Genomic DNA, 72,089 nt, shown 5'->3' with positions numbered 1-72,089 from the left:
TCTCTCTCTCTCTCTATCTCTCTCTCTCTCTTATTCTGCCTTTTAAATAAATAAATAAATCTTTATAATGTAAACATGGAAATGAGATTCTAAATGGGTAAGTATTAATGATGGTATGCTGGCAGGTGCCGCGGCTCAATAGGCTAATCCTCTGCCTGCGGCACCAGCACCCCAGGTTCTAGTCCCGGTTGGGGCGCCAGATTCTGTCCTGGTTGCTCCTCTTCCAGTCCAGCTCTCTGCTGTGGCCCGGGAGTGCAGTGGAGGATGGCCCAAGTCCTTGGGCCCTGCACCTGCATGGGGGACCAGGAGGAAGCACCTGGCTCCTGGCTTCGGATCAGCGCGGTGTGCTGGCCGCAGCGGCCATTGGAGGGTGAACCAACGGCAAAAAGGAAGACCTTTCTCTCTGTCTCTCTCTTACTGTCCACTCAGCCTGTCCAAAAAAAATGATGGTATGCTTACTGAAAAATATCACTAATGCCTGCTTAAGGGAGAATAGAGTAATTATTAATTTATCTGGCCCTAAGTAAAAATCAGAAAGTTCCTTTCTGTAGAAAACTACTACTGTTGCTAAAAATATTACAAAAGTTATAAAATGTATTACAACACAGCATAGTTTGAAAATATCCCTTTAAAAAGCCTGGATTTTAGTTATAAACAGAAGCCATTACATTATCACCTTGAGACATTTGCTGAGAGGGAAGCACAATTATATAATCAAGCATAATGAATAGATATTCGTTTCTTTATACTATAACTTATTCCAGAAAGGAGTGAGCACCTTAAGAAAAACACAAAGAAATCTTCCAGTGTAGTGGGCTAGCTCTCAGTACATAAAGAGTACATTGTAAAAAACAGTGGTGCACAAAGTGTAAGTAAATAAGAATGCCAAATGCTCCTTCTACATGTTTATTACTGGCCCAACATTTCTTTTCTTAAAGTATTGAAGTTTTATTTTGAGCCTTTCTCCCCCTCATTCCCCATACTCAATCAGCAGCCATGATCTATTAGTTTCACCTTTGCAGGATTTCTTGCTTCCACATCTTCTCTGTTTCTGCTGCCAGTACCCTAGTTCGCATTACCTCTTGAATGTTAATAGTTTCTTAGTTATCTCATTGCCCCTTGTTTCTTCTCTCTATGCTATTCCGCTTCTCTTCTGTTTTATGTTATATGTTTTATTTACACCAAAAAAGGAATTTATTCTGATTTTATTTCAAGTTAACTAAAAATTTAGGTAATCACTTGCTCAAAAGAAATTTTGAAATAATGGAATTCCGTTACCTCAGTTGGAAAATGAAGTCATCAAAGAAATAGATCTAAAACATTATTGATGATGAGTTTGCTCCCACTGAAGCCCAGAGCACATTTGTCCTTTTATTCAGACGTCAATATGGCACATCATATAACTGTTAAGAATCATCACATTTTATTCTATTTGTAAACCAAAATTCAGACATCCTTGCTACTGTGCACCAGCCTGGTAGAAACTGGACCTCAGTTATTTTTGAGCTGCTCATCCTAGATCTGGGCAGAGATCAAAAAGCCACACATACCACCGGGGCATTGGGATCACTGCTCAGAGATTCTCATCCATGACCTTGGATCATTGGCCATAGCTTCTCATCATTTCTAGAATACATTTTCCCCAGGACTCCCCAGGGCCTTCAGGCCCAGGGATTCTGTAGCCCCTAAGTCCTCTGAAAAGTACTGTAGTGCTATGGTAAGCAACAGAGGCCATATGTGGGCCTTTATAGGTTAAGACCATGCATGCCTTGTTCCCCAGCCTCACAGCTTCTCTTGGACTGCTGGACAATTAAAAAAAACTTGGAATCTTTTTACCTTAGACTTTGCCAAGATCCCTAAAGTCAGGAATAAAAATTAAAACAAACAAACAAAACGCCTATCAGCTTAAAATGGAAGGAAAGGGGAAAATAGGAATAAGGAATAACAAAAATTATTATTTCTATAGATGATCCTGTTCTACAGGCCCATATTTTTCCCCCTCATCAATCCTGTATAAGGGTTCCCAGGATCCCACTTCATATTTTCTCCCAGGCAGTATCATCACTTTGCTGACCTCGCTGCTGTTCATAGCCTACAACTCCCTGGTTTGTTTCTCTGGCCCAGAGAGTGCTAGAGTGGTATGTCCAACTGCTCCAGACCTCCAGTGACATCAAATTGAATATGGCCAGGCCACACATGCAGCCTTCTCCCTCCAATTCTATTCTCTCCCAGGGCAGTCACAGAGGTCATTCTGTACACCTCCTGCCCCCTTGCTTCTCATTTCCAATGCATCCCTGAAACCTGTCTGCTTCCTATCTTACTTAGTTCTCAAATTCTAAATAGCTTCATGACCACTACTTCTAGTCTTAGCTACCAAGACCTTTCTTCTAATTGGTCTTCCTGTCCTATCTGGGCCTCCTTTAATCTTGTCTTCAAAAGGCCAACAGAAGGGTCTGGTGCTGCGGCAAAGTAGGCTAAACCTCTGCCTGCAGCACTGGTTCATATCCTGGCTACTTCTCTTCCGATCCAGCTCTCTGCTGTGGCCTGGGAAAGCAGTAGAAGATGGCCCAAGTGCATGGGCCCCTGCACCCACGTGGGAGACCCGCAAGAAGCACCTGGCTCCTGGCTTTGGATTGGCCCAGCTCTGGCTGTTGCGGCCATTTGGGGAGTGAACCAGCAGGTGGAAGATCTCTTTTATCTCCCCCCATCTCTGTAACTCTACCTTTCAAATAAATAAATCTAAAAACAAAAAAAGGCCATCAGAAACACAAATATGAACATGTCATCCTCTGGCTTAAACTCATCAAGGGCTTTCTGCTGCTGCTGGAAATAGACTGAAACACGTGATGCCCGGCTTGGCCTGGCTTCTTCCCACTTCTTACCTTTGCCTTCCTTCTCCACCCTGCTCCCCAAGCTCCAGCCATAGGGCTGCTTTTTCTTCCCACACCTGTTTCTCATTTTGTCATTACATCCTACTCATTTGTATGATTACACAATCAATGTCTGCCTCTCCCTGTAGACTGTGTGTCCCCAAGGCCTCGCATAGAAAGTGTGACACTGTAGTTCTCCATTTTTGCATTGCTATAATGAGATACCTAACGCAAGCCAACTTAATAAAGAAAAGAGGTTTGTGTAGCTCTTAGCTTTGGAGGCTGAATTTCCAAACATACAGCCCAGGTTCTGATGAGGGGCCTTGTAACAGATGGCCTGGGTGGGCACAGGAGGAAGAACTCACCTGCCAAACAGGCAGACTGGAGTCCCACAGTCCCTTCCAAGGGCATGCTTGCAACTGACCCAGAGGTCTCCCAAGAGGTCCCACCTCTTAAAGGTCTCACCATTTCCCACACTGCCACACTGGGGACCAAGTTTCCAATACATAAAGCTTTGGGGGAAGAGTCACATCTAAACCACAGCTGATGTCATAAGAAATATTTGTGAAAAAAATGTCTAAATATACATCATATATTTCATTGAGAGATAATCCTTTCTGGAGTTCAGAAGTACACTTGTGAGGAGTTTTCCTCTTTGAATAATGGTTAGTGGCAATTTTCTGAGTGTTCCAGACATTTTTTTTTTTTTTGGAGTGCTTCACATGGATTAATGCAGATTAATTCTCACTATAACCCTAGGAGGTAAATGTTATTATTGTTCCCCTTTTTAAAAGATGCTGAAACTGAAGTGTGGAGGTCAAATGACTCAAGTGTTCAGTCTCACAGCTGATGAGTGATGGAAGGAGAACTCTAACCCAAACAGTGCTCTGGACCTCTGTTCATTTGGCGAATACTCATTTAGCAAAATGCCAAGCACCGTGAGAGAAATGGGTGAGAACTTCTTGAAAGAAGGGAAACGTAAAACAGACGCTTTGTGTCTGCAACCAGGTCCAGCGTCACTATGCCCATCTCACTGACTCTTCTCCAAATGGAGTAAGCTGGGCATTATTGTGATGTCTGCTTCGTAGATAAGGAAGCTGAGACGGACGGAGTTGGCGTAATTGGTTGAAGGTCACATAAGCGGTAGAGGGCATAGCTGGAATCTAGACTAGGTCAGTATGACCCCGGAGGCAGTGTTTTTCCACTGTGTGAAGCTGCACCCAAAGAATGCTTTTTGAGACTACTTCCTTCCCATCACAGACTGCTCTCCTGATTTATCTCCTGCTTCAGCGGGCACTGAGATCACCCGGAAAGCTTGTTCGAGTCAGAGCTTCCTGCGTTTCCCCCTTAGCGATGTTGGTGTGGGGTAGGGTCCTTGAGTCTGCAGTTTTCTGCTGGTCTCCCAGGAGACTCTGGTAGCTCCAAACCTCGGTCTGATGGTTGCAGAGCTGTAGCACTCTCACAGTCGCAGGGGAGAGTTCACAAGCCATGGGCTATTGGGTTTTCCTTCGGAGTTTCTGATTCAGAAGGCGTGGAGTACTAGCATTCTCATTTCTAATAATTTCCAGCTTTTGAGATAATATTGGCCATACAAGGACAAGGCTCTGAGAGAGAATTCTTTGGTTATGTAGTTAATTCTTATTGATTCTACCACTTTGGAAACAATTTCCAAAATGGACAACCTCCACCTTTCCACCTGTGCATATCCCCCTCTTTCACAATTGTGAAAACAGCACTTTTGGGGACCTGGAGATCACTGTTTTGGGGTGAAATTCTTCAGCAGCTTGAGATAGAGAATCTCCTGTTCTCAAAATGATACAATGTTTCCACAAAACACCAGTATATAGCAAACCTCCCAGTAGTACTGGGCCTATACAAGATAAAGCAAAATCATTGTTTTTGGTTGGTTGTTCTTGACTTTTCTTTCAGAGGGGAAGCCCTGTCCTAAGATTTAAAAGCCAGAAATTCACTTTTGTCATATATATATACATTTATATTTATGACTATATGTATACACATCCATGTGTGAAATATTCAAAAAAGTAATTTACATTTAGGAAACTTGGAAGACAGTGTCAGGCATATTTAATTTAATATGGGGGATATTCCAAATTAAAAAAGGATTTAAAAATTATAACCTTATACTATTAATCTGGAAAATTATTTTGTCTTAGGTCCCCTAACACTTCCTACACACAGATAACTGAAGTTTGTGTGTGTGTGTGTGTGTGTGTTAGATTTGCTCGGGTTCACAGTCCACGCTCAGTAAAGCATAAAGGATGAGGATCCCACGATTCAGGCCCCACTCCCTTGATGAATTTCTGAAATACGTTAGATAATCTTTTCAGTGTATGTGATCTATGAAGATAGTTTCCATAAAGGTATTTGGCAAATGAGTTTTTGACGAAATGTACTTCTAGACTTTGGTATCATCAGAACTAATTCAATCCTTTCAGATTTTGGAATTAAATAAAAGATTTATGTTTCTTACAGGCATCCCCGAGGAGAGCTATCAACATTTCATCTTGAAAAATCTTTACAAAGATCAATGTCTCCACGAAGACTCCTCTCTGGCCCTTCAGCATCTAATCCCAGGCAACGGACTCGTACGATGCCTGAATTCCTCTTCACTGTTTTAATGAACAGCCGTCTGATTTACCTTTCTAATTCTTGCATATGCCTTATTGACTGAACATCAAGTCAGCTTCATTTATTTTTCCTTTCTCTTTGTACTACTCTCAGCTTAAACGCAAACAAAGAATTCTTCCTTCCTACAGCTATCCACAGGAAGTGAATATTTTTAAATTACCAAATCAAATGTCTTGGTGTGTATGGAATTATGTTTTGCAGACTCTTGATGATTAAGCCTTCTGAGAATGCCAATGGGCAACACACTCTTTTTACTTTTTTCTTTTAAAGTAGACTCAACTTTAGGCAAGTTTAAGATGTGTGGCATAGAGATAAACTTACTAAGTGTGAGATCTTCCCATGAAGAAAGTGATGGAAGACACACCTGCCAGGCATATGGGCCTGGAACCAAACTGCTGACTTCAGTTCTGGTTCTCACACTAACTGTTTGACCTTGTGCGAGTTATTTAACTTTTCTGTGTCCCATCTGTAAAACAGGACTCCAACAGTACCTACTTGAAACAGTCATTCTGAGGATTATATGTAAAAGATACTTGGAATAATGCCTTGAAGACAAGAGGTGCTTAATAAGTATTAGTTGCAGTTGTATTGTTAGAATTATTATTTTAAAACATCTATAATGTTGGGGATGGCATTGTGGCACAGTTGGTTGAGCTGCCATGTGCAACTCCAGCATCTCATATGAGCACTGGTTTGAATCCCAGCTACTACTACTTTTCCAATCTAGTTCCAGGCTAATGCACTTGGGAAAGCAGTGGAAGATGGTCTAACTGCTTGGGCCTCTGTAACCACATTGGATACCTGGATGGAATTCCAGGTTCCTGGCTTTGGCCTGGCCCAACCCTGGTTGTTGTGGCCATGTGGGGGAGTGAACCAGCAGATAGGAGATCTATCTCTCTCTCTCTCTCTCTCTCTATCTCTCTCTCTCTCTTATTCTGCCTTTTAAATAAATAAATAAATCTTTATAATGTAAACATGGAAATGAGATTCTAAATGGGTAAGTATTAATGATGGTATGCTGGCAGGTGCCGCGGCTCAATAGGCTAATCCTCTGCCTGCGGCACCAGCACCCCAGGTTCTAGTCCCGGTTGGGGCGCCAGATTCTGTCCTGGTTGCTCCTCTTCCAGTCCAGCTCTCTGCTGTGGCCCGGGAGTGCAGTGGAGGATGGCCCAAGTCCTTGGGCCCTGCACCTGCATGGGGGACCAGGAGGAAGCACCTGGCTCCTGGCTTCGGATCAGCGCGGTGTGCTGGCCGCAGCGGCCATTGGAGGGTGAACCAACGGCAAAAAGGAAGACCTTTCTCTCTGTCTCTCTCTTACTGTCCACTCAGCCTGTCCAAAAAAAATGATGGTATGCTTACTGAAAAATATCACTAATGCCTGCTTAAGGGAGAATAGAGTAATTATTAATTTATCTGGCCCTAAGTAAAAATCAGAAAGTTCCTTTCTGTAGAAAACTACTACTGTTGCTAAAAATATTACAAAAGTTATAAAATGTATTACAACACAGCATAGTTTGAAAATATCCCTTTAAAAAGCCTGGATTTTAGTTATAAACAGAAGCCATTACATTATCACCTTGAGACATTTGCTGAGAGGGAAGCACAATTATATAATCAAGCATAATGAATAGATATTCGTTTCTTTATACTATAACTTATTCCAGAAAGGAGTGAGCACCTTAAGAAAAACACAAAGAAATCTTCCAGTGTAGTGGGCTAGCTCTCAGTACATAAAGAGTACATTGTAAAAAACAGTGGTGCACAAAGTGTAAGTAAATAAGAATGCCAAATGCTCCTTCTACATGTTTATTACTGGCCCAACATTTCTTTTCTTAAAGTATTGAAGTTTTATTTTGAGCCTTTCTCCCCCTCATTCCCCATACTCAATCAGCAGCCATGATCTATTAGTTTCACCTTTGCAGGATTTCTTGCTTCCACATCTTCTCTGTTTCTGCTGCCAGTACCCTAGTTCGCATTACCTCTTGAATGTTAATAGTTTCTTAGTTATCTCATTGCCCCTTGTTTCTTCTCTCTATGCTATTCCGCTTCTCTTCTGTTATAATAATCCAACCAAGAGAGTGCTCTGTCTGCATAGCACTGGAGTTGTCACTTGTCTGCTTAAAACCCTTTTGCAGCAGCTCCTTATTGCTTTCTATTTGTGACACCTTTTATTTGAGCCTCTTAGAAGTCAATGCTTTTACTTTATATTATAGTAAGTTTTGTGTGCATTTGAGCTACACAGCATCTAGCAAATTATATTAAGATATCAATGAATGTTGAAAAAAGTAAATAAAACTTTAGACGAAAATATTATCACATTGATATGCATTTCTAATTACTACAGCTGTATCTTTATGATGACATAATTTGGTCAGGACAAAGAGAGATACAAATCACTAAGTTAAACACCTTAATTACAGATTTGCAAGATAGTCATATAATTTTTTCAAATTGAAAAGAACACATTTTCATCTTGTCATCTGCCATGGAAGTTGTGCCAACTAAAATATTAATCAAAGGTTAAGGAAAGCCAGTAGAATTTGAAAAAAAACCCAAACCCCAGTGATTGAAAATAAGATTTTAAAATGTCTTATAACACTAGAGAATCTAATGCAAATGATGAACCGGTATGCCCTTATGTGTAAGGTAGCAAGCTCTTTAGTAAGTTAGATGCCTTTGAGAAAATGTGCGAATACATGGCCATGGAAAGAATAATCCGTTTGTGCATTTATGATTCTGCAGACAAATAGTATTCTTGGCAATGTGCATTTAAATGTTGTGTGACCCCAGAGTACAATTACATGAAGATGAATTTTTTAGCTTGTGTACAATTTGCATTGTAGCATGTTTAATCTCAGAAGAAAATTCATACAGGGATTTCATCAGATGTTAAAAAAAGCTTAGAAAAATAAGCAATAATTTTAATAACAACTCAGGTAAGTTGACGATAACCATCTCTTAGTATCTATAATCATTGCAAGGATTAAGGTTTGCATTTTTCTATGTGTTAGTAATACCCATAGCTACTCCTAGTGATTATAATTGTTGCTATTTAAATCTCCAAATATTTATTTTTTAATAAAAAAAGATTTTATTTTATTTTTGAAAGTCAAAGTCACAGAAAGAGGTAGAGGCAGAGAGAGGATCAAAAGAGAATCTGCTGGTTCGCTCCTCAAATGGCTGCAATGGCCAGAGACGAGCTGATCCAAGGCTTCTTCCAGAAACTCCTGGCTCCTGGCTTCAACCTTGGCTGTTGCAGCCACTTGGAGAGTAAACCAAGGAAAATCTCTCTCTGTGTCTCTCCTTCTCTCCCTGTCACTCTGACTTTCAAGTAAATAAATAAATCTTTTTTAAAAACCAGTAGGGGAACTCTGTACAGTATCTTTGCAACATTTTTGTCAATCAAAAATTACAACAGAACATTACTTTTAAAAAAAAGCTCATTTTTTTTCTGCCTCTAACACACAGCAGACCTATCCACTTTATGCTTTTGCCATCTAAAGCTCTATTATTATTCCAGGAGCATGCAGCTGATAATGATGTTGAGTGAAATGGATGAGAAAATGGATAGGAGAAAGCAATTTAATGAAAGGGCATGGGAAAGCTTGAAGAAAATAAAAAAGCTTTGGAAACAATATATGGTAAAACATTTTTTTAAAAGAAGGTGCCTTACTTTTTTGAGGAAACCATAAAAGAACCAAGTTAATATAAATTCATGTCCACTGTATTGTGATTCCATTAAAATGCAAGTAATCTCCATGTTTATGCTAGTCTCAGGAGAGGTTCTGCCCTTCTGATATCACAACAGAGAGTGCACCCTCTAGGGAGAGCCGTGTTGGGCTGGATTGTACCTAACTAGGTTGCAGCCTTTATGCACCTTCAGAGAATATTTGAGCCTTCCAAGTTCTAAAAAAAAAAAAAAAGCAAAATTTGGCTTCTGACTTCCTTTGAATGTGCACAGTAGATTTCATTTGAAAAACTGAAATACGAGTACTGTAATCCTAACACTAAAGACAGAGTGTACCATAACAGTCTCCACCCCCGGTAGCAGATTGTCCCTGCTGAATTGACATGATGACCAGGCCTAGATATTCTTCAATATTTACAATACTATAATTTTGATATTGATTTTTTGGGGGCTAGTTCATGTCCTCACTGTAAAATTTTTTCTTGCTTAATCTGAATACTTCCTATAAGAGTTTTTTTTTTTTGCTCATTATTACCAGTTTGCCTTCTGCCACTACTCAATAGATTTTAATACTTGTCATACCTTTGCAAATGCTGATGTCATCAGTTAACCTATAAGAGTATGTTTCCCCCAAAGGGAAAATCCCAAGAACCGTATTTTCTGCATATGCATCTAGAGAAATGCCTTTGTTTCAATTCCATTATTGAAAGATTCATTCATCACCATGCTGGGATGATTACATTTTTCTCCCATAATTTGGAAACAGCATTCTGGTAGAATTAGGTGAAATGCTGCACAGGAAACCTTAATTTCGTGTGGATTCCAGCAACAAATGGGACTGGCACTGTACTGCGACTCCAGCAAAGTCATCATTTTCCCCAAGAAAGGTTCTGTCCTTCTGTTTTCCACTGTGGCTTTCAATGTGGAGAGAGAATAAAGGAGCAAAGTCTCCCTTTGGAATAGGAAAAGCATTAACAACAAGAAAGGGGGTATGGAACACGGTCACATCAGGGTTCACTGGAGCCGGACCCCCACCAAGGGGATGGTGCAGAAAGACCTGGCTGTGTTTGCTTGCCTCACAATTTCTTCCTGAGTCCACCACTTCTGAAGAACAGGATGAGGAGCAGAAGCAGGCTCACCATCCTGCTTTTGTTTTCTCTCCTCCCTCCCTTGTCACCTGGACGTCAGGGCAGGACTGTATCTCTGAGACTTAAGCGCATCGGTATACACTGGCTTTGCTGTTGGGGACGGGCTCTAACACAACTGCTGTACCCAACGCAAGGAACTGTAAGATCTGCATGTTACAGCATGCAAGGAAAGAACTCTGTTCTGATGCTCCAGCTACTGAAACACCAAATAGCTGCCGTTTCCAACAGGATGGGCATGATTTTTTGTGCATTAAAAACATTTCTGCCTCCACAAAGGCAGTTTTGCTTCACTATGAAGATAGGATCCCTTGATCTGTATTTGATTCAGATTCTAGATTTTTAAAAAAAAAAAAAAGATTTTTTAAATTTTTATCTAAAAGGCAGAGTTAGAGAGAGAGGAGGACAGACAGGGAGAGAGAAAGAGATCTTCCATCTGCTGGTTCACTCCCAAGATGGCTACAATGGCCGGAGCTGGGCCAGGCTGAAACCAGGAGCCCAGAGCTTCCTCCAAATCTCCTATGTGGGTGTAGGGGCTGAGGCACTTGGGCCATCTTCCTCTGCTTTCCCAGGCCCATAGGCAGGAAGCTGCATTGGAAGTAGAGCACCTGGGACAGGAACTGGTGCCCACATATGATGCCAGTATTGCAGGCAGAGGCTTAACCTGCTATGCCACAGCACCAGCCCCTTGGATTACAGATCTCTACAAGTGCTATACTTTTCAGTGGTCTGCTTTCTGGTGTTTTTATAAATAACTCAACACCTGTTTGACTGTGTAGTCTTTTTCTGCTTTAGCCGTAAGAATTTGTCAAGAAAGCCCATCAGCATGGAAACCGCCAAGAATGGTAACCATTTCTTATTCAGTAATATTTGGTTTTCTATAAGGTTTTTTAAAACAATGATAGTACATCATTCTTAATAATGCGGCAAATATTTAAAACAAACTGTGGCAAAACACTGTATACACCCAGGCATTTCTCTGTTGATTTTTTTTTTTTTAAATGTTAGCTCCTGGGGCTGGCACTGTGGCGTAGCGGGTGAAGCCACCACCTGAAGTGCTGGCATCACATATGGGTGCCAGTTCGAGTCCTGTCTGCTCCACTTCCAATCCAGGTCTTTGCTGTGGCCTGGGAAAGCTGTAAAAGATGGCCCAAGTCGTTGGGCCCCTGTACCCACGTGGGAGACCCAGAAGAAGCTCCTGGCTCCTGACTTTGGATTGGTGCAGCTCCAGCCATTGAGGCCAGTTGAGGAGTGAAGCAGTGGATGGAAGACCTCTCTTTCTCTCTCTCTCTCTCTCTTTCAAATAAATAAATAATTTTTTTTAAAAAAAGTTAGCTTCTACATATAAGGAAGAACATACAATATTTGTCTTTCTGTGTCCAGCTTACTTCATTCTCTAGTTCCTTCTGTTTTGATGTAAATGATAGAATTTCATTCTTTTTCATAGCTGAATAATATTCCATTGTGTGTGTACACATAAATATCACTTTTTTTTATCCATTCATCTGATGGCAAACACCATGGTTGATTCCAAATTTTGGCTATTGTGAACAGTGCTGCTCTAAACATGGTGGTGCCGGTATTTCTTTAATACAGTGTGTCTTTTGGGTAGACATCCAGTAGTGGGATTGCTGGATTATATGGCAAGTCTATTTCCTGTTTTTACAGAAATCTCAACACTGTTTTCTATGGTGGCTGTGCTAGCTTACTAATATTTGTATCTCCAGAGACCAACAGAGTGCTTGACATATAAAATATGTTTGATTCCTACTATTTAAAATATACAGAAAATCTTTTTCTTATCTCTTTCTTCCTCCCAGCATGCAGGGTTCGCACAATTGGGTGGTGTCAAGGGCGCTGTATCAGGGCCAGATTCTGGGGAGATGTGAGCAAGCTTAGGAGGCTTCTTTCCTGCTGGCCTGACATGGCTTCTCACAAATGACCCAATTCTCCAAATATTTATTACTTCTTGGTGTCTGTTATCAGCTGGCCTATTTTTCTGGAGGCCACTTCTTTTCTAAGTTGTTGGGGTGTTTAGTTGCTGCTATTTCTGACCTTATTTGCAGGAACAGTAAGACAACTCAGAAAACCCATAGCGGTTTTTAGAGAGTGGAAAGAAGTTAGACTGGTGAATGAAATCGTAACTCTCATGATGAGATTCAACAAAGATAAGACTTGAACCAGCCAAACTGGTGAGTCAACCATTAGGCCACACGTATTGCTCACCTCTAGGAAGGAATTGTGTAGATACACAAAAGCCAGGTGGAATCTTCCTGGTTAGTTGCCAAATCTTCAATTAACTAAATTCCACTACATTAAGAATGTCTCAGCTCCAGCTCCACATACATTTTTGATAATCTCAGCTTTGATGACTGGGCACCACCAGAAAGAAACTCAGCCGCTCCTGACTTTTACCTCCTGTTACTAAATTGTCCATTTTCCCTCTGCAGTATGTTCTCTGCACTTGCCTTCTTCTCCCTCACTACCCCATCTCCCCTTATCTTTTCACTATTTTTTGTGTTCTTTAAAATTTCAACCAACATGATTTTTGAGAAAATCCTATGCAGTTCAGTGCCTCACTTGCCATTCTCTCTAATGGATACTGCTTTTCTTTAGCCTTTCTAAATCATTCATCTAACTGGTACCTCCAAATATCTATTTTAATTTTTATTTATTTTCATTTTATTTGAAAGGCAGAGAACAGAGATACACACACACACACACACAATGAATGAATATTCCTTCCACCCACTGGTTAACTCCACAAATAAAGGCAAAAGCCAGGGTTGGGCCAGACCAAAACCAGGAACTAGAAACTCAGTCTAGGTATCTCACGTAGATGTCAGGGACCCAAGTACTTGAGGATCATCTGCTGCCTTCTAGGCTGCACATTAGCAGGAAACTAGAAACAGAACTGCAGCTGGAATTTGAACTTGAACTGGTGTCCTTACTACTGCACCAAATGCGTACACCCAAATTTCTATTAGTGGTGCTATCATGCTCAGTACTTGAAAGGCTAAAAAGCAACTCATTTTCTGTACCAGTTTATGTATGAAAGGCCTTAAAAATTCATGGAAGAAGTGTATTATGAAAAAATGATGCAAGGCTTTGAAACATTTTTTACCAAAATAAACTCACATTGTAATTCCATTTCTCATGACCTTTTCGAAGTTCCCCAGTGTTATAGCCCTATAGCTCATATCCTTTTCCATTGCCACTAGAAACACTCAAACATTCTGGGCCCAGTGTATTTTCATGACATTCCAACTAGTCACCTCTTAAATCTATCACCCACCCCACCTACTGATTATTTAATCTGAAAAGCCAATTATGATCTAGTAAGAAAAAAAAAACAAATCAAAGACTAATTTAAGGGATCCTTAAAGTATGGTTCCAACATTTAATTCCAGCCTTACTTTTCAGTGTTCTCCTCTTCAACTCTTCTACACTATGTATTTTCCCTGCTGTGGGATTTTCTGCTTCTAATAAATGGCTATAATTCTTGGAATTTATCAAGTGCTATGTCCCAAGCATTGCATTAAGTAATTTACATTTAATCAACTCCACAACTGTGCAAGGTAGGAACCACGAGCCCATTTTGACAGATGAACACGTGGTTGAGAGTTACATGGATTTCCCTAAACATGGCTGGAAAATGACAGGCTCATTTTTTAAAAAATAATTATTTATTCATTGATTTTAAAGATGGAGACAGAGAGCAAGCGAGCGAGCAAGCTTCCATTTCCTGGTTTACTCCCTAAATTGCTGCCAACAGCAGGGACTGGGCCAGGATGAAGCCAGGAGCCAGGAACTCAATCTGGTTCTCCCATGTGGGTAGCAGGGACCCAAGCCCTTGAGCCATCATTTGCTGTCTCCTAAGGTTCACATTATAGAAAGCTGGAATTGGAGCCAGAACTTGAACCCAAGCACTCCAATATGGGATATGGGATATGGGATATGGGATATGGGATATGGGATATGGGATATAGGCATCCCAAGAGGTGTCTTGGCTACGGTACCAAACACCCATGTCAGATTTGAACCACATTTATCTGACTTCAAAGTCCCTGCTACTTCCTTTGTTTGAAATGTCCTATTCTTCATGCATCAAAATTACTCACACCTATCTAAAAATGGATTGTCCCCTCGCCTGTGTCCTCATAGTACTATAGACACTTTGCCTAACATTTTCAAAAGCCAAATTGACAATAGGACAGGGTTGTTGTCCCACTGGTCCCTGTGTGCCATGTACTTAATACTTTTGTATTTTCCTTTAATTTCTATTTTAATTTTTTTCATTTAATGTACATTTAGCACGTGGCTATTGCACTGAGTCGACAGCTGTCTGTCTGTCTACCGATCTATCTATCTATCTATCATTTTGACCCTGGGCTGTTTGTGTGGAGAAATGTGATAAAATGCCATCGCAAACCATCTTTTTCAGAATGCTGGAGCTACAATGGCATCTTGAGCCTCATTTTTACTGTTGTTTTTTGAGGAAAAAAAGTACATGCTCTAGACTCTAGACTTTTTTTTCCAACTAAAGTAGTAAATTGTGTATTTATCTTTCTCTACATAATCAAAGGCTCCAGGTCATCAGTGACTTTTTTTTATCTTCCCAAAAATCTTTTATTTAGGGAATACAAACTTAATGCATTTCATAAGTACTAAGCATTAGGAACACAGTGATTCTTCCCACTATAACCAGCCTCTCAGCCCTCTCCTCTTCCTGCTCCTACTCCCATTCTTATTTTTTACTAAGATCTATTTTCAATTAATTTTATACATATATGAATAATGCTATACTAAGTAAAGAGTTCAACAAATAGTATGAAAAAACACCATTCCTGAGAGTTGAGACAAGTACTGCGTAGGTCTGTATTCAGATTTCTGAGGTGTCTCCACACTGTCTTCCAGAGTGACAGCACCAGTTTACATTCCCACCAACAGTGGATTGGGATACCTTATTTTCCACATCCAAATCAGCATTTGCTGTTTGTTGATTTCTGATTGAAAGCCATTCTAACTGGGGTGAAGTGAAACCTCATTTTGGTTTTGATTTGCATTTCCCTAGAGATTGGTGATCCCGTGCATTTTTTCATGTGTCTGTTAGCCATTTGGATTTCCTCTTTTGAAAAATGCCTCTTTAAGTCCTTTGCCCATTTTTATTTATTTGACAGGTAGAGTTACAGAAAGTTAGAGAGAGAGACAGAGAAAGGTCTTCCTTCCGTTGATTCACTCCCCAAATAGCTGCTATGGCTGGCACTGTGCCAATCCAAAGCCAGGAGCCAGGCACTTCTTCCTGGTCTCCCATGCGGGTGCAGGGGCCCAAGCACTTGGGTCATCCTCCACTGCCCTCCCAGGCCACAGCAGAGAGCTGGACTGGAAGAGGAGCAACCAGGACTAGAACCCAGTGTCCATATGGGATGCTGGCGCCGCAGGTGGAGGATTAAATGAGTGAGCCATGAGCCGGCCCCTGCCCATTTTTTTTTTTTTTTTTTTTAGAATTATTTTATTTCTTTGAAAGACAGAGTTACAGAGAGAGGTAGAGCCAGAGAGAGAGGTCTTCCATTCTGCTGGTTCACTTCCCAAATGACCACAATGGCCAGAGCTGAGCTGATCCAAAGCCAGGAGCTAGGAGCCAGGAGCTAGGAGCCAGGAGCCAGGAGCCAGGAGTTTCTTCCAGGTCTCCCATGCGGGTGCAGGGGCCCAAGGACCTGGGCCATCTTTTACTGTTTTCCCAGGCCAAAGCAGAGATCTGGATAGGAAGTGAAGCATCTGGGTCTTGAACTGGTACCCATATGGGATGCTGGCTTTGAAGGCTGGGGCTTTAACCCACTGAGCCACAGAACCGGCCCCCTTTGCCCATTTCTTAACTGGGTTGTTTGTTTTGTTGTTGAGTTTCTTCATCTCTTTATATATTCTGATTATTAATCCTTATTAAATTGAATAGTTTGCAAATAATTTCTCCCATTCTGTCAGTTGCCTCTTCACTTTCCTGAGTTTCTTTTGCAGTAAAGAAGCATCTCAATTTGATGTAATCCCATTTGTGAATTTTGGCTTTTATTGCCTGTGCCTCTTTTTTTTGGTTAGTTGGGTCAACGGTGTGTCAATTCTGTTAATTTTTTCCTAAAACCAGCTCTTAGTTTCTCTGATATTTTGAATTTTTTATTCAGTTTTGTTGATTTCTTCTCTAATTTTAATTATTTCTTTTCTCCTACTAGTTTTGGGTTTAATTTGCTGTTTTTTTTTTTATGTCCTTAAGATGCATCGATAGCTCATTTATTTGGTGCCTTTCCAATTTCTTGGCACCAACTGCTATAAGTTTTCCTCTAAACACTGATTTGCTGTATCCCATGTTTTTTTTTTTAAAGATTTATTTATTTATTTGAAAGGCAGAGTTACACAGAGAGAGGAGAGGCAGAGAGAGAGAGAGAGAGAGAGAGAGAGAGAGAGAGAGAGAGAGAGGTCTTCCATCTGCTGGTTTAGTCCCCAGCTGGCTGCAATGGCCAGAGCTGGGCTGATCTGAAGCCAGGAGCCAGGAGCTTCTTTCAGATCGCCCATGTGAGTGCAGGGACCCAAGCACTTGGGCCATCTTCTACTGCTTTCCCAGGCCATAGCAGAGAGCTGGATTGGAAGTGGAGCAGCCGGGTCTTGAACCAGTGACCATATGGGATGTCAGCACTGCCAGCGGCAGCTTTATCAGTTAAGCCACAGCACTGGCTCCATGTATCCCATAAGTTTTTGTATATTGTATTGTCATCTTCATTTGTTTCCAGAAATTTTCTTATTTCTCTTTTGAGTTCTTCTATGACCCACTGTTCATTCAGGAACATGATGTTCAGTTTCCACATGTTTGCATATGTTCTAGAAATTCTTGAGTTGTTGATTTCCAGCTTCATTCCTTTGTGGTATGAGACAATTCATGGTATGATTTTGATTCTTTGAAATTGCTGAGACTTGCTTTATGGCATAGCATGTGGTCTATCCTAGAGAAAGTTACATGCACTGGTGAGAAGAATGTGTATTCTGTATCTGTAGGACAAAAAGTTCTGTAAATATCCACTAGGTCTATTTGGTCTATAGTGTCAATTAACTTTGATGTTTCCTTGCTGATTTTCTGTATGGTTGATCTGTCCATTGCTGAAACTGGGGTATTGAAGTCCCCCATTACTATTATATTAGAGTCTAAGTCTCTTTTCTATCCATTAACATTTCTTAAATAGCCAGGTGCCCTCTAATTAGGTGCATATACATTTATAATAGTCACAGCTTCCTGTTGAATTGATCTCTTAATCATTACATAGTGCCCTTCTTTGTCTCCTTTAATTTTTTTTGTGTTAAAGTCTATTTTCATTAGTGACTTTTTAGAAGTCCCACTTCTGGTAGACTCTAATGTGAAGACAGCTTGTTTCTCCCTTAGCAGCACTAGGGGAGAACTGGGAATGAGGAACAAGTGACTAAATATTTAAATCTATAATTGTTTACCAATATGCTACACTGTACCGCAAATCAGCTGCCTTGCCATCTTTGTTGCCTACAAATACAGCCATGCTATTTTGAGAATATATTCTGGCCGGTGGGATTTAAATTTATGCTTTCCCAAAAACATTTGAGTTGCTTCTAGGTAATTTAAGATGGAGGCACTTTGCACTTTTTTCTTTTGTTTTTGTTGTAGAGGAAACGTCCCAACACTTGTCAAAGGAGAAGCTCTTCAACCTGTGCTTTAGGTTCTACTTGTCTTGAGAATTCACACCATGAGTTGATCTTACTGTCATTTTTTTTCCTATTGCATTTCAAAAGGCAGCTCCAATCTGGGGGTTACCAAACTTAAAGGGTTGTTCTCATCACTCTCCTATCTTCTTGTATCTAGTCATATAAAACTGAAGTTAAGTGTAACTTAAAGAATGAAGAATAACATTTAACTGCCTTTATAGTCTGCATTTGCACGGCATTTTCTGAAACAGAGATGAATCTACTTTGCAATCCAGTGTAATGCACATAGAAGGGAAGAGGAAATTAAATTTTTTTTCTACTGAGAAATCTACTAAAACAGACCTTATAGTAGATCAGCACTGCTTTTAGAATAGCATGCCCATTTCTTCAGAAGGTGCATTGTGTTGTCTCTGTAGCACAGTCCTTCTTTCTCAATCCAGCCTCTTTTCTCACCATTTTCTCCTCTCACTTCCTTCAGACATGCTGAACTTATAGGTGCTCCCCAAACTGCTGCTTTCTCTTGTTTGTGGAACTCTGCACATGTTGTTCTTTGCTTCTGTAACCCAACCTACCTAAACCCTATTGATCCTTTAGGACTAAACTCGTGTTGCATCTCCTTCTTGGCTCCTTAACCCCCATCCCAAAGTCAGGAGCCATTTCATGTCTTCCCTACTTATTTCCCACTGACAGCACTCACACTGCCTTGCAAATGCCTGTCTTTCCAATAAGCTTATAAACTTCCTGAGGGCAAGGATTGTGTCTTGTCCAAGGGTAGGTTTCTAGGACCTTTGATGTTATTTACAACACAGTAGGTACATACTTTTTTTTTTTTTTTTACTAAACAAATGAATAAACAGATGAAAGAATTATCTCTTTTCTAAGGCAGATAGTCCTTCTAGATGGTCAGCTTTTAAAAAAAAATTATTTCCCCAAACGTCTGCAACAGTTGGGACTGGGCCAAACCCTGGAACTAGGAACTCAATCCAGGTCTCCCACACAGACCCATGACCCCAGTTATTTGAGGCATTATTGCTGCCTCCCATGGTCTGCATTATTAGCAGGAAGCTAGAGTCAGGAGCTGGAGTCAGGTATGGAACCCAGTTACTAATGTGGGATGTAGGTGTCTTAACTGGTATCATAACTGATAGGCTAAATGCCCACACTTAGACAGTCTGCTTTGTATCTTCAAGGACTAAATATTATTCCTCATTACTTTCCTATTCTCTAACATCTTTAAATGTCTGAGTTATAGGTTAGTGGCACCCAAATTATTAAAATAGTTGGGCAATTGCCAGATATCTTTTTGTCACATACATACTTTGCATTTGGATATTTTATCTGCATAGGGATTGATTATTCTTCTGGGAAATAAAACAAGCAAGCATTCCAAGTGAGTACATCTTCAGAGATGGATCAGCCTAAATTAACCTGAGAACTAAATATAACTGAGTGGAAAAGAAATAATGCTTACTATTATTAAGAGGGAAAGCACATACTATGTATTTTTCTGTAATCAATTGCAAATTTACATCTGATAACTCTGGCTGTTGTTTAATCAAAAATGATTCTCTTCCTTGATTAGAAGTACTTTTTTTAAGGAAAAGGAATTGCTAATTAGTTTGCTATCACTCTGTTGAAAGTGTTTGCAATTAAATTGAGGTAAAGAAAGCTGCAAATGTTCCAAGTGCTGAAACGTAGTTACTCAATAATGAAAAAATTCCTCTTTCCAACTATGTGAAGTTCTAAACTTCTTTTAAAAATTCCCCAGTAGCTAAAATGCCATTCTTACAGAATAAAAAATCCATCTGTGGATTCTTGATGGAGACTAAAGAAATGGATTATTCCACATGTTTATTCTGCCTGTTTGTAGAAAGGAAAGCAAATTGCTTTTGTGTATTTGGATACATTTAAAGAAAGTCATGGATATTTGACCACTTTAAAGTTGTTTCTTTCCTACATTAATATGGCACTGACTATAACAGCTTCTTCTGATTAGGTCAATCCAACTTAGTACATTAGTCTCCCCAAAGCTTTGAGGTACACACACCATATGACTTTTATTTGTTATTCATTTCATATGGAGACATTACAAAGGTTACAATCTATAGTGATGCATTGGTTTGTTCAATAACAACATTTGAATGTATTTGCTTCTTGGAAAATCAAATTGCTTAAGATTAAATTTTTTCCATCTTAACCACTTTTCAGGATACAGTTCAATAGGGCTGACTACAGTCACATTACTGTGCAAAACATTTCTAGAACTTTTCATCTTGTAAAACTGAAATTCTTTATCTATTGAACAACTATCCCCTACTCTTCACCTCCAAACACCAGGTCCCCAGCAATAACCTTTCTACTTTCTAAGAGTTTGAGTTCTTTATATAACTCATATAAGTGCAACCATGCAATATTTCTTTTTTTGTAACTTTCTTGTTTTCACTTAGAGTAAGAGCTTCAAGGTTCTTCCATGCTGTAGCATAAGATAGGATTCCATGGCGTGTACCCACCTCATCTTCTATATATATATTCATCTAGTGATGGACATCTGATTGTTTCCGTCTTTTGGCTATTGTGAAAAATGCTGCAATTAATATGGATGTACAAGCATCTCTTGGAAATTTTGCTTTCAATTATTTGGGGTATATACCTAGAGGTGAGATTGCAGGATCACATGGTAATTCTATTTTTAAATTTTTTAGGAAGCTACATACTATTTTCCATAGTGGCTATACCCCTATTCCCACCAAAAGGGTTCCAATTTAGCCACATCACTACCAACCATTACTATTTTGTGTTTTTTTAAATAGTGGCCATCCTAATAGATGACGTGGTATCTCATGGTGCTTTGATTTTCATTTCCCTGGTGATTACAACGTTGAACACCTTTTCCTATGCTTGAGACCACATGTATACCTTCTCTGGAGAAATTTCTATTCAAGACCTTTGCTCATTTAAAAAAAAATGGATTACTAGAGTCTATTGTTGTTGTTCTTGATTTGTAGAAGTTCTGTATATATCCTGTGTGTTAACCTCTTCTCAGATACATGTTTTGCAAATACTTGCTTGATTATTTCCTGTTGATTATTGGGGATATATAAGTTTCTAGGTTTGCTGTAGACACATTTGTCTATTTATGCTTTTGCTGTATGTGGTTTGGGAGCCATAATCAAGAAATTATTGCCAAGTCCAATGTCATGAGGCTTTTCTTCTATTTTCCTCTAGGAGTTTTATAGCTTTAGGTCTTATAGTTTAGGACTTCAATCTATTTTGGGTTAGTAGTGCATATGGTGTGAGGTCAGAGCACAACTTCATTTACTTGCATGTGCATATCCATCTGCCCAGCACTGTTTGTTGAAAAGAATGTCCTTGGGGCTGGTGCTGTGGCACAGTGGGTTGGAACTTTGGCCTGGAGCGTTGGCATCCCATATGGTCACCGGTTCTAGTACTGGCTGCTCCTCTTCCAATCCAGCTCTCTGATGTGGCCTAGGATAGCAGTGGAAGATGGCCCAAGTCCTTGGGCCCCTGCACCCACGTAGGAGACCCGGAAGAAGCTCCTGGCTCTTGGCTTCAGATTGGTGCAGCTCTTGCCATTGCGGCTGTCTAGGGAGTGAACCAGTGGATGAAAGACCTCTCTCTCTGTCTCTACCTCTCTCTCTAACTCTGACTTTCAAATAAATAAAATAAATCTTAAAAAAAAAAAAAGAAAAGACTGTCCTTTCCCCATTGGGTAGCCTTGGCATCCTTGTTGAAGTCATGTGATCTTACATGTGAGAGTTTATTTCTGGGTCTATATAGCTGTCTTCACATTGTTTTGATTAGTGTAGCTTTGCAATATGTTTTGAAATCAGAAAATGAGAGGCTTCCAGCCAGCTTTGTTTTTTTATTTCTCAAGATGCTTTTGGCTGCAAAAGTGATTTTTTAAAAATGTGTAATGTTGGACTTTATTAAGGAGATTATGGTGCAATATTGGACTTTTTAAAGTAGAATATGATGCTCAAATATTAGGAAATAAGAATCTACTCTTCTTCACTCTTTACTACATATACCACAGGCTACTGTGTTACATTCAGTCTCCACATTCTATAAGAGACATTGTGTCCAAGAGGGAAACCAGAATGGGAAAGGTCTAGAAACCATTTCATGTAAAGATATTTGAGGGAATATGATTTAAACTTAGGCTAAGGGAACCATTACAGCTATCTTTAATTATTTGTTCAATCATTCACTCAAAAATACCCACTGAATTCCTACTGTGCCTCAGGGATTCTGCTTTCCTATTCTTATCTGGCATTTTGCCCACCTCCTGCCTCCCCACACCCAACCTGGATAAACCAGTAACCTTCAGGGATAGGAAAAAAAAGAATTCATCTTTAATTCCAAAATAAATACTTATACATTAGTCTTAATATTAAAAAAAGTTCATCCTAGTGTTTTTGTCTCTCTTTAACCTAAAAAAGGACAGTTATTTATCTACAGATTCAGTACAAACAATATCAAAATTCCTGTTGTTTCAAAAGATACCATGATCACATTGAAAAGGTAAAGAATAAACTGGAGCAAAATATCTGTTAAACTTGTGTCTGATAAAAGACTTGTATCAAAGATATACAAAGAACTTTATAACTCAGTATTAAGAAGAAACCCATCAAAAAGATGGCCAGAGAAGCATGAATGGATATTTCGCCACAGAAGATATGTGAATAGTTAATAAGCACATGAAAAGATGTTCAATACCACTAGTCACTAGAGAAATGCTCATTAAAACTACAATGATATACCATCTCATACCAACTAGAGTGACTATAATAAAAAAGACAGATGATACTTAATGTTGAAAAGGACAGTAATCCACATACATTACTGATGGGAATGTGAAATGGTAACATCACTTTGAAAAGCAGTTTGACAACTTTCTAAAAAGGTTAACATAAATTTATTGCATGGTCCAGCAATTCCATTCTCAGGTAGCTACACAAAAGAAATGAAAACATATATACACACACAGACTTGTACATGATTGTTCTTTATAGACTCATTTACAACAGCCAAAAATTGAGAACACTCTTAAGTGTCCATTGCTTGGTATATGAATTTATACAATGTGCTATGTCCACACAATGGAATACTACTCAGAAATAAAAAGGAACAGTTTACAGACACAGGCTTCCACATGGCCAAACCTCAGACAGTTTTCTTGTGGCAGAAGAGGTAATGGACAAGAGACAGAGACTGCATAAGCAACTGATATGATTCTATGAATATGAACTACCCAGAAAAGGCAACGCTGTGGAGACACAAAGTGGTGGCCCAGAGCAGGATAAAGAGAAAAAAAGAGTTAACAGTAATTTTGAATGGGGACATTACTGGGATGCTAAGCATGTTTTAAAACTGACTTGTGGTGATGATTGAGCAATTTGATAAATTTATTTTAAAAAGCACCAAATTTGATACTTAAAAATGGTTAATTATATGACATGTAAAACCTGCCTCAATAACGTTATGAAAATATGCTTATTTATCCAAGTGTATTTTATCTACAAATATTTTATTTAAAAGGATAGCCTATCCTTGCTGTTTTTCCCCCAGAAATCAGCAACCTAACCTCAAATCACATGGAAATGCAAAGACTTAGAATAGGAAAGAACAAAATTGGAGAACTTACATTTCCAAAGCTGCAATAATCAAGTTAGTGTGATACCAGCACAAAGACAAACATAACGAGAGTCCAGAAATAAGCCTTGTAAATATAGGCAATTGATTTTTGATGAAAGTGCCAAGAAAAATCAATGGGAAAAGAATAGTCTTGTCAACAAATGATGGTAAGACAACTGGGTATGCCTATGCAAAAAAAAAAAAAAAAAAAAAAGGATCCCCACCCCTCATCATATACAAAAATTAGTTCAACATAGATGAAACAAACAAACAAATAAGTGTAAGAAACAAAACTAAAAATCTCAGGGCCAGCGCTGAGGCATAGCAGGTGAAACCACCGCCTGAAGTGCCAGCATCCCATTTGAGCTCTGGTTCAAGTCTCAGCTGCTTAATTTCCAATCCAGCTCTCTGCTATGGCCTGGGAAAGCAGTAGAAGATGGCCCAAGTCCTTGGGCCCCGGCACCTGCTTGGGAGACCTGGAGGAAGCTCCTGGCTCCTGGCTTTGGATTGGCCCCAGCTCCAGTTGTTGTGACTATTTGGGGAGTGAATCAGCGGATCTAAGACCTCTCTCTCTCTCTCTCTCTCTCTGCCTCAGCCTCTTTGTAGCTCTGCCTTTCAAATAAATAAATAAATCTTTTTAAAAAAATATAAAGCTCTTAGAAGAAAACATAGGAATAAATATGTTTGCTTGGATTTGGCAAACAACGAAAGAAAAAAGTGTAACCAAAATGAAAAAGCTCAACAAACGATGGTATCAGGAAAGTGAAAGAAGAACCACAGAATTGGATAAAATATTTACAACTTATATATCCAGTAAGGGAGTTATATCCAGGTTATATTAAGAAGTCTTCCAGGCCGGTGCCACAGCTCACTAGGCTAATCCTCTGCCTATAGCACCGGCACCCTGAGTTCTAGTCCCTGTCGGGGCGTCGGATTCTGTCCCGGTTGCTCCTCTTCCAGTCCAGCTCTCTGCTGTGGCCCAGGAAGTGCAGTGGAGGATGGCCCAGGTCCTTCAGCCCTGCACCCGCATGGGAGACCAGGAGGAAGCACCTGGCTCCTGGCTTCGGCTTGGCACAGCATGCTGGTGGCAACACGCCGGCCGTAGCGGCCACTTGGGGGGTGAACCAACAGAAAAAGGAAGACCTTTCTCTCCGTCTCTCCCTCTCTCACTGTCTAACTCTGTCAAAAAAAAAATAAAAATTAAATTAAAAAAAAAAACAAAAAAATCTTCCAATTCATTGGTAAAAACACTCAAAAAAACAAATTCTGAAATGACTAAAGGATTTGAATAGACATTTCTCCAAGAAGATAAACAATAAACACATGAAAACATATAACATATTGCAACCATTTTAGAAAATAGTTTGCAGTTTCTCAAAATGTTAAAACAAAGAATCACCATATGACCCAGCAGTTCCATTCTTAGGCATCTACCAAAGAGAGAGGAAAACAAAGAATTGTGTGCAAATGTTCATAACAGCAATATTCACAAGAGGAAAAAAAAGAAACCTGTCCATCAACAGTATCTATTAAATAAGTGAACAATGGAACACCATTCACCAACCAAAGGAAATCAAAGAACTGATAGCTGCTGCAACATGGATGATTCTTACAACATGAATAAATCTCAAAAACATCATGTTCCATGAAAGAAGCTATATACAAAAGAACGCATACTGTAGACTCCCTCTACGTGAAATGTGCAAAAAGCAAACACAGAGACAGAAAGTAGGTTAGTGTTTGCTTACGGCTGGGGTTAGGGTTGGGAAGCGACTGTAAGTGGATGTAAGATTTCTTTTTAGGATGATGGAAATGTTCCAGAATCATACTGTGGTGATGGTTGCATAAAATATAATATAATAATACCATAAAGTCACTTAATTTTGTACTTACAAGTGGAATTTTATGGTATGAAAATTATGTCTCAATGAAGCTGCTAATAAGGATAATTTTTTGAAAATTTTATTATATATATGCTCTATGATTATATAACACTTATGTCTAGCCTATGTCTCAGTTTATACATTCTAAAAAATGTATATATGAATGTTTCTATTTGAAAGGCTGAATGACAAAGCAAGGAGAGACAGAGAATTATAGATGAAGTAAATGAGGTCAAGATAAGCTCAGGGACAAGCTTAAGGTCATAAAAACAGTGGTTGCCAAAGGCTCTAGAAGCCAGGTGCTTGGGAGTTAGTGTGTGTACCAAGCCTCCTTTTTGCTTTTGTATTCATTGACCACTCCAACTAGAAGTCACCTTTTAAGCTGGTCTCAGGGGCCAGTGCTGCTGTGTATCCCTAGTGCCCAGCACAAAGTGCAGGAGCAATGTGGGTTCTCAATCAGTGTTTGTTGCATGCATGAATGAATGAATAAATGAACAGGCAGAAGGATCTAATGCTCAAAGGTTTCCAGTAGTCATTTTAAAGAAACACTCCCAGTGGAATCTTCTGGCAAAGACTGACTACCATCTTTCACAGAGGTCTCCAGAGATGCACATACCCACTTCTAACAAGGTGAAGCTGAATATTTGCTTAGGCTTCATAATAAAAACAAATAGTATCTTTAGGATGTGGAAGAAAAGGCCCACATAGCATTAGCTAACTGGGAAAAAGAAAAGAAATTCTGATGAGGCCCTCTTTTAAGAAAACGAAAGCCTCCTCTAAGAAAAACCAGCTGTAGACCAGGGACCTTCATGTAAGAACCTCAGAGGCATTGCACCTGCCCAGCTGGTTACTTCTGTTACCTTTGGAATACGTATTTGGGAAGAGGACATGTAGACAGAGGATGGGGAAAGTTAGGGTTGGGTATTTTCCAAGGATGAGACGGTTTTAAATGTTTTGTTAATCACCTCAATAATTTTAAATATCATGAAGATAAAGTAAAAAATAGTTCAACAAAGAAATTTCTATCACAAGTGTAAGATTATGATTGATTTCTGCTCCTGACAAAACAACATATTGGTCCCTGCACTGTGTCAGTTCCAATTCATGTTCTTGTTCCCAGGGGCAAACCATGTTGGGGGTGGGTGGACAGAAAAATTTTCAATTACAGGTTAGGATGGCAAGTGCCAGACCCATTCAGACTCTTGGGGTGCAAGCAACAGATGCTAATCTGCTGTCTTAGGCCAAAAACAAAAAACAAGAAGACCCGCTGTAGAAGGATATGAGGAAGTAACTCCCAAAACTTAGGGAAAAGATGAAGACCCAGGCCGTCAAAGCCGCAGACGCTTGAATAGTTCCAAAGAGTGAGGATAGGAAAGAGCAGCGACTTTTCAAGCTCCCACAGACGAAATAATCAGCCCCATCGTCTCCTGTCATTGTGTTAATCACTCTCATTCCAGTCAGATCCAAGAGGCAGCTGACCCATCTCATGCCCATCCCCCGATTAGGGAGTGCAAGCCCCACCAAGTGGGGCACACAGTGGCACAGACCATTCTCCAAAGGAAACACGCATTGCTATTTTCAGAATAAGGGCAGATACAAGAGACCCCTGCGAAGATCTATCAGTCCAGGGAGTTGTGAAAGCACAGCCCTGACCAGGTGACAGAGGGAGTTTCAGGTAAGCACACAGAGCAAGTAACATCTAAAGAGAAACTTTCTGGGAGAGAGTTCTGTAAAAATCTTCCCTAGCACATCTAGAAACAAGCAAAGTTATATGTACCAGATTCTCAAAGATAACTTTTGTTCTCTTAAATAAATTCTAAACCCTGGGGTATCAAGAGAAGGAAGAAAAATTCTTAAATAACCATTTGATAACACTAACAACAGCCAAGGCATCATTCATGATATGCTGATTGTGTTCCAGGGACTATGGTTGTATTATTTCATTTAAACTTGCCACAACCTGGTGAGGCTGCACTAGGTCCCTATAAAGTAGAAATGATAAAACATAGGCTTGGAGTAGTCCAGAAACTTGCTCAAAACACCCAGAGTAGGTGGACTTTAGGATTCAAACTCAAGCTGATCAGACTACAAAAACCATGTCTGAAACTGATATGCACTTAAGAACTAATATCTTTGCTATTAAAAATCAACTACATGTTCTTTTATTAGTTGTTCTAACACTTAAACTAGCTTAACCTGGCTTATTTACACTTAAGTGGTGATCCTGTTAAAGTTATAAGAAAATCTAAAACAAAGAATTCCAATCCTGAAAATTAACTTAGGACCTTTACCTTAAACTATATACTAAAATTTGACCAAAATGGATTTAAAGACATAACCACAAGGCCCACAGCTCTACAATTCAGGGAAAAAGCCCCATGTCATTGGATATAAACCCAAAAGCATATGCAACAAAAAAGAAATAAACAAATGGGACTACAGCAAACTTAGAAACTTGTATGTATTCAACGAAATAATTAAAAGAATGAAAAGGCAACCTACAGAATGGGAGGAAAAGTTTGGAAGGTTTATATATAATAAGGAATTAATATCTAGCATATGCAAAGAACTCTGACAATTCATCAAAAACAACCAGTGACTCAATTGAAAACATGGGCAGAGAACTAGAGTAGACATTTCTCCAGTGAAGATATACATATAGTCCCAAGCATATGAAAAGATGCTGAAAATTTCTAATCACCAGAGAAACACAAACCAAAGACACAATGAAATATCATCTCAGATTCATTAGGATGGCCACTATTTAAAAAAAAAAAAATCAGAACAGTAACAAGTATTGGTGAGGATGTGGAGAAACTGGAACACTTGAGTACTACTGGTAGAATTGGATCACGGCGCAGCCACTGTGGAAAACGGTATAGAAAGTCATCAAAACGTTAACAACAGAACTATTGTTAATAAGGTGATCCAGCAATCTCACCCTTGCATATGTACCCTAAAGAACTGAAAGCAGTATCTCCAAGAGATGTTTGCACATCCATGTTAATTGCAGCATTATTCACAATGGCCAAAAGATGGAAACAACTTGAATGTCCGTCAATGGATGAATGTTTATAGACACACAATGGAAGTTCTGTGACATGCCACAACATGGATGAACCTTGACATAATGTTAAGTGAAATAAGCTAGTCACAGAAAGAAATACTGTGTGACTCCGGTTATAGGAGATATGTAAAGAAGTCAATCTCTCAGAAAGGGGCAGCAGAAAGGTGATACCCTGGGGTTGGGTTTAGGGGGGGGTGGGGAGAATCATCCAGTGGCGATAGAGTTTTGGTTTTGCATGAAAATAGTCTAGAGATGTGTTGCACAACAAAGTGAAAGTGCTTAGTACTATTGAACTATGCTAGAAAATCATTAAGATGGTAAATTTTGTATTTTTTAACACCTTTAAAAAAGCACTATTGACTCCAATTAAACTTGTGCTCACATGAGCTCCTTAGGTCTTACCAGTTACCACCAAGTTAGTCTCTGGATCCACCCACAAAATTGATTATTTAAAAACCTGTAGATGGAGCATTTTGTATTGATTGCCATACAATTTCATCATACAGGCTTCAACTTAATATTTGAGTCTAAGATAATTTAGTATTTTAATGTCAATGAATAGTCCCACCAACTTTGAGTTACTTGGCACATGTAGTATTTCTCATGTATCTGTATGAGTCACTGAAAACAGGATCCAGCCAAGGTTGAGGTCCTCAGAAGACCTCTCTTCCAGAATTTCATTTGTTCTTTTGTTTTTAATGCAGCATTTCAACCAACCCAGTTGTTTACTCATCAAATTTTACTTTTTATCTACCATGTACCAGCCGCTATGCTTGGTGCTGAGGATACAAATTTGAAAGCACATACATACACACACACGCAGGCCCTATTTTCCCTTTCTTCAATGAGTACATATATAAGAAATTGTAAAATACTCCCTTGGAATCAGGAATCACTTATCATAATATCAGATATGCGGCTGAGGAGTTGCCAAGATGATGGAATAGGGAGGGAGCTTACTCCTCTAGTCTAGGGGGACATAGCTTAAAAAAAAAAGTGGAAAGAGTGCAATCTCAGGGAAGAGTTAGGGATAAAACTCCACAGGAAACTCCATGTAAATTAGAGGGATACTGTGGATCTACGTTGAGGGTGTGGACGCCCACAGTTCAGAACCCCAGCAGCCAAGAGCCTCAGCACCAGCTTTGGAGAGTGAGGAAAGACTAGACTACAGCAGCCCAAGCCACTGGCAATAAAGCTGTGGGAAGAGGCTGGCATGGGTTTGGCTTGGAGCCCTGTGAGGGACAGTGCACCTGCCAACCTAGAGGGAGAAAAAAGGGGGCATGTTCTCTCTCTCTCTGACCACCTGGCACCAGTGTCCTGTAACTAGCCGAGAGGGGCCACGTGCCATTTTGGGCACATGTAACAGCTATTCCAGCCCATGTCAGTGCACCCAGCAACCAGTGAGAGGAGATGCTTGAGTCTAGCTGGGAGAATTGACAGGGGGCTGGGTGCTCATGACTATAGGAGCCTTGTGTGCCAGGACTGTCAAAACACTGTGGCTTGGTAGATGGGCACAGGGTATGGCTGGGGCTTTGGACAGTTACTGTGGGTAGCTCCACAGGCTCAGGGCTCCATGATTCCCTGGGGAGGGTCATTGCTGTGGTTCTTGTGGCAGTGTGGGCAAATATTATACCCACTGGGGCTAGCACCCAGGCATTGGTCTCCTTTGAGGATGGGGGATGAGAGTGAGAATATGCCAACAGAGCAGAACATACCTCCCATCTGATAAAAAAAAAAAGGCGATTTACTACACTCAAACTGGGTGTCACCTTGGACTATCCCCTCACTTGGGAGCACTGACCTGAGCTCCTTGACCACACTAAGCACACACCTCTGGATATTCACTGAGAGAGCAGACAGTCCACTAAGCCACAGAGGACTAGTCCAAAGATAAAAGCCATCACAAGGAAAAAAAAAAGTATCTCCCCAAATGCTTAATAATCAATGCAGCTATTTAAGAAACAAGAATAAAGAAGACAGGGCAGGCAATGTTGCATAGTGGGTGAAGCCGCCACCGGCATCCCTTATGGGCACTGGTTCATGTCCTGGCTGCTCCACTTCTGATGCAGCTCTCTGCTATGGCCTGGAGAGACAATGGAGGATGGCCCAAGTCCTTGGGCCCCTGCGCTCATGTGGAGGAAGCTTCTGGCTCCTGGCTTAAGATTGGTGTAGTTACGGCCATTGCAGCCATTTGGGGGGTGAACCATCAGATGGAAGACCTCTCTCTCTCTCTCACTCTCTCTCTCTCTCTCCATCTGTGCCTATGACTTTCAAATAAATAAAATAAATCTTTTTTAAAAAAAGAATAAGGAAAACAACATGATCCCTCCAAAAGAACACATTTCAATATTAGAATGTGAAGATGAATAAATGCCAGAAACAGAATTCAAAAAATTCATCATAAGACTACTCAGAAGCAAATTCACAAACTAAAGAAATCCATATATGACATGAATGAAAAATTTTTGCATGATATTGAGATTTTAAGGAGAAATAAAAATGAAATATTGGAAATGAAGAACTCAATAGATCAAATAAAAATATGGTGGAAAGTCTTAGCAATAGACTCAATGAGGCAGAAGAATATTCAAGTTAGAAGACAAATCTCTGGAAATTTTATAGTCAGACCAAAAAAGGGAAGAAATTAGAATACTAAAAAACACTAGAGATTTATGGGGTACTATCAAATGACTCAGCATACAGGTCTTAGGGAACTATCAAATGACTCAACTTACAGGTCTTAGGAGTTGCTGAAGGTATGAAACAAGAATAAGGCCTTTTAGTGAAATAATTACAGAAAACTTCCCTAATTTGGAGAGAGAAAGGGATATCCAAGTACAGGAAGCATATAGAACTTCTAATAGACGTGACCAAAAAGATCTTCACCATGACACATTGTAGTCAAACTCTCCACAGTAAAACATAGAGGAAAGATCCTAAAATGTTCATGAGACAAGTGCCAGATCACTTTCAGGTGATCTCCAATTAGACTCACAGCTGAATTCTTACCAGAAACCCTACAGGTTAGGAGAGAATGGCAAGATATTGTCCAAGTCTTAAGAGAAAAAACTGTTAACCAAGAATACTATACTCTGCAAAGATCTCATTATTAAATGAAGGTGAAATATAGAGCTTCCATAACAACAGAAATGGAAAGAATGTCACTATTTGTCCAGCTTCACAAAGATGCTTCTGGATGTGCTACACACAGAAATGCAGAAACATGGTCATCACGAAGAAGGTGAAGGCAGAAAATCTCCCACTAAAAGTACAAAGGAAATCCAAAGTAAACAACAGGAATATTTATGGAAAAATGGCAGGGCCAAGTCATTACTTATCAATAGTCAACTTGAATGTAAATGGCCTCAACTCTCCAGTTAAAAGATACAGACTGGCTGAAAGGATCTACAGGACCAAGAAAAACAATAGCAAACCAAACCCAAAACTATTAGGAGAAAAGAAATAATTAAAATTAGAGAAGAAATCAACAAAAATTGAAACAAATAAAAAACCTCAAAAGATCAGTGGAACAAAAGCCTGGTTTTTTGAAAAAATAAACAAAATTGATATACCATTGGTCCAACTAACAAAAAAAAAAAAAAGAGGGAAGAGATCCAAATCAATAAAATTAGAGATGAAAAAGGAAATGTAACAACAGACACTGCAGAAATAAAAAGAAGCATCAGAATTGACTACAAAGAGCTGCATGCCAACAAATCGAGAAACTTAGAAGAAAAGGATAGACACATACCACCTATCTAAATTGAACCATGAAGACATAGAAAACCTAAACAGACCCATAACCAAGATGGAAACTGAATCAGTAATAAAGGCCCTCCAAACAAAGAAAAGCCTAGGACCAGATGGCTTCACTGCTGAATTCTACTAGACTTTTAAAAAATTTTTATTTATTTATTTGAAAGGTGAGAGGGAGAGACAGACGGAAAGGTCTTCCTTCCGTTGGATCACCCCCCAAATGGCCACAACAGCTGGAACTGCACTGATCTAAAGCCAGGAGCCAGGAGCCTCTTCTGGTCTCCCACATGGGTGCCGGGGCCCAAGAACTTGGGCCATCTTCTACTGCTTTTTTAGGCCACAGCAGAGAGCTCTACCAGACATTTAAAGAAGAACTAACTCCAATTCTTCTCAAGCTATACAAAAAAAATTGAAAGGGAGGGAATCCTCCCAAACTCCTTCTATGAAATGAGCATCACCTTAATTCCTAAACCTAAAAAAGATGCAACTGAGAAAGAGAACTGCAGACCAATTTCCCTTATGAACACAGATGCAAAAATCATGAACAAAATACTAGTTAATCAAATCCAACAATACATCAGAGAGATGATTCACCTGGACCAAGTGGGATTTATTCCTAGTACGCAGGGATGGCTCAACATTTGCAAATCAATCAATGTGATACATCACATTAATAAATTGAAGAACAAAAACCATATGATTATCTTAGTAAATGCAGAGAAAGCATTTGATAAAACACCCTTTCATGGCCGGCGCTGAGGCTCACTTGGTAATCCTCCACCTGCGGTGCCGGCACCCGGGTTCTAGTCCCAGTTGGGGCACTGGATTCTGCCCCGGTTGCTCCACTTCCAGTCCAGCTCTCTGCTGTGGCCCGGGAAGGCAGTGGAGGATGCCCTGCATCCGCATGGGAGACCAGGAGGAAGCACCTGGCTCCTGGCTTCGGATCAGCACAGCACACCAGACGTGGTGGCCATTTGGGGGGTGGACCAATGGAAGGAAGACCTTTCTCTCTGTCTCTCTCACTGTCTAACTCTGCCTGTCCAAAAAAAAAAAAAAAAAAAAAAAAAAACCTTTCATGATGAAAACTTTAAGCAAATTGTGTATAGAAGGAACATTCCTCAACACAATCAAGGCAATTTATGATAAACCCATGGTCAACATCCTATTGAATGGGGATAAGTTGGAAGCATTCCCCCTGAGATCTGGAACCAGATAAGGATGCCCACTTCTTTCACCACTGCTATTCAATATAGTCCTGGAAGTTTTAGACAAGCCATTAGGCAATAAAAACAAATCAAAGGGATACAAATTGGAAAGGAGGAAGTAGAATTATCCTTATTTGCAAATGAAATGATTCTATATATAGGGAATCCAGAAGACTCCACTAGAAACTATTGGAACTCATAGAAGAGTTTGGTTAAGTGGCAGGATATAAAATCAACACACATAAATCAATAGCCTTTGTACATATAGACAATGCCACAGATGATAAAGAACTTCTAAGATCAATCCCGTTCACAATAGCTACAAAAAAAAATCAAATACCTTGGAATAAATTTAACCAAGGATGTCAAAGATCTCTATGATGAGAATTACAAAACATTAAAGAAAGCAATAGAAGAAGACATAAAAAAAATGGAAAAATCTTCCATGTTCATGGATTAGAAGAATCAATATCATCAAAATGTGCATACTACTGAAATCACAATAACAATTTTATAGAAAAGGTAAAGTCTATTTTCACCTCAAACTCAGGTTGATCAACTTCTTTTACAAAGTTCAACTTGTATTACAAAATGTGTATAGATACATTCAAGTTCACTTGACATTTTCATGGTCTGGCTATCCCTCACAATTTTAAAATGTCTAACCAATCATTAAACAGCTTTTATCCTGAACTTAAACATTCAGTAAAAATTTATTTGGTTTGAATCTGTATGATTCACTAAACCCAGGGTTTTCATTACAGTAATATTTAAAGGACTAATTATCTCTGATTAATCACAGAGTATTTAAATGTCAGTTCCAGCACAGGTCAGAAGCAAATTTACTTATTAAATTATAAATGTTTTACTTTATACTGGTCATTGGATAATTAAAAATGAACATGACACTTCATTTCAAAGATATAAAAAAGTGTTGCAATGGTAGCAACTCTGTTTCAACTCAGAACAGTCTGAACTGTTCATTTTCTAACAAACTGAAAACCTCCCTTGGGTCTTGATTATTTTGGAATCACAGTTTTCAGATGTGGTTTTCAAGTTTTTCATTTCACTAATGACTTTCAAAAAGTTAGTCTCCACTTTGAAGCATAAGGAACATTTTAAAATAGAAGTTACCAACTTTTTTTTCCCAATAATAGATTCATTTTGATTGTTGGACAATAATGATACAGTACTAGATTGAACCATGTATTTCAGTTTTTGAATTACAAAAATGTATTTCAATTTGTAATTCAAAAATTGATATTGGGAAGGTGTTTAGCCTAGTGGTTAAAACAGTGGTTAAGATGCTTGCATCTTACACTGGAGTTCCTGGGTTCTGGCTCCTGACTCCAGCTTCCTATTAATGCAGACACAGGGAGATAGTGCTGATGGCTCAAGTAATTGGGTCCCTGCCATCCCTGTGGGAGACCTGGATTTCGTTCCTGGCTCCCAGCTTTGGCTTGGCCCAGTTCCAAGTGTTGCAGGCATTTGGGGAATGAACTAGTGGACGGGACTCTCTCTTCCCGTCTATCTGTCTCTCTGCCTCTCAAATTAAATAAGTACATTTTTAAAAGTTGAAATAATGAAACAGCAGTTTCATATAGTTCAAAAACTTATGAATATACTCTAGAACATGTCTTTAAAAATAGAAAGTAATTTTTAAAAATTGTAAATGGAATTGAAAACATGAGATTTGGAAACAGAAAAATCCATAGCATCACACAGAAATAGAAATTTTTAAATTATTTCTGTATACCCTCTTCCATTATTTTCTCATGCATATTTTATGTGGTGTAGTCAAAGCAAACCTAAACATTTGCATATATAAAATTTAAAATTTTATACTATTTATAAGCTTCAATTTGTGATATGATCTTTATAGTTTCAAATAAGTGCATAATCCATCAATGGAATATATTATAAAATACTTACTCATTTCCATACTGTTGAACTTTTAGGTACTTCAAGTTTTTTGATATTACAAATAGTGTTGTGATGAGCATATTCTGAATTGCTATGAAAAATCTGGCTTATATTTATATTAATACCATTAAAGCAATCTATGTCTCTGTATTTTCCCACTGTTTGTACTTTCTTAATCAAGTAAATTATGATGAATGCTCTTGGTACATCAGGAGGTGGAAGATACTTCCATAAGTTTTCTCTATAATTTACCATTACTATTCAAGACTGATTTCTTTTATAGTCATTAATTTGTAATGACAACATAATAATTTTCAGAGCTCACATTCTACTACCAGTCTTTCCACTGAGCTTGTAATTAAAATGTCAGAATTCATTCCTGTCCTTGAAAGTAATTTTTTGCTTATGGTGATTGATTCAAAACCCTGTTTTATAGGTCTTAATTCTCACATCTACTTCAGCAGCAAAACAAATCGTCAAGGAAAGAAATAAAGTAAGATTTTAAATGTTAAAACTTGTTCTTAATAACTTGACAATGGACAACAGGGTGAGCTGTTGTTACTTTTGTCTTTTTTTTTTAATATACTTAACAGATATAAATATAAATTGTCAGGCAATTCAGAGTTTAAACTTATCTACTAGACTATTGACAAATTATAGATCATAATATTAACTGGGTTTGTTTCTGTGTACTTTATAAAGAGATTGTATTCAGTTCATGCTTAAATCAGATTCATAAAATGTCTTGGTCCTAGCTCAGATTTTACTTTCTCATTTATGAGAGTGGAAAACACAATGCAACTTGAGGTACTCCTCAGTGTAAACCAATTATCCAACTTTGGCTTTTACTTTCTTACATTCCTGCTGTCAACAAATTGGCTGGAGTGCTAGTACTGATGATTCATTTGAAAAACTAGTCTCCATTATTCTACCTCCAAGGAACTGTAACAAATATTAGGAAGTGGGTAATATACAAGGCTCTTTGTTTTGTTTATTTAATCGAGAACAGGTAGATGTACAAATACATGATGTCATCTCTCACTCATTGCCTTTAATGGTTCTCAATGTTTGATCCTCAGTGGTTGGCAGTTACTACAGAGTTCCCAGGGACACACTGTCTGGTAGAGAACGATCCATTTTTATATAGAAGGAGCCGATCTACATTCTTTCTACCATCATTTACATTTTTTAAATAAATTTTTTCAAAGATTTATTTATTTATTTATTTGAAAGTCAGAGTTACACAGAGAGAGGAGCGGCAGAGAGAGAGAGAGAGAGAGAGAGAGAGGTCTTCAATCCTCTCGTTTACTCCCCAGTTGGCCACAATGGCTGGAACTGCACTGACCTGAAGCCAGTAACCAGGACCTTCTTCCGCATCTCCTGTGTGGGTGCAGGGGCCCAAGGACTTGGGCCATCTTCCACTGATTTCCCAGGCCATAGCAGAGAGCTGGATTGGAAGTGAAGTACCCGGGTCATGAACTGGAGCCCATATGGGATGCCAGCACTTCAGGCTAAGGCGTTAACCCACTGCGTCACAGGGCCGGCCCCCATCATTTGCATTTACATCATTTACTTATTGCATGAGGAGAAGACTTTAAATTGGACATCTACTTGCCTGACTTCTTTGTGGAAGGTAGTACATCAAGGAAAGCCGAGCACTTAGCTTTTATATTTTTCCTAATCTAATGAATGGCTAAATTTTTCCAAGAACACATCTTGCAGCTGAGAATGTTTTTGTTCGCAGTTATGCAACCTTATGAAAAGGCATGGTCTTCTCCAAATTGGATATACTATAAATTGAAGACATTAGTCATAGCTTGTGCTTTTTTCTTCATATTTGAAACACACACTTTAATATTTTTTTTCTGGTCAGATTTTCAGAGGTATATGAAAATATTGGAGAAGAAATACTATATGTTAAAAAAAAAAGAAACAGGGTAGACTGATAATATTTAAAAAAGCAATATGCATCAGAAGGAGAAGTAATAGTAGTGTCATTTTCTTACATTTTGACCCCCAGGCATACATGTATAATCCAACAAAATACAATATAATATAGCACTTGCTCATACACTCAGCAAGTAATTACAAGTATTGAACACTTGCCATTGGTGTCATACTGTAATCATCTCTGTGGGGGATACAAAGGAAGGGGAGACCCCATTGTTGCCCCCGAGAGCTTTCAGGACCTTTGAGGAAAGAAATCATGCACAGAAAGTTTAGTGACAGTGTGGGAAGTGAATCTATGGCAGACAGGATTGCTTCCAGAATGCATGACACAATATTCTCGGGAAGGCTGTGGAGAAACAGTGGGGCTTGAGCTGGATCCTTAAGGACAAGTTGGGGGTCGGGGTAGGAGGAGGACAAGTGGATGAAGTGGTTTGGGGAGGACACTCAATCTAGACAGGTTTGTATAATTGTGGAGTGGTAGGTAGACCCCTGGCCAAAGTGCAGGATCTCTGTCATGGAAAATTAGCTGGAACTAGATTTGGAGGTAGGAAGGGGCAAGGGAGGCTACCTGCCACCCACCATATGCTGGTGCTACCCACTATATACTAGGCCCTTTATTTACCATACTGAATACTTTGAGCAATTCTATTATTGCCTAGATTTACAATTAAGAATACGGAGGCTCAGCCGGCGCCGCGGCTCACTAGGCTAATCCTCCGCCTTGCGGCGCCGGCACACCGGGTTCTAGTCCCGGTCGGGGCACCGGTCCTGTCCCGGTTGCCCCTCTTCCAGGCCAGCTCTTTGCTGTGGCCAGGGAGTGCAGTGGAGGATGGCCCAAGTGCTTGGGTCCTGCACCCCATGGGAGACCAGGAGAAGCACCTGGCTCCTGCCATCGGATCAGCGCGGTGCGCCGGCCGCAGCGCGCCAACCGCGGCGGCCATTGGAGGGTGAACCAACAGCAAAAGGAAGACCTTTCTCTCTGTCTCTCTCTCACTGTCCACTCTGCCTGTCAAAAAAAAAAAAAAAAAAAAAAAAAAAAGAATACGGAGGCTCAGATTGTGTGCTTTGTCTAAAAGTATAAGGCTACAGGTTGACAGCACCAGGATTCAAATGCAAGTCTGTCTACACATCCGTATTCTTCCCACTATACTAGTCCTTTAAGTACCTTGCAGAAGGACTTGAGCTTGGTTCTATATGAAATACAGAACAGGTAAAAATTACTTTGAGCCAAGACTTTAAATAAATTATTTTCAGGGTATGTCAGCAGGCAGTATGGATCAGAAGAACCTAAGTGTAGGGATCATTTTGGAAATCATTTTCTAAAGAGAGCCTTTCAACACTTGATATTCCCTTGGGAACTAGTATAAAGTCTTGTGTGTCATTTTGCTCAATAAATATTTTAGATAGAAAAGACCACTGAACTAAGATCTAAAATATGTCTATTCTATTGCTTGGCACCAGCCAGTTTTGTGAACATAGTCAAATGGAGTAATAGCTGTGTGACCTTGAACAGTTTACTGGACCTCTGGAAAACTCACTTTCCACATACGCAAACATGGGTGTCATAGGCTTGTTAGAAGGTCTACAGTGCCTGGTGCAATGAAACTTAGTTATCATCATGAGTTAATCTAAAGAGTTCATACAGCCTAGGCCGGCGCCGTGGCTCACTAGGCTAATCCTCCTCCTTGCGGCGCCGGCACACCGGGTTCTAGTCCCGGTCGGGACCCCGATCCTGTCCCGGTTGCCCCTCTTACAGGCCAGCTCTCTGCTATGGCCCGGGAGTGCAGTGGAGAATGGACCAGGTCCTTGGGCCCTGCACCCCATGGGAGACCAGGAAGAAGCACCTGGCTCCTGGCTTCGGATCAGTGCGGTGCGCCAGCTGTGGCGGCCATTGGAGGGTGAACCAATAGCAAAGGAAGACCTTTCTCTCTGTCTCTCTCTCACTATCCACTCTGCCTGTCCAAAAAAAAAAAAAAAAAAAAAGAGTTCATACAGCCTAATGGAAATAAGTCTTCCAAATATTTTTAAGTAATATATGCTTATTGTTTTGTTTCTTTTTCTTCTAAGATTTATTTATATATTTATTTGAAAGGCAGAAATGAGAAAGAGAAAACCAATCTTTCATCCATTGGCTCACTCCCCAAATGGCCGCAAAGGTCAGGGCTGGGCCGGGCTGAAGCCAGGAGCCAGGAACTTCATCCAGGTCACCCGTATGGGTGAAGGGGCCCAAGTACTGAGCCATCATCTGCTGCTTTCCCAGGCATATTAGCAGCGAGCTGCATTAGAAGTGGAGCAGCTGGGACTTGAACTGGCACCTGTATGGGATGCCGACACCGCAGGTGGAGGCTTAATCTATACCACAGCACCGGCCCCAAGTTCCCCATATTACAGCTACCTTTAGTGAGTGGGTTTTGGCAGTCAAGCCTTTTTTTTTTGACAGTGAGAGAGACAGAGAGAAAGGTCTTCCTTCCGTTGGTTCATCCCCCAAATGGCTGCTACAGCTGGCGCTGCACCGATCTGAGGACAGGAGCCAGGTGCTTCCTCCTGGTCTTCCATGCAGGTGCAGGGCCCAAGCACTTGGGCCATCCTCCACTGCACTTCCAGGCCATAGCAGAGAGCTGGCCTGGAAGAGGAGCAACCCGGACAGAACCGGCGCCCCAACCGGGACTAGAACCTGGAGTGCCGGCGCCACAGGCAGAGGATTAGTTTAGTGAGCCGCGGCGCTGGCCCAGCAGTCAAGTCTTTCTAAAGCATGCAGGTTGAAGGAGGGGAAGGAAATTAAAAGGATCTTGGGGCTGGAAGTACAGAACACACTGGCTTGAATATTCCCAGGTTGCCAGCACCGACCCTATGTGACTGTGGAACTGAGGGCCAGTCCTCGTGATTAGTCCCTATCCATGCTTTATTTCTAGTAGTCTGAGATTCTAAACAAACATCAAATAAATACCATACCAAAATGCCCTAACCCATTTAGAAGATAACAAAACTCTGGGGCTGGTGCTGTGGTGCAGCAGACACAGCTGCCGCCTGTAACACTGGCATCCCATAAGGCAGTGGCCCTGCCTGCTCCACTTCTGATCCAGCTCCTGCTAATGGTCTGGGAAAGCAGCAGAACATGGCCTAAGTGATTGGGCCCCCGCACTCACACGGAAGACCCGGATGAAGCTACTGGCTTCAGCCTGACCCAGTGCTGGCTGTGTGGCCATCTGGGGAGTAAACTAGCAGATGGAAGATCTCTCTCTCTCTTTCTCTCTCTTTGCTCTGTGTGTGTGTGCATGCAACTCTTTCAAAATAAACAAATAAATCTTTGAAAGAAAGAAATAAAAAGGAGCTCACAAAACACAAGAATTCTAGTGTTTGAGATGGTAGGAAGGTCACACTGAGTTAGAAGTGCCTGGGTCTTACATGTTATGTAATTGCACATAAAAATGTAGTTTTCTAGAAAGAGGCCCACTTAAATCCTATTCTGAAAAAGTTCCAGGTCTTTTATGAAATTATACCATTTATGTTGGGTTTTCAAGGGTAGGATGAACAATGAGATTTTTTTTCTGATAAACATATTTACAGGCATCATCTGGTCTCAGTTGCTGAAGACTGGAGATTTAAAGCCACGGGACAACACAGGTTCAGTTTTTTCTGGTTAAAAAAATAGTTAGCTGAGTGTACAAGAGAAGGACAAGAAGCAGCCCCTCTTTGCCTCGGGTGCTTTCCCACCGTTGCTTCTCTGTTGTGCTTCGTGACAGCTGCAGTACACTGTACACTTAGGGGACTCTGTGTGGTTAAATATTCATGGCCACTTGCTATTCAGCATGTGTTTCTATTATTTTTAGCAAACAACAGACTATCTAATGATTCGTTTAACCCAGTTTATGAACTTCCGCAATCTAATTTTTATCTACCACTGATGGATTTCTGTTCTTTCTTAAAAAGAACACATTAGTCTGGCTGTTAAGTGGCCCCCCAGCCTCCTAGGAAAATCCATTTGCTGGCCACCCTGTGCTTATGCTGTAAGATCTCAGGTCTCAGAGTTGATGAAGTACAGTTAGTGAAGACCAAAGTGGGGGCGGAGGTGGAATCTCTCCTCCTGGAAGGGGAGCACCTCCCAAATCCATACTGGAGCTAACTGGGATAAAAAGGTCAGGAAAAAAAGTCTGCTGATTTTAAAAGGGTGATATTTTTCAGAGATTCTTCCCTCCGCAAAGCAACGAGCAGAGGGAGAAATGGGTTTACCTTCAGGCCTAGCAGAGCTGGCTCTCTGGTGTGGGACTGGGGTGGGCTCCCATCTGTGGCAGCGTTCTGCTGGCTCGGTCTAGGAGCTGCTCATGGTTTGTAAACCAGAGGGCTGGCGCTTTCACTTTGCGCCAGTCTCACAAAGCACATAGCCGCTCCCACACTTAGTGAAATCTGCGAGGAGGAAGATGCTCGTTCTCCTGAAGCAGAAGGCTTAGTACCAAGCTGGCCAGAGAAAAGAAGGCAACACTAGGAGCCAAAAGAGGTTGGAGGAAGAGGAGAGGTAGGAAACATCTCAATGGTAAAGTCCCTTTCTTGACGTGATGAACAGTGACACATACACAACTTATTGTCAGGGGAAAAAGAGAACAGTGGTTGGAAAGAGAAAGTACGTATTTGAGATCTCTTCCTTTGTAGCTACATAACAACCATATGTGTTTGTGGGGTACCATGGATATTTTAATACATGCCACACAACTCGTACTAGAATGCCTGGGGTCAAGTCTCAGCTCCACTTCAGATCCAGCTTCCTGCCAATGTACATTCTGGGAGTTAACAGGTGGTGGCTCAAACAATTGGGTTCCTGCTACCCACATGATAGAGTTCTGGGATCCTGGCTCCAGCCTCATCTAGCCCAGCTGTTGTGGGCAACTTACATGTGCCAACCATGTGGCAGACCCAGCTAAAGTAAACCAGAGGATGAAAGATCTCTCTCTAGCTCTCTCTGCCTTTCAAATAAAATGAAAATGAAAATAATTTTTTAAAAAATTTATCCAAATTCTACATTGCTTTTTTTTTTTTTTTTGACAGGCAGAGTGGACAGTGAGAGAGAGACAGAGAGAAAGGTCTTCCTTTTGCCGTTGGTTCACCCTCCAATGGCCGCCGCGGTAGCGCGCTGCGGCCGGCGCACCGCGCTGTTCCGATGGCAGGAGCCAGGTGCTTATCCTGGTCTCCCATGGGGTGCAGGGCCCAAGGACTTGGGCCATCCTCCACTGCACTCCCTGGCCACAGCAGAGAGCTGGCCTGGAAGAGGGGCAACCGGGACAGGATCGGTGCCCCGACCGGGACTAGAACCCGGTGTGCCGGCGCCGCAAGGCGGAGGATTAGCCTGTTGAGCCACGGCGCCGGCCCTACATTGCTTTTTTTATACCATCCCTGCACCTACCCTGCTCCGTGCATTTGAACACAGTCTGTGGCTCTGTTTATATAATCCACAATCGCTATTGATATCGGAGGTTAAGAATCTCATGCTGATATTTTTAAAACCAAGATTCCTTCCTTATTTCCATAATAATAAGCATTTATTCATTTATTTCTCAAGCGTGGAAATAAACAAAGACCATCCAAATGAGAGAGGCAAAGGCTATTTGTTCTGAACTTGCTGTAGCAAGGAAGCCGGCCATTTGCATTTCAGCAGACTCAAAGGCAGGCAGAGGAGTGGGAAGGCTTTATAGTGGAAAACAGGGACAGCTTTAGGTGAGCCTGGTTGGAGCTATGGGCTCTGGGGAAGCCATAGGCAGGCTAGCCAGAACTAGAATGTCCTATGTGATTTATTAGGGGCGCATATTTGACTTTCTGTGGTTGGTCCTATGTTGAAAGTGGGAAGCTGTCAGTTACAAATCAGGTCCTGGACATTTTGGGCTGGTTGTTACAGAGGTTATTGTTTAGCTTCCTAGATGGTCCTGGGAGATAGCAGACTGGCTTCCTGCAAGTCTGACTTAGAGCAAGCCGCTTTCCTGGGTTGTTTATTGAAGATAAGAGGTTGGTTTCCTGAGCAAGTTGGGGGATCAGAGCTCTATTTTCACACACGCCTATGGTCTGGCCATTGTCTATTGGTATATTGTCTCTCCCAGGATACCCCTTAATAATGGGGCTTTGCTGATCTGGAGATGACAAATTCCCTATTTCACATGATCCCTATACAACCGGTTTTCTTCTCTGCTAGTCTGGATAGCAATCAGTTTTCATACTAAACATCTCAGATACACTAATGCCCACAGTTTTACTGATGAGGCCTTATTAGTCAATTCCTTTTGAGAGTTTACATGTTAAGAGAGGAAAACAACTTCATTCAAGCCAAGATTTTAACATTTGTTTTGTTCTGCTTCAATGAAAACAATATGCAGCCTTCCATTTTTCACTGGATATCTACACTGCAGGCCTATCTGAACTTCCATGGAGTGATTTCTGCCTTTCCAGAAGGAAAGGAGGTAGAGACGAAGATATGTTGGGAACACAGAGCTTTTAGCCATCAATTCTTAGCAGATAATGGAGCATCATTTTCTCCTCTCTTGGACTTTGTACACCAAGAAAGTTGTATCCAACAGAGTTTTGTTATGCTATGATTCTGCCTGACAGACATAGATTTCTGGTTGACAGCTATTACAACTGTATCTGACAACTTTTAAAGTCTTAAGTAAATTAGTAAAGATGCCCCTTCTCCAGACAGGCTAGGAAATGTCCATCATTCATATCAATTTCATCAGCAACATGGATTAAAAATGCAAGGCCTACACCATGAAATATAGTAAAATCATTGTCATATGGAGACTAATTGAACAACACTTAGAAGTACAATATTAAAATTCCTGATGAAATATACTCTCAATTTACCTGGGAGCCTCCTGCTTCCTTTCTCCTGTTGAGGCAAGCATCCTTGGCCAGGTTCTCACCCTTTTCATATCAAGGTTGTTGTAAGAGCTCCCTCCCTTTCTCCCAGGCTTTCCACACAGCTGCCAAGAAGAGTTCCTGCAAACATCCTTTTCATTACCTCTTCCTTGTAACTCAGTGGCATCATTAGCATAATTCAGGTATGTGGTCACTTCCTCTGTGTCAGGGGCTGTGTTGCATCCCCAGCAGTGACAGGAAATAGGTTCTATCCTTTTGAGATGTAGAAACCATTCCTGAGAAGGCTAATTAATTTGCTCAAGGTCTCACCACCAGAAAGCACTGACCAATGACTTTGACCTCAGAGCCCAAACTCTTCTCTGAACCATTAGGCTCTTTGACACATTAGAAAGGGCACAGGCTTTTGTATCAAACTGGCTACTGTTGTGCTAACATTGTCACTTGCTGGTTACATGGCTTTGGGTAACTAAACCTCTGTGGGTCTCAGTTTTCTCACATGTACAATGTGAATATTTTGAGGATTGGACGATGTAATGATAATAAAAATAGCTAACAAATGGCGCTTGTCCTAACCACAACTCTATAAGGGAGGTGCCTTTATTAGTCCCAGATAAGAAACTACAGCATGGGAGAGTTGTCCAAAGGCACACACTGAGCAGTAGAGCTGAGAGTCAAACCAGGATCCGCTCTAGAGTCTGCTCTTAACCACTCTGCAAGGCAATTTGCATTAAGTGCCTGGCACAAATGCTCAAACAGTGAGTGCTTGACTAATGGCAAACTCGACAAAATGTCTTTAGACAGTCTCAAGATTCTCCATCAGCTAGATTCCCCTTCTCCTTGCAACTTCCCATCTTCCCCAGGTTCACCTCTCTAATCTTAGCAGTTGAGAAAAGAGCACTGTGTTAGAGATCAGAACACCTGGGCACCAGTCCTAGCTCCACCCTATGAGCTACATGACCATGACCAAGTATATTGACTTTGAATCTTACCTTTCTCACCCCATAATGGGGATGATGTCTTTCTTGCCTATTTAACAGGGGTGCTATGAATGCCACGTGCGTTATTGTATATGCAAGTACTTTGAAAACCTAGTGGTATTGATTTGTTTGCTTTGGGGAAGGAATTTTGAAGCTCTCTCTCAAAGTGTATATAATGGGGGTGGGGGGCAGGGCCTCCCCAGCCTTGTAGATTGGAGAAGTCTCCCTGGCAGACAGCTGATATTGAAACGCGGGCTTGAGAAAGACAGAATTAGCCGAAGAGGAAGGTTCCAGAATGAAGCAATGGTACCAACAAGGCCAAGGAAGTGTCAAGGACAGAGAACCACAGCACTTCTGTGTCGTTAGAGCTGACAGTGAGAAGGAAAGAGGCAGACAGGGGTCAGGTCAAAAGGGCTTCGTGGGCTCACCAAGAAACTTGAACTCACGGCTCTGGAGCCATGAGAACCATGGAGGGGTTTAGGCAAATGAATAAAGTGGTAGATCATGGCTGAGTGGAAAATGGAGTGGAGGGAACCAAGGGTGAAGCTGAGCAGTGGTGGGTGCAAAGTCCTTCATGGGGCAAACAGAGGGGATGCAGAGGGCGGTGATGTCGATCAACACAAGACAGAATTAGCAGTGCTGTGTAGTGAGTAACCAGTGTTCCGATAATAAAAATTGACAAGTTTGATGATTTATCTTTGGCAAAATGCTACAGCCAATTTTTTGAAATGGTAGGTGAGCATTTAATTTGGAAATTAAAGTGGTAGATTAATTTAGCATCAGAACAAATTGACTATGAACAAATCATACTAAAAGTGTCTCATTTCCTTTATAGAATAGTTCTTATTATGAAGTAATAAATGCTTATTATAGAAAACTTGGAAAATATAGAGAGCTGGAGAAGAGAAAGGTTCTACTATTCACCAATAACACTTGTATTGTCTCTTTCTAAGAATATCTTAGAACATGGTTGTGGTCATCCTGTCCACTGGGCCTTACAGTATGGTTTTTTTTTTTTTTTTGCTCTTAATACAATACCTTAACATATTCATTTCATAGCAATATCTTTTTAAATATCTCCTTGAATAATGAATAATGGAATAATATTAAATCGTTACAGATTTACTTTAATTAATATATTATTAGATATTTGTTTCTATTGCTGGAACATTTTTAATATATGGGACAGATTCCTTTAAGGTAAGTTTGTGAAAATTATTATAGTATCAAAACATAGGAATATCTACAGACTTTGACACATACAATCAAACTTCTTTCCAAAAGGATTGTAAGAGTTTACAATGTCCCTAGTTACGTGGGGCCATCCATTTCACAATGCTTCTCCTGCCAAGAGTGTTATCACTAAAAACAACAGGACAAACCCAAACACTCTGCTAACTCGATTGCTGAAAGTTCCAACTCATTTACTCATTTTCATTTTCTTTGTTTTTGAAAACACGAATAATACCTGTATACAAGAAAAAGTCAAAAAGTATAAAAAGACATAAAATAGAAAAGCAAAAATCTCCCTCCTTCCTCAGAGTAACCACTGTAAAAACTTGGTGTACAGCTGTCTTATTTTCTTCCTAAAGCCTTTGCAAATGAGTACCAGGTACTATTTATCACACTGTTCTGGGTCATGAAGACCTTTCCATGCCAATATATATAGCTCTACTTCATAAATATATAAAAATTTTGTATAACCAGTTCTCCATTGGTTGACATTCAGGTCTATTTTCAATATTTTTCCATTGCAAATAATGTTGCAATAAACACCTTAGAATTAAGAAATTAGTGCAGAATAAGTGTGCAGAATAAATGTGGAATCATATTCAATTTTAGACTTAAGAAAAGTGTTTGCAGCAATTCACTATCTCACTGACACTCTGTAAATGTTTTTTTCCTCACACCTTCTCGCATAAGCCTAGAGTTTTTGTCAAACTGATAGATTAAAAAAGTCATCTCTGTGCATCCATTCATAAATATTTATTGAGCTTCTGTGTGCCAAGTCCTACTTAGGATGCTTGGGACACACAACCAAATAAAACAGGGATCCCTGCCCCCTTAGGGCTAATGTTCTGGCAGAATAAGCACACTGTCTGTCTAAGTAAGTCACCCAGTAAGTTAGAAGAAGGCGTATGCTGGGTGCACTAGAACTTGTGCCTTTGCTGCCCCTGGCTGCCTTTGTCACCATTTCACCAGAATGCACCTTGGACAGCTGCTGCTTCCTAACACTGCTGACTTCTGCAGCGAAGTTTCAGGCTAGGCTTTCTGATTGGTGAAGCCTAGGTCACGTGACTGCACTGGTGCTGAAAGGGTCACTGGGAAGGTGAGGGGATGCAATTTTCAGATTCTAAGTCTCTCAGAAGGTGGCAATTCCTCAAACAAAGAAAGGGTTGGGGCCAGCACAGGTAAAGCTGCCACCTACAATGCCAGAATCCTTATGGATGTGGTTCGAGTCCTGGCTGCTCCATTTCTGATCCAGCTCTCTGCTATGGCCTGGGAAAGCAGTGGAATATGGCCCAAGTCCTTGGGCCCCTACACCCATGTGGGAGACCCAGAAAAAGCTCTTAGCTCCTAGCTTTGGATCAGCCCATCCCCAGCCATTGTGGCCATTTGGGGAGTGAACCAGAGGAAGGAAGACCTCTCTGTCTCTCTCTGCCTCTATTTCTCTGTAGCTCTGCCTTTCAAACAAATAAATAAATTTTTTTCATAAAAAGGAGTTAAGATTTTGAGCAGCTAAAAGGAATGACCAACATTCACACACACTGGGTTTTTGATTCCTTTTCACAAGTGTCTGGGAAAATATCAGGGGAAAAAAGATCCCCAAAGCCAAACTTGGTTCTGGGAAAGTGGGTAGTCAGAGTGGCCAGGGCATATGTGTAATCTAATTGGCAGGTGGAAGCAGAAGCCAAGGTCAAAACTTAAGGAGCATCACCAGTCACTGGGCCTGAGGGAATAATGCAAAGCATCACAGGTGTAAAAGCTATATATCTCTGGGTACCAGAATGAGGGGAATGTGGTGCTTGCCTTCGTGTAAAGGATTGTCATGTGGAAGAGTGAGCGTATGCGTTTTTGGAAGATGCAGAGGGCAAAGCCGCATTCATCAGGTATCCAAAGATGCTTATTGAATGGATGACATACACCTGATAAACTCTCTAAGCATTGGGAATATAACAGTGAGCAAGGCACACGAATTCCTACCGAGTAAAACAGGCATGCCCCAGAGGAGTAAATGATAAAAAGAATTATACGCATATCTTTAGAAGATAATATAGTGTAAGATGATATAAAATAAAAGAAAGGATAAAAAGTACAATGAAGAATGGAGTGTGACAGATAAGGCAGGTGGAGAAGGCCCTCTTAGAGGCAGTGACATTTGAGCAGAGACCCAAATGAAGCAAGCGAGAACATCCCCTCTGTCTGGGGGAAGAAGATCCAGGCAGAAATAAAGACCAGCACAAGGGCCCCGAGATGGCAATGCATGTAGCATGTTGGGGCAACACTGAGAAGCTGGTGTGGCCAGACAGCAATGAGCAGTAGGAAATGTGATTGGAGAAATGGCTATGAACCAGGCCTTTAATGCCTCAGAGGTCAAGGTAAAGCATGTTGATTTATTCTATGTTGACTTATTCTAAATGTTACGGGAAACCACCAGAGGACCTTGAGCTGCAGGATGATGTGATTGACTTATCTTTGATGAGACTTACTCAAGGACCTGCTGTGCAGGGAATGGATTGTAGGAAGGGCAAGGCATATCCAGGGAGAGCAGTTTGTTGGCCATGGCCATGGTCTAGGTCAGAGATGGAAGTGGTAACGGTGGAGGAGAGTTGCAGAGTTGCAGTGCAGCCATACCTGGAAAGCCTCCAGGTATGACGGTTGTCCAAATGCAGAGTGGTCAGGTGCTACAGAAGACGTTGCTGCATTGGAAGGGGTTTGATCTAGAAGAGGGATCCGTGATCTATGGCCCACTGCCTGGTTTTACAAATCAAGGTTTATTGAAATGCAATCACACTCATTATTGTCTGGGGCTGCTTTTGCACTGCCACAGTGGAGTTGAGCAGTTGCAACACAAACCCCGTGGCCTGAAAAATCTGAACTATTTATTGTCTGAACCTGTACAGAAGAGTTTCTGTTCTTTGATCCAGAGGACCCCTGAGGTCCTTTTTCCCTTCCAGAGTTTCTATGATTCCATATGTAATTGTTCACTAGATATTTTTATGTTGTTTTTGTCCTAAATAGTTATCATGGGTGTGCAACCTATTTTTGACTTCTCAGATATATCTTTTTATTGCCTAATTATAAACACTCCATTTCCTTAAAATATATTCTTCTTTAGGAGGTCAAATATAGAGGCCATTATCACTTTGTAAAGACAAACAAATTTGTTCCAAGGTGCTGAGTGTATTGTCAACATTCCTCAGGAGCAAAAAACATCTATGCCATCTGCAAGACCCAGGAAGTAGCTTAGTAGTTGCTTAATAAAGTCATCTTGATGACTTAAGGATCAAGGGTTTGAAGTCTGAAAATGAAGATCCTGTACCTTGTAATAACACCCTTAGGTCAAGGGCAATGGAGACAAGTAAGTAAGACACCAAGGGAGGCAAGGCCAGTTGTCTGGCTTCTTCTGAAGAGACAAACAGGTCATCTACTTGGAGATCTGAAGAATTCCATACCTGGACAGCCAATTACATTTTGTAAGTGAATAAGAACATTTGGACCAGATGCAAACCAACCTTAATTATCCACCAAAAGGCAGCAGGAACTTTATCTCTTCCAAGAAGACGCCTGGGATTTGAAATGCGAATAATCTTAATTTTCTCATATGATGACTAGAACATCGTGAGAAAAAAGCAGAAATTCTCCACAGAAGTCCTAATAAATCCTGATAAGGGTGTATTGCACAGGGACTCTAAAGGATGGGTTCAAGATGTGTGAGAGCAGAGGAGCGAGAGTGGGCAGTTGGCATGGTTCACGCCTGCCATGAGCCAATGCCAGTGCTGATGCTGCCAGCTTGTAGCAAGCACGCTTTTCTTTCTGCTCTGCCTCTACTGACAAAAACATCAGTGGGACTTTGTGCTTTTTTCCCCCAGAAACCTTCATGCATTTCATAAATACAACTTTAGGAATATAGTGATTCTTCCCACTGTACCCACCCTCCCACCCCGCTTCCTCCTCCCTCTCCCATTCCATTCTTATTCTTTTACTAAGATCTATTTTCAATTAACTTTATACACATACACTTAAGTCTATACTATGTAAAGAGTTCAACAAATAGTATGGGAAAAAAAAAAGAAACTGTTCCTCAACAGCCGAGACAAGGGCTGTTCAAAGTCATTCATCAACAGGACTTTGATCTTGAAAAATGCTGGCTAGCATCAGGACCAATGGTGAGGAATGGATTTCTAAAAATGGAAATTCCTTTAAAAAAAGATTTATTTCTTTCTAAGGCAGAGTAAGAGACAGACGAGGAGAGACAAAGACAGAGAGCTTCCAGCTGCTGCTTCACTCCCCAAATGGCCACAATGGCTGGGAGTGGGCCAGGCCGAAGCCAGGAGTCTGCAACTCCGTCCAGGTCTCCCACGTGCTGTCAGAGGCCCAAGAGGTTAACCCCCTGCACTACAATCCTGGCCCCCATGTGGAAATTCTTTAAATCATTTTCCCCCTGCATCTGTCTACACACCAGGTAGTAGTTTAGAGATAATTACTCAGCCAATTCAAATGTAAATAAAAATTCCCAAACCTTTGTTTGTGCTGGTCTTGATCTCTAACCATCAACACTGATCCTATCAGCCAGGAAATTTCTCCCCTCTCTACTATGGGGACTTGATGAATGTGTTAATGACTATTTGGACATCCTGAAAAGGTGCTCACCAGGTGCCTCTGGCGTTGTCTGGACCCATCATTTGGGTCATAACCGCCACGGCAAAATTATTAGCTTCCTCTGGATTTTAGGGACGTGTTACAGGAACCACATCAATTTTAAATGGTTTTGTGAAATGTTAATAGGATTGTTGCACAAAAACCTTTACTTCTGGAGCTTAGCTTTTAAAATTCTTGCTAGAGTACCCTGCTTCAACCACATCTGGGCTGAAAGCTAGTTGATGTGTGAGTGTTCATGTATGTATGCACACCCATGCTAACTCAGTGCCTGTGAATCACTTAAGACCGATTAACCCACCTGACCATTCCAGGCTGCAGAGCAAGTGCGAATGCAAGGGCCACTGTGATGGGAGTGGGAGTGAGTGTGTGTGTGTGTGTGGTGATCAGGGAGGGACAGAACACTGAGGAAGGAGTTGTAAACCTTCACCAAGCAGCCTAGGACGGGCCACTGGATATCTCTGCCCTTCTGCTTTCCTGCCACGCACAAAACGAGAGTCTGTGTATACCTGTAGATGGCCTACTAGACCAAAGTACTTTAAGGTCATGATGGTGAATGGGTTGGTTAGGAATGAACAGCACAGAGAGAATTATTATTACTGTAGAACACCTTGCCTTGTGTTGGACTCCAAACTTCCTTGGAACAGCTCTGTTGGAGGAGAAAGGCGGGTATTTTCCAGAAATGTCTTCATAAGAACATAGTAAGATTTAATAATTACGATGGCCAAGGTCCCGTTGTTAATGCAGGAGATCCTGTAGCAGGTCACAGGCATTTTCTTATAGCAGTTTGCATTCTCCAGACTCCTCTGATTATGGCCTTTATTTATTTATTTGAAAGGTAAAGTTACAGAGAGGCACAGGCAGAGAGAGAGAGAGAGAGAGAGAGAGAGAGAGAGAGGTCTTCCATCTGCTGGCTTACTCCCAAGATGACTGCAATGGCTGGAGCTGAGCCAATCTGAAGTCAGGAGCTTCTTCCAGGTCTTCCACGTGGGTGCACTTGGGCCATCTTCCACTGCTTTCCCAGGCCATAACAGAGAGCTGGATTGAAAATGCAGCAGCAGGGACTCAAACCATATGGGATGCCAGCACTGCAGGCAGCAGCTTTACCTGCTGTGCCACAGCGCCGGCCCCTAATTATGTCCCTTTTAACACTTGAAGTTCCAGTGACCACATTTTCTCAAACTCCCAATGAGGAAATAGAGTTTGACTTGTGATTCCTGTCCTCCGACCACATATGAGACATATTGTGAGATGTGTTTGTGATATCAAAGTGCTGGGCTTCTGTGACTTTTTTCTATGGGAAAGAATCAGAATATTTGAAATCTAGAGACAGAGGGAGAGGGGAAGGGAAAGGGAGAGGGCCAGAGAGAGAGCGAGAGCAAGAGCAAGAACACGCTTCCATTCCCTGGTTCACTCCCCAAATGCCTGCAGCAGCCAGGGTTGGGCAAGGGATGAAGTCAGGAGCCAGTCATCTAGATAATTAAGAATTTATAGACATGATACTTATGACAGCCTCCAAATGCTGAATTTTCAAATTTCAAATGCAGAAAAATGATCTGTAACTTGGTTATTAGTGAGAAAACTTACTGAGGCAAACGTGTTTTCTATTACAATGAAAAAGAAGGCAGAAAACCAGTACCTCTTTATCAGGGAGGTCTCAGAATGTCCTTCAGTCACCTTCTGAATCCTTTGACCTAGTGAAGGCATTGCTTCCTCTTCTGATTTGTTTTTTCCAGTTGAAGGAAGCAGACCAATTATTCAGGAGAGAAAACTCTTTTCTGATACTGAGCTCTGCAAGTACCTTGTGACAGAGGTTTTTTGGTATAAAGGACCTTGAGCAATTTAATGGATGATATTTTCCAGTTAGCAGCTGTTACATATGTGCAAGTGCTGAGCTGTTAGAGAAATACTCTTTAATAGTGGATAGGACAGACAGCTTCGCTGTCCCTCTCTCTCTCTCTCTTACCCATCCATGCCAACACACACATCCGCATCCATGCACACATACCTTCAAGGGGAGAAAACACAGCACCAATGTCATTTCTCATGGCCCTGCAGTGAGGTCATGGAGGTGTGCGTTCCCTTGGAAGTCAGCATGGCCATTCTTCCCATTCCAGTAGCCTACATACTGCAAGTGGGGTCTGTGGCACCTGTTTCATTTTGCTGCCTCTTCTGCCATTCCTTCTTCTACTGAGGAGTTGGGGAGAATAACAGGTAGGAAAGAAAGGTGCTCCCATGAACTCTACAGCCAGCAAGGTCTGTGGCCAAGGTCCTTCATGGGCGGCCAGGAAGATCTGATCCCTGTGCTGTGGTCCTAAAGGGGGCAGGAGAACAAGGATGATCCATGGGGGGAGGGACTGTGGGGTTGCAAGGCTCTGGGTGTTGTCAAACATGACACCTTCACAGACAGAAAGATGAGAAGGATAGCACAGAGGAATGTTTCATAGAATGCTACCTTCCGTGTTTGCCTGCTTATTAAGGACCTATCAAAACAAACCTGAACAGGCCACTAAGTGGTGCTTGGTGGATTAACACCAGGCTGGATCTTACATTCTGAGATTTCAAAGTCCCTTTGAAGTCTGCATATTAGGAAATCACTTTCCAAGTCACACTTACTGTAAGCTTTAGATGTTTTCTAATAGCTCTGTGATGGGAGAAGGTTTGACTAATGCTTTAGGATTTAACAAGGGGCTGAGAAAATTTTTTTCATAATAGACATAAAAATAATAATGTCCCATAACCAATGAAAGTCATGGGCATTTGCCAAAGGCAATCTTTTCTTCTAAAGCTTCTTTTCCTTTCAGAAGTTCATAACAGTTCTGTTCCCTTAAGGTGGTCCCCCACCTTATTAATCTTAATATTAAGGTAATACTAAAAATATTAATTAAAATATTAAGGTTCAACTTGCCATTAAAGTCGCCACGATCAGCTTTGATTTTGTTAGTATTACTTTAGTGACCTTTGAGGGCGAGGAACTTGAAGTTCTCTCTAGGAGGGACTAGTCTGCTACTTCTCAGAAGGATCCCTCAAGTTGCCTGGGGACAATTAGTATGTGCGAGAAGAGAAGCCAGTGCTCCGGCCCTCAGGGAGCAGATCCCTCCGACTACACACCTGAAGCCACTGGCTCTGCAGGCATTAGGGCGGCCCAGATAGGCACACACAGAGACTGAGTACCTGGAGGAGTTTGTGCAACATCTTTGCTTCCTCAGAAAGCTAAAAACAAATGCTGCAAAAATAAAGAAAGGAAAACACATCACACTCATTAAGGAGTATGTAACAGAAACGCACTGCTATTTTAAGGTAGCTGCAGCATTTGGATGCGAGTCTAATGACTTTCCTGTTACCACATCTGTGTATATTTATAAACAGCGCAGAAACATGCGTCACAACTGATCCCTTGAAGGTAGTCGAGGTTACGCTGTGGGGGATGAACGCGAACGCTGACTACAAGATGAAGCTTCTTAAAAGGTCAATGGGGTGGAGAACAGTAATTGTTCCAGCTGGGCGCTTCTCTACAATGCATTTTTGATGCAGTGACTAATTATGGTGATTATTTTCATCAGCAAAGGTTCCTTTAGCACCAAACATATTTATTTTCCCTTTTTCTCCCTAAAAAGTATTTCAAGCTTTGGAGGAATTCCATATGTCTTCCACCTATACATAGGAAGTGTGTTCTCCTGTGTTTTCACAAATGGTAAACTACCCCCCCCACCCCCCCACCCCCCCCCCCCCGCTCTGTGTCTACAGCACACAGTTTCTCTCTTCTCTGTTACCTGCACCTGAAAGCCCAGAGGAGCCTCATGGAAACAGTCAGCACCTGGGCTGATAATGTCTTTTCCCCTGACCTTTTGAGGTCTCTGTCAGGTCACTCTGCATATGGCTTGCCTGTAGCCAAGAATCTAGAATTGAATAGAATGAGCTGGCACCTCATTTCCAGAGAAGGAAATAATAACTGTAGAAACTGGAGGTTTAAAAAAATATTTTTAGTCCTTGAAAAATTGCTGACCATAGTTCTAGATTTTTATGTCAAATATGGTCCCTTTCCCAAGCATTAATCCAAACAAGTTGTAGAAGAGAGTTGTTGGCACTCATTCACACACACACACACACACACACGAAAATGGAAGAGGAGCAGACTGAGAGAGAACATGTGGGGTCTTCAACAAGCTTATGAAAATGTATATCTTGAAAAGACTATGCACGGATTTCAAAATTTTTGGCATAGAAATCGACTCATCTTCTAATTCCATTTTCTGTGAGCTTTTTGAAGTATGCACATACTTTATGTGTAATAAAATTCTTTAAATTCCTATAATTCCTTACACTTTTCCAAGAGCTCTCTCTCTTTCTCTCTCTCTCTCTCTCTCTCTCTCACACACACACACACACAAACACACACACACTCCTTGTTGGTCCTTGGTGAAACGAGAGATGACACACTCCAAAGGAGTGTAGCTGGGAAATGTATTGCTCAAGATGTGACCGGCGAAGAACTGTCCAAATTTTAAGTCATTTTAAGTCATAAAAACAAACACCAACAGAGTCTTTGGGAGAAACTGAAGCATTAGTTTCGGGCTGTATTAACCAGATTATCATACTCTGTCCTTATTTCTTCCCAAGACTGTTGTTAAGTGGGGAAAGTGTCTTGGCTTGTGTGTGTGCTTGTTGTTGAATTCAACTGCTCTGTTAGGAATTCATGATATAATTGGTAGCTGTTTGCTTAGACACCGATGTGGTTAATTTGATTTTCAGCCTTTTACCAAAACCATTGGCAGTTTAAAATGACTGATGAATGAGAGATATTGGAGCCACCCTTCCTTTCACATGACTGAATCCTCAGAATTATCCTGCACAGGAATCAAATTTTAATTCCATTTTCTAGAGCCAGTTTACATAAATCTAACCATTGTATGTTCAATTGGTCTACAACTTTAAAATTCAGGATCTTGGAATTTTATAACACTGGGAGAGGGCAGGGAATCAGTAACAGAAGGATGTGAAGCTATCTGGTCCATTAAATGAAAACACGTGAAACTAGATGCAGACTTTGGGGTATAGATTTCAGTAAATTTCATTTCAAATGGCACTGGCCCCCACTAATATGTCAGAGAAAGCAGTAAATGTCAGCGTGTTTCACTGTCTTCACTCACAGTGGCTTCCCTTGGACTCAAATTACGACCATTTATTACTTAACAAATTATAGTTTTTAATGTCTTCAGTCTTATCGAGAGATGTAATGAGAGGCTGCCATCAGGAGTTTTTCTTTCAGGCATTTTGGAAAGAATCCAAAAATAGGCTCTTCAGCTTTGACTGCATAGCATCTCTTGACGGAATAGCTATAATGACAATTACTCATATTCGTTGTTTGCCTTAAAGACGCCTTAAATACGTATTTCATTACTCTGCGTCGTAATTCAGCCTCAGAAACCTGAACACCAAACCACAACACGAGCACCAGCCATCTCTGCAAATGGTCTAAATTGCGCTTTCCGAAGAACTATTTCTCTACACCTCTCTAGCTACTGCATTTCATAGCTCCATTCTTTTCCATTTTCACAGTAATTGGCTTTTCATAAAATCTTAAGGTTGGGAGGCATCTTAGTTAGGACTGCATTCAGCAGAAAATGTGACACACGGCTTCAGCAAGGAAGAACTTTACTGGGTCCTGACTTCCTGCTCTTAAACCGCCTTTGTCTTCGAGATGATAACGTGGCTGCTGCACCGCAGGCCTTCCACATACATTCCAGGAAAAGAGAGGCTCATAGGTGAAGGGCAACTGCCAAGAGGCCTCATTGTCAGGGTAGCTCTCTTCTGTGTCCTCTCTTTTTAAACCGACATATAATTCACATACCATAAAATCCACCCCTTTAAAGTGTAAAAGCCAGTGGTTTTTTTTTTTCCTACCCACAGTGGTTTTTAGTGATTCACAAGTGCAATCATCATTGCTCTATAATTCCAGAACATTTGCATCAACCTCAAAAGAAATGTGTACCCATTAGCAGCCAGTCTGCATTTCCCCCAAACCCTGGCAGCCACTGCCTGCTCCCTGCCTCCACGGGCTGGACATTGCGTGTAAATGGGATCACACCATATGTGGCATATTTTCGAGAGTCACCCACCACACAGCAGAATCAGTGCTTCACTCATTTTTATGGCTGACTAGTATTCCAGGGAGAGGCTGTAACCCACCGGGGAATGGGCTTGGGGCTGTGCCTCTCCTTTGGCTGCTAGGAGGACGAGTGCCGCTGTGCGTATTTGTGTTCCGTGGACATATGCTTTCCGTTCTCTTGGGCACGTGCCTAGGAGTGGAATTGCTCAGTCACGTGGGAATTCTGTTTTTGCTTTTGGAGGAACTCTGCCAAGCTGTTGTCCAGAGCAGCTGCACTGTTTTACAATCCACCAGCAGGGTAGGAGGCTTCCAGGGAGCCCAGAGTCTCTTCCAAAGCCTTTTCCCCAAGGGCTTCCTCCCCGACCATTGCCCTTAGGCTTCCGCTAACATCCCACCAGGCACCGCTGGCTCCCATGGCAGCTTCCATCTACGGAGGAAGCTTGGGGAAGCGGGACACTAGCCTTGAAACCTCTGTCGGAGGCGAAGGGACAGGAGGCGTGCTCTTTGTCTGCTAGGAAGCAATCCTGGCCACCTTTTTTGGTGGGAGATCCCCTCTTGATAGCCCCTGACAGCCTGTGCTTGGCGATGTCAAGGACCAGACTTTGATCTCTTGAGGGTGCCCAGTTCTGCACTTGCCTGGGTCCTGTTGTTAGTGCTTCCCGTACACTGAGAACCAGATAGAATATTTCCCCTTCAGAAATAATAAAACAAAGAACACAGGGAATGGAAATGAAATCGAGTCATTAATAATGTAAATGTGATGTTCCCACTTTTATTGCCTGGCTCACAGGGGGGTTTGGTAATTGTCTCCCTCCCTTCCACCCCCACCCCCACCCCCCATCTCTCCCCTGTAATGTCGTGGCGAGGGGGATGCGTTTTGTTGTTCTGTTAAATTATACATTTCTAGAACATCAAGGATGATGTTGTCTAATTGACTTTGGCCCACACCTGCTACAACTTAAGCTTGTGCGAGCATTAGTGATTTTTTCTTGTTGTTGTTGTTCCCACAGAAGAGGGGGAGACAATTGGTGACAGAAGAAGCCGTCGCAGGGCTCACCATTGGGTTATAAGCATGCTGGGTGCTTAATGAGTTGCTGAATAATATAACACTTCTTTAGTTCTTTGGCTGCCTCATGATTAAATGCCATAAATATTAATGATATATTACTGATGCTTTAGATAGGACAGGCTTCGGAAGGCTCATGGATCACAGTGATCCTAAAGGAAAATCAGAAAATAAAGCTACATAAAGCTGCTTATTTATAACGCTGCTCAAGCAGGTTATGGAATTGTCAGGAGCCAGTGGAGGTAAAGCTATTCAGAGGCAATGCCGTTTTATCACGGATTCTACAGTTCTGTTCTACAATATACTGATAGCAAATAGGCCTTCGAGTTATCACTTGCCACTGACAGCTCACTCACCTTTGGCGGTTTCAGGCAGGTGCAGGGTGTTGACTGCTGGTGCTGTCACACCGTATGCACCAACAGGAACAATATGTAGGCTCTCTCCCCCAAAGCCAGAGGACACCCTGCTTGCCACCAACCACAGCTGCAGCTAAGGGCCCACTTGCACTACGTTTTGCTGTTTCTTTGGTACTCCTGGGTCTGAGGTTAAATCCCCAAGAGAGGGGCACTTGCGCGAGGGCCACGGTTATGTTTCAAGGGCCGCTAGAGTGTGTGGAGTTAATTCAGATAGCCTGGTTTCACTCCTAATCCATCAACCTGCAGAGCCCTCGGCAAGCTCCTCAGCCTCCCTGGCCTTCGATTCCTTCATGGAATGACCACGAGGATTGACTGAACTAACACAGGGGAAGCACTTGCCAATACCAAGTGCTCAATCAAATGTTAGATATTATCTCCATCGAAAGGAATCATAAGCGAATCCTTTGACTTATACTTTAGATAAGAAAGGACATCTCTGACCAGAGTGCTAGACAGTTTTGTGCTCAGACGAGAAGAAACTTTAGCATGTGACAGGCAACCGGAAGCATTAACTCCCCCCTCCCGAAACTGACTCTATATCCAAATATACCTGTAGAGAACAAACTTAGTGAGTGCGGCCTGTTCATGTATCTCATCTCATTGCATTTTCATATCTACCCTTTGAGGCCGTTATCATTCTCTTCATTTTGCTGATGAAGAAATCAAGACCTTGAGAAACGAGATGATTTGCCAAAGAGCACAAGACAGCTAAGCAGCAGAGCCAAGATTCGAACCCAGATTTCCCAATGCATCAACAGAGGCACCAAGTGATGCTTTTGCTTTTTTGTTGCTGTTAAAAGCAGAAAGGCAAGTTTGGGCAAGGGGAAGAACAGGAATGGGAGGAACAAAAAAAAAAAAAAAAACAGATTTCTAGAAATCTCCATGAAGGATAAAGGACATGTTCTCCTTGAAAAAACGGCCAGCCTAGCCCTCCTGGCCTGCAGATAGCCATCATATGATCACAGAACAGATCTGCTTTTTTCCTGAGTTCCCAACCTGCACTACTTTTTAAATATAGCGTTTCATTGATTTTCCGAGTCACAAAGGCAGGGCACTCAAATAAAATGGTAGTTTCTTTTTAACTTGAAGGTGTAGTTGGACGAGAGTCTAAAGCCCTGTGCTTTATGGACTGCAAGGGTTTTACTATTGCTCACGCCATTCGTGTGCAAGATAAAAACCTGACAATCTCTAGTGTAGGAACACTCGTGAAGAAAGCAAAAGATGGCTAGGAATTCGCGACTGACAGCTCAGTGCTGTCAGCCAGATAATGAAGTCTCTCCTGCACACCGAAAGCCACTCTGTGTACCAGGACCGGGGTCACACACTCCTGGCACCGAGGGGATTTCAGCTGTTCTCTGTTTGAAAAGGGATTCTTAATAACTCGTCACTCCCATAGTTCCCCAGTTTTGCAGCAGACAAAACGAATTAGATAATCATGCCACACACCGAGAAGAGAACATGTATAATGCCCAGGAGATTAGAGCCTTTCAGGACTGAATGAAGGTCACTCAGTCTTCCTGATAGGAGGGAACTGAAAAATGTAGCAAAACCAACCCGGCTACTTTATGCCGAAAAGCTTCCTGGGAGGGGCTGGTGCTGTGGCACAGAGGGTTAACCTGCTGCTTGCAACACCCGCATCCCGTAGCAGAGTGCAGATTCCAGTCCTGGCCACTCTGCTTCCGACTCAGCTCCCTGCTAATGTGCCTGGGAAGACAGCAGATGATGGCCCAACTCCTTGGGCCCATGCTACCAAGTGGGAGGCCTGGATGGAGTTCCTGGCTCCTGAATTCAGCCTGACTCAGCCCCGGCTGTTGCAGCCATGTGGGGAGAGAACCAGCAAAGGGAAGATCTCTGATCTCTCTCTTTCTCTCTCTCTCTCTGCCTCTCAAATAAACAAACAAGTAAATAAATCTTAAGAAATAAGAGAAGGTTGTAATTGCTCCTGTAGATGCAATATAATCCCTACTTGCCAAATATGCTACTAAATACTCTGATTTACTCCTGAAAACAGTACCATGAAGTAGGAAATCTCTCAATATAAGAAATATGGAGGCCGGCGCCGCGGCTCAATAGGCCAATCCTCCGCCTTGTGGCGCCGGCACACCGGGTTCTAGTCCCGGTCGGGGCGCCGGATTCTGTCCCGGTTGCCCCTCTTCCAGGCCAGCTCTCTGCTATGGCCTGGGAGTGCAGTGGAGGATGGCCCAAGTGCTTGGGCCCTGCACCCGCATGGGAGACCAGGAGAAGCACCTGGTTCCTGCCATCAGATCAGCGCTGTGCGCTGGCCGCAGTGCGCTGGCTGCGGCGGCCATTGGAGGGTGAACCAGTGGCAAAGGAAGACCTTTCTCTCTGTCTCTCTCTCACTGTCCATTCTGCCTGTCCAAAAAAAAAAAAGAAAAAAAAAGAAATATGGAGGGGCCAAAATTCCGATATGTGCCCCTGTTCAAGTCCCAGCTGTTCTATTTCCAGTCCAGTTCCTGCTAATGCACCTGGGAAAGCAGCAGAAGATGGCCCAAGTCCTTGGGCCCCTACACCCATGTGGGAGACCCAGATGAAGCTTCTGGATCCTGGTTTTGGCCTGGCCCAGCCCTGGCTATTGCAGTGATTTGGGGAGTGAGCCAGCAGCTGAAAGATCTTGAATCTCGATTCTCTCTCTCTCCCTCCCTGTCTTCTTCTTTCCCTCTCTATCTCTGGCTTTCAGCTAAAAAAAAAAAAACAAAAACAAACAAACAAAAAAAAACTTTAAAAAGTTCATGGAAAATTGAATTGAAAGATAAGTTTATTTTCTTGAAAAAAAATTTGAAATTCATGCATAGTTTTTTCATTATACACATTTTCTGATTTTTTTTTTTTTGGAAGACCCTTTGTGTTGCTTCATAACAAACTGCCACAAACTTAGTGATGTAAGATAATACTCTTTCATTAGTTATGGGTAAGGAATCCAAGCACAACTTAGCCGGGTCCTCAGCTTCAAGGTCTTTCCCAAAGCGTTGACTAGAACTGGGCTCTCAGCTGACGCTTGGGTGGGGAGGCTCTGCATCCAAGCTCACGTGGATGCTGGGTTGAGGGCCTTAGCTCCTTGCTGTCTGCCATCCGGAGGCTGCCCTCCGTTCTTTGCCATGGGGGTCTCTCCATATGGCAGATTATTCATAAAAGCCATCAAGGGAGAGATTGAACAGGGAGAGGAGACTAGCAGGATGGGAGTTAACAGTCTCATGGGATGTAATAGTGGTAGTGACATCCTGCCATCTGTACTGTAAGCAAGTCACAGGTCCTGGCCACACCTAGGGGGAGGGAATTGGATAGTGCATGGATAACAAGGCTCTGGGAGGTGTACTTTAGAGCCTATCTACCACAGGGAGTGAATGTCAAATGTTCCACGTTTCTTTTATATTCCTACAACTGCATAAATAAAGCCCTTTGTCCAGGACCAGAGGAAAATTTATAATTATTTTAAAGGGGGTCGGTGTTGTGGCATAGCCTTCAATACTGGCATCCCATATGGGCACCAGTTTGTGTCCCGGCTGTTCCACTCTTGATCCAGTTCCCTGCTAATGGCCTGGAAAAAGCAACAGAAGATGGCCCAAGTGTTTGGGCACCTGCCACCCATGTGGGAGATTCAGCAGAAGCTCCTGGCTTCAGCCTGGCTCAGCCCTGGCCATTGTGGCCATCTGGGTAGTAAACCAGGGATGGAAGATCTCTCTCCGCCACGACCCCTGTCTCTCTGTTTGACTTTCAAACAAATAAATGAATCTCTAGAAAAACATTTTAAAAATCACAACTGGGTTATCTCCTACTAATTTTAAAATGTTATTTATTATTTCCTAAGGCTGGGCCTTCTTAGCTGCTCATCACCTTGTTTCTGGAAGCAACCTCGCTGCATATAGGACCCCTGAGAAGTGTACGTTTAATAAGGTCAGCAGGATCATGAAATAAATATATGGCATCAGTTCCAAACCCCGTGAAGGAGCTCCAGTGGCCTTCCAGCCGAGACTCTCCTGGGCCAAACCACGGCTACCTCTGGGTGAGCTGCAAACTGAGCAGTCCTGCCGGAAGTCCCTAGCACAAGTGTCTGGAGGTGCAGGCTTATGGGAAACAGAGAGCAGAAGTCTTACAGCAGGAAATAGGTTCTAGACACTATCACTTTGGTTGCTTTTTAGTGTCTCAAGCTCGACTGTAGCAGTGGAATGCAGCCTGCCTTAATTATAGCAGCTTAAAAAATCTTTTTATCACTATCACCACATGCATATGTCTCTGTGTATATATATATATATGTATGCATGACACCCAAAATTTAGCACCACGAATTCTCACTGCTGCTGCAAAACTGTGTTCTTTCTCCACCCTCTTGGCGCACATTGCATCCAAGAGCAGCTCTGGAAGTCCTCCAGAGCCCTTACACTGTGGGGGGGGGGAGGGAGGCCAACCCACCCATCCTCCATCTCCCTGTGATTTCTTCAATAACTTCAGCACACAGTGATATTGGTTCACCAAGGAAAAGCTAACAGATTTTGTCTATAAATAACTGGTTGGCAGTGCTGTGGTGACAATTTATATAATAGAACTCATGCTTAAATAATAAGGTAACAGCTTTGGACTGTGAATTTTAAAATGTTTTATTGAAATGTAGACTGATTAACAGGCTAGATTCTTCTTCTAATTATTTTAATTATAGGCTCTTAATGACAAGAAGCTGGAGAAATAAAAACACATTAAAATTACATTTTTAATGAAGCAGTATCAGGAAGCCTCAGTTTCTTTGAGTTAGGAAGGGCTAATCTGTTGTGACCAGAAACAATGTATGTGAGCACAGAGGTTAAAGAAGATGCTCATCTGGGGGTGGGGGCGTAGAATTAATGAGGACTTGATTTCTCTGAGAATGCAAGTAGCATAAAGAAGACACATCATCCGGTGAAAACGAGAGTGAGTGCTCGCCCCAGCTCTGCTGAACCGTGCGGCTCTGCATCATTGCCCTTTCCTGGCCTCAGTGTTTGACAGGTAAAACATGAAGCTGAAGCCAGCGAGCCCGAGACTCCCTCTTCACGTCAGAATTCCATAATTTCATTATCCTGCTACACGCAGAATGAGAAATTTTTAGGAAACATAGATTGAGCACAACTTGTTATTAAATACTAATTCCCATGCACTCACAATGATGGTAGCTTTTGGGATATAGACAGGGATTTTCATGGAGTTTAGCAAAACCAAATTGGACATGTATCCATGTATCCAGTACTATACTAAGTACCAGGTCTGTATGGGTGAGTAAGGTAATGGGCAGAGAAAGGATAGCAGGCACCCCTCCACCCACTCAGTCACTCACAGACATACCTTGATTTGCTTATAATAGGGAAAATTCCACTCATAAAGTAACACGTGAAGAGATATCTAAAGCGAAGGGGAGCATGAGCCATCCAGATTATCTTGTGGAACAGCATTTCAACAGAGAAGCAGCAGCGTGTTTTGTTCAGGGATTAGCCAGAGGGCACAATGGCTAAAGCTTAGCGAGCAAGGAGGAACACAATAGGAGACGAAGGCATGGAGGCCGGAGAGCTGGGTCGTGGAGGGCAGTACATACAGATATATCTCTGTTCAGCATGAGGGCGCACTACTGTCTGTCTTCAAATCCAGAGCGTGCTCAGCCATCATCTCGACATACATGTCTTATCATTCCTCTCTTCTCTTTTGTAGAATTCCTGTTACAGCCTCCTTGGAGTCCTTCACTCTATTTCCTAACTGCCATTTTGTAGTTTCAATCTATCATTCTATGCTGGGCCAAGTTCTCAATACTATTTTCCAATTCTTCAATTATCTGTTCAAATATGTACAATCTAGAGTTTATCCTATTTGTTGTGACTTTTAGTTCGATGACTGTATTTTTTTCTTCCCAAGATTACCAATTTATATATATATACACATATATAAATATATAATATATAAATATATATATGCTTGGTTTTGTTTCATCTATTTTGTTTCAGAATTTCTTACTCTTTTCCATGAGCTCTAGTCCTTTCTTTTGCTCTTGGAGTATCTTTGACATATTTTAAACACATTTCCATATTGGTCTGTTCTTTTCATTTTATCTGGAGTAAATATATCCCCTAGTTATTTATATCTTCCGTCTTAGTTTTCTCTGTGTGTTTGGGGATTTTGGTTGGGAGGCTCACTGTGCGTAGGAGGTTTTATTGGTTTCTCTCTCTCTCTGTTCCCCAGACCTGACAAGTTTGTGGTTGCTTTATCTTGGCCCAGTGTGCCGATCTCAGCCTTTGTTCCCCACAGAAGTTCAGAAGTTCCTGTCCCACTGAAGTGCAGAGAGATCCCGCCGCCAGCCAGTGGGCTGCTTGGCCTGTGTTCTCACTTCATTCTTCCCACATGGAGACAGGCAGCGGCCCATTCCCCACGGCCGCAGGCAGGGGTTCGCTGCAACCTCTTCTCATCCTCCACTCCCCGGCTGCAGAGTCCCCAGAAACTCTGGCTTCACTCACTGAATCTGGGTCTCTCTGTCCCGCCATGTGAGTGTCCTGGCCCCTGTGACCACATCAAAGGTCACCATTCCACGGTCTGTGCCCACAGTCACACTTAGCAGCCATGGCTTCGGCGTGGCTTACGATAGTGTGTTTTGCTGTATTTCTGGTCCAAACGAGAAGTATTTTATTTTTGAGCTTGGCCATTTGTGTTTAGATTTCTTTCAAGATCGTTTTATCTACCATGGTCTTGTGTTTGGAGCCCAGGGCCTGGGTGTGGACCTACCCAGGTTGATTTAAATGACATCTGCAGTACAAGTCTCTTTAGGAGGATTCTGAGACCCAGGAAAGGCCTTAAGGAATTAATGGGCCCCGAATGAGAAGAGCCGAAGTCAGGAATGTGTAGGGAAACCAGAGGAAACCAATCTGGCTGGAGGCAACACTAGCAGTTGAGACCCAGGGGACCCCAAAGCCAGGGCGAGATGCTCCTTGCTGTGTCTGTAACAGGTTGCACTTCCGCTCTCATCATACTATCACACCTCTGCAGTTGCTGAAGGCGGTACCAGGGATGTCATTTTTTTAAAAGTTTTGTTGTATATATTTAAGGGGTAAGGCTTGCTGCTTTGATGCACATTGTGAAATGGTTACTATAGTAAATTAGCATCTCATCATCTTTTATAGTTATTCTTTTTTTGGTGGCAAGAACACCTAAAATCTACTCTCTTAGCAAATTTTCAGTGTATATAGTATTATAATTATAGTCCTCATGCCATACATTAGGCCCCTAGATAAGAAGGCCTTTTATGACATAAACAGTTTACACAATAATCTTATTTACTTTTTAAAACTGACACACAAATTGTATGTATTCACTGTATACAACAAGATGTTTTGAAGTATATATACCTGCAGAATGACTAAATCTATCCAGTGAACATATGCCTTACCTCATGTTGTTGCCATTTTTGTGGTGAGAATATTCATCCATCCTCCTATATTTCAAGAATGCAACATATTGCTGTTATTAACAATAGGCACCATGTTGTACAATAAATGTCCTGAACTTATTTCTCCTAACTGTAATTGTGTATCATTTGACCAACTTCTACCCAGTGCTCCAACCTATATATTTCTTATTAATTCCTGGATTCTCTCTACCTTGCACATGTCCTGGCACAGAATACTTAATACATATGTGGGGAGTAAATGAAGAAATACTAGGCATATTAGAGTATGAAAAAAAATGTTGCTCAACATAACTTCACTCTACCAAACACTAAGCACTAGCCTTTTTCTCTTCAGCTGGTCAAAACTCAGTTCCTATATCTTCTTCCCATCAATGGCTCATAATCTGTCATTCATTCCCCAAACTACACTATAATGCTTCATTTAAAAGTCTCCAAAAGCCTCCTAGATACAAAACACAGCTATCTAGTTTCAGTTCTTGCCTTGTAAAACTCTCTGCAGCGTAGCCTGTCCTGGAGGACTTCAGACAGCTGCTAGGTTGCACAATTTAAGACACAAATACCTGGTTGTAAGTAAGCATTTGGCCAAGAGCCTGCATGGGAAGTGATCTGAAGAGAGCTGAATTTTGAAAAAAAAAAAATCAGATGTGAATGTGAGAGGCAGGGCAGGTGGGAAAAGGGCAAGATTGGAAGAAGGGAAAGTCCATGAGACAGAGGTATCTGGCTTATTGTTCCAGACCTGTTTGGAATCTCCCCTTTCTGTGAGGAGTCTCTGGATCTACAGGTCTGCAGGGTGCTCAGTGGTGTTGCCCAGGATGCCAGGACCTCTTCCTAGGGCAAGATTCCCACTGACACTTTGAATAGTCTTGCTAGACCCATGCTCTGGGACTAGATCTTGTCTCTGAGATCCCACTCTGCAGTCTGTGGTAACTGGTACACATGAGCAAATCTTTCAACAATAGCCACTTCACTACATATCTACCCTCCTCCCCCATATTCTCTGTGATTTGTAAAGGGAGGCTTAAGACAGCCATCATGTCACCAGCTTCCCTGTATATACACTCATCCCTGCTCCCTCTGGCCCAGTCCCTTCCTGCCCCCATGAGGGTGCATCTGATAGCAACTGTATAGTGCTGTCTCTCTTATGTTTCCATCCCTTGTTGCTGAGGACCATGCCTGTTTGTGGTTGGGACAGGGCGGTGATGGGAACTCATTAGGCCCCTATCCTAAAGAAGTTGGAGGAGTAGGCAAGTAAACTAAACAAGGTCTCAGCTACAGGGTCCCTATGGTAGAAACCCATTAACTGTCTTGAAATCTGAGCAGGTTATGGGGTGTTGTAAATGCTACCAAAAACTAGTTATCCAAATGGGGGCAGAATCCAGGGATGGACTTAGAGTTGGGTGAACTGGTGGGTTGCTCTGTAGGATTGAGCTATAGCTCCAGAAATCCCTCCTGTCTGAGCTCCAGACTGGTCATAACAATGAAAGCAAGGCTCAGCTTATAGATGGGGACCCAAATGCCCTAGCTACCTGGATAGAGACCAGTAGAGAGTTAGGAACCTGGCTCAGAGAGGCTTGTGTACACCAGTAAATGGGCCATACACATATACACACAAACACACACACACTCCAACGGGTCTTCACAAAGTTCATGGAAAATGCATATTATGAATAAACCATGCTTGGATTTCAGTTCTCTGCACCTTAAATTCTACTTTCCATGTACTGTTTGAAGTGCCTTTATATGTATGGATATACAGATGTGTATATATATATATATATATATAAAATACCTGCATAATATAGTAATGTAACTCATATGTAGTGAGTTATTTTTATGTAATACAAATATTGGGGCTCAGAATCTAAAGGTTTCTTATTCTAAAATCTGTATCTGTGCTCTTTTTTCCAGCAACCTGAATTACTTGGCTTTTATCCTTAGGGGCCAGCTGGGGATATTATGGGCCAGCTTTGAAAGCAGCAGTCAACAAACAACTCGCACAAAATGAATACTTTTCTTTCCACAGCCCATCTAGGCAGAAGTCTCCATTCAACTCCACTCACAGTTTTTCTCATTGTTCCATGCCTTGTCGAGGTTGCCTGGTCTGACCCCTGCTTCCTTGGGTGACCCCTCTGCTTCTCTACATGTCTCCTCAGCGTCTCTTCTCCCAGTTTGCTCATTACTCCCGAGGGCAGCAGTGCACTGCTCAGAGTTGGGGGTGGGGAAGAAAAGCTTGCTGGTAAGCCCTGGACGTAGTCTAGGAGATTCAACACCAAATTTGCTCAACCTGCTTTGCAGGATGCACCTGACAGTGTCTTTTTTTATTGTTGTTCTTTCCCAACCCATTGGTGGAGTTGAGGCATTTTATCCCATTGAGGTAACTGATTCGTCATCTGGTCCAAATCCCCACATCTCTCAAGTTGATGAAACAAACCATTAAAAGAGCAGGAAATTGGCTCTGCTACAAGAAACTGACAGTGATTTCTTTCTTTCTTTCTTTTTCTTTTTTTTTTTTTTTTTTACTTATATCATCGTGAACTTGGAGTGCAAAATCACTTCCATTCTTCCTGGCTTTCAGTTCCACCTGCCTCCTTTATGCTCCTTTGAATCTGATGGAGCCGGATGTGTCGTAGACCCTTTTCTGCCGGACACTGGCTGACACAGCTGAAAGATGAACTTGTTCTGTTTCCCTCTCCCCTTTCCACTCTTTGCCCTGCACCACCTAGTTAGCACAGCCTTTGAAGGACAGGTAGGCGGCAGGAAACTGCTATTCTTTTGTAACAAAATGGTTGGCTTTAGAAAGGGTTAAAAAATGTTAAAAATGCAGCGCGTGCCAGGTACTACTGTAGGTCCTGCACTCCTCTGTAAACACCCGAGGCTACATGAAGCGCCCTCTTATGATTTGTGTATCTTTGGGGGAAATGTTCAGTCCTTGCTACGGACAGTCTCCATTTGGCAACCATTCACTGCACCTGTAATTAATTAACAGCGGCCACAGCACAGCCGTTCATTGGAGACCTGCTGCGAACCGGGACAAGCAGCAGGTGGAAAAATCCTACACTGGTACCTGAGCAAGTGCAGCGGGGCAAAGCTGCTGTGGGCATTGCACAGAGCATGCGTGCTTTCTGTGCAACTCGGTGCTTCCCTTCCGCGTGCACTCCGTCCCTTTACATCATCCACCAGAAATGTTTTTCTTTTAACTTGTCTGGGCTCCTAACACCCGTCTCCGTCTCCGTGTTAGTCTCTGCTTCGGCTCTTATCTTCCCTCTTCCTCTTCACAGTTTGTAAACAGCCCCTTCCTCCCCCAGCCCTGAGCTTTTGAGCCTTTCCTGGGAGTTCTCTTATCTCCGATTACTCTGTGTACTCCTTTGTTCATCTTCTGAACTTGGCACACAAATCCTTCTAGGAGAAGCTGTAGAGTATTTTCCTGCTTCTTCATACTGCGTGGGTTTGGGCTTCTTTTGTTTTGTTTTGTTTTGTTTATTTCACGTGGTTTCCAAATGTGCTGGCAGGCGGAGCAAGGAGGCTGAGTCGGTTGCACGGGGCTCCCTGCTTTCTCCTGTAGGATTCCTTGGGCCATTGTCTTCCCACTGAGCCCAAATGGTCCTGGGTCTTATCCCCGCGGGCCACCTGGGCTTCCCAAATATCCGAGGAGACAATTTCAACTGAAGTGCAATGCCAACTCAGATCGATGCCAGGTCCTGCTCTGGGGACCAATGGCCCAAAGATGGACAGGACTCAGTCCTGAGCCCCAAGAAGCCTCCAAGCTTGTGCGGAAGACATACACAGCCACTGCCATTCTGTGCTTGCTGAGGCCTTGACAGCTGCCACACTCAGGAGCTGCAGAGCTGCCAGGCAGGCAGACAACCTCCAGCGAAAACAAACACTGGAGCCCAAGTTAAATTCTAAAAACAATGTTGTTAAGCCTTGACACGTTGTAAACTTTGAGGTGTTCGTGGGAATTGAATCGGGGGTGAGGGGAGGGGCAGGAGAGGCTTTCCAGAATGTGCTATTCGAGCTAAGTCTGGAAGATTGAATAATGGAGAACGCACTTACAACACCCTTAACAAACAGGTATTTTCCAGCTGAATGAGGAAGGAAAGGCTGTTATTGGCAAAGGGAAAAAACCAAATCCTGAAGGCACAGAGGCATGAGAGCAGGCTAACTGTTCAGGAGAGCTGCTGCTTCAGGGGGCCGGGGCCTGCTGTGGGGCGGTGGGGTTGAGAATGCTATAGGAGAGGTGGGAAGAGGCAGGTCCCCGGGGGAGAGGCCTTCGAGCACCTGCCGAGGAAGGGGTGAGGACCACACGGATGGAGGAGGGAGGTAGTATTTACTGAGAGTAGCCCCAAGAAGAAATGCTATAAAACAACATGTCTGCAAGCTTTTTAACCAGAGCCCAGGGAGAAAAATATGTTTTGTATAGCAAACCAGTATGATTCACTCTGATCTTTTTAATGCTATCCCATCCTGCTTCTGTTTTTCTGTTTTATCAAAAAAGCAAGCAAGCTAGTCCTGACTCTAAACCTCTTTCCCCGCTCGAAGTTGAGGAAACACTGACCTAAAGCATGAGGCAAAGTTAAAGTCAAGGAGGGAAGCCAGGGACAGCACAGGCTGAGGGGCAGCCAGAGCCTGATAAGCAGGTGCCGGTGGAGGAGCCAGGCACAGGTGTTGGGAAGCTGTGATGAAAGCTGCACGTCCTCGGTGTGGGGTGTCGCGCTCCAAGATATGGGACTCAGGAGAATGATGGAAGGCCTGATGTGTTGGTAGGTTAGGGAGTCCTGGCTTTTTAAAGAAGCAATTAGAGGCATTGCAGAGTTTGAAGCAGGTGTAATCAGTTAGCTATAGCTGAATAATAAACTACCCAAGGCTTAACGACATCAAACAACCAACGCTGATTGGTCTTTTCACAAGCCTACTAGTTGGCAAGGCGATTCTGATGCTCTGGGTTGGTCACACAAGAAGAAAATAGGTTGGTTAGGACCTGGGTCATCCAGCATGGCCTTGACCTGGACAACTGGGTTCTCCTCCATTTGTCTCCTACATCTCTCCAGCAGGCTAGTGTGGGGTGCTCTTGTGGCACTAGCAGGGATCCAAGAGCGGAGACCTGCCAACGTTTTTTCAAGCCTCTGCTTGTGTCGAGTTTATTATTAAGCCCTTGGTTAAAGCAAATCCCGTGCCCAAGCCTAGGGTAAGTGTGGAAAGGCACCACCAGGGGTAGAGGTACTGGGGGCATGAAAGAGTGGGCCATGAATGCAACCAATCTTCACAGAAGAGAAGAAATTGGGTCAGATCTCCGTCTTAGGAAGATCACACTGGCCACTCTGGAGTGGAGGGAGGCGATGCTAGAAGCAGGGAGGCCCATTGGAGGGTGTTTCAGTGTCCCCAAGAACAGACGACAGGGCTCATGGACTAGGGCTGGGGAGGACAGGATTGCTGGAGAGGGCAGTTGAGAAATCACCCCTTCTCCCCTCCTGACTTCAGCTGGGGCAAACACGTGGTTAGAGAAATCAGAGAATGTGGCTTTAAATCTGCTGCCCGAGGAGCTCCCTTAAACTCTCTGGGTCCTTCCTGGCCCCCTCCCCTAGCCTAGGCCTTGGGAGTAGACCCAGTCACTCAGGATCCCCACTTCCTACTGCTCTGTGGGAGAGAAGAAAGGAAAGGAAGTGAAAGGGTATAGCTCCACCCAGTCACGAGATGCACCTGCCAAGTGGGGTGAGTGACGTGTGGAGAGACAGGCCAGGAATGAGACACCACTGCAGGGCTCACACACTGTTCCTTAAGGGCCAGAGAGTAAATATTTTCCCCTGTGTGGGACACCGGGTCTCTGTCGCACGATACAGATCGTCC

Source organism: Lepus europaeus, chromosome 5 (assembly GCF_033115175.1).
Source record: "Lepus europaeus isolate LE1 chromosome 5, mLepTim1.pri, whole genome shotgun sequence".
Lineage (NCBI taxonomy): Eukaryota > Metazoa > Chordata > Mammalia > Lagomorpha > Leporidae > Lepus > Lepus europaeus.
This window is presented reverse-complemented; position numbering follows the sequence as displayed.